Source organism: Gallinula chloropus (assembly GCF_964237585.1).
Source record: "Gallinula chloropus genome assembly, chromosome: 6".
Lineage (NCBI taxonomy): Eukaryota > Metazoa > Chordata > Aves > Gruiformes > Rallidae > Gallinula > Gallinula chloropus.
The window spans coordinates 24,613,826-24,678,369 of NC_140091.1; the positions used below are offsets into that span (position 1 = coordinate 24,613,826).

The 64,544-nt window shown below is 50.1% G+C and overlaps 1 protein-coding gene across 2 annotated transcripts; it reads right to left on the minus strand.

Annotated features, from left to right (window-relative positions):
• Positions 1 to 34,572: 34,572 nt before the first annotated feature.
• On the minus strand, positions 34,573 to 58,469 carry LOC311193668 (regulator of G-protein signaling 8; the record flags this gene model as incomplete). Of its 2 annotated transcripts, XM_084266578.1 has the most annotated exons (6): positions 34,573 to 34,755; positions 36,450 to 36,616; positions 46,621 to 46,685; positions 47,602 to 47,703; positions 51,625 to 51,683; positions 58,365 to 58,469. In XM_084266578.1, 6 exons carry the CDS (start codon positions 58,467 to 58,469, stop codon positions 34,573 to 34,575), a joined length of 681 nt encoding a protein of 226 aa, XP_084122704.1. The 2 variants fall into 2 exon arrangements, with proteins under 2 accessions (XP_084122704.1, XP_084122705.1); XM_084266579.1 differs by lacking the exons at positions 51,625 to 51,683; positions 58,365 to 58,469 and adding an exon at positions 49,618 to 49,643.
• Positions 58,470 to 64,544: the final 6,075 nt, after the last annotated feature.

Consider the following 64,544-nt stretch of genomic DNA (forward strand, 5'->3'; position numbering starts at 1 on the left):
AAGTGTGCACATAACACCTCTGGCCCCTTGGGGCTTAGCCTAGAGCATCTCCTGCCACCACTCTTCCTGCTTAGGGGCTCATCCTTTTCTACTCCCTTTTTGGGAGTAGCCAAATGTGATCGTGATGTGCAAACGGTTGCTTTCAGGTGAGTTTTGGACTTGCCTTCTGGTTTAGAACAAAAGAACGGGATTGACTTTGTGTGAGGAGTTCTGTGGGACCATCGGATTTAGAATGAGACTGTGACCTGCTACTGAGGAGTGGCAGACAGTATATGAACAGCTCCCTCCTGCTCCACGTTGGCTCCGTGTCGTGATGCTCATGAGTTTTTCTCCAAGAATTTGCGTCAAGTGGTGGTTATTAAGGTGATCTCTTCCATGCTCACCACTGCCAAGACAGCTCAGTCAGTCCCAGGGCATAAAGGCACGATGCTGAGCTTGGATCCAGATCATGCAACATTTGCAGAATTTCTTCTCTAGTATTTCTTGCTTTTCAGGGCCTCGTCACTCCGTTGGCATTTCATCCCAAACGAGGCCTAGAGCTCCCTAGAAATGGGCAAGAAGCCTTCTGACCCACATCTTGTATGATTGATGCCAGAGATCTTCCTGTTGGAAGATTCTGGCTGCTTGGGAATTGGCTTGCCAGCTGAGAGCACAGAGCACGGCTGTAGGGGCTGATCAGGATTCTTTCTGCTAGTGACCAGAACGATGCATGGGGATGAGAACTACCTGGCTTACAGTGTCGTGTGTATCTGGGGGAGACATTTTCAAGCAATCTGCCTGTAGCCTGGCAAAGGAAAGGAAAGGGGCACAGCCCAGGACTGTTTTCATGACCAAACTTCAGAGCACCGAGTTACAGGGCACACCCTGGTGCATTTCCTATGCTCAGTAGCTATTATTGCAGAGCCTGTTTGACCTGGTTAAATCCTTTCTGCAGGAGGAATGGCGTGGCTTAAACCGTAGGTTCTCTGTGGGAGCTGTGGCTGGTACATCCCCCTGTCACATCCCCACCATAAAAAATCCTATGGTACCAGTGCCACATCCACCCCTGAAAAAGAGAGCTGAACCCACCAAGGCAGCGAGAAGTGTCATATACCAAGGGAGACGATATCGTCCCATCGCCACACCAAATGACACAGAGGCACCTCTAAGAAGGGTAAGTGTTTGCCTGATGCTGAAAGCTGCCTGTACCACAGTCCTGCATCACAGACAGCTTGTAGCTATCAAAACACAGAAGTGCCACCCATGGCTGTATCTACCGCAGCTTGGTTATTGTGTTCAGCTTCAGTCAGAGCTGGAAGGTGAATGAACGTGCTTTTTGTGTCTCTCCTGCCTCAGAATGCCAGAGGATCCCCCCAGGCCCTGCTCCACAGCAACGCACGTGTTACCATGGTCTTCCTAGGGAAACGTGTCCGTTTGTCTCGCAGTGTTGATGATTACAGAGACAAAATCGCAGTCTACCAGCAGCACTGTGGAGGAGAAAACATCTGTGTTTACAAAGGCAACCTGCTGGAAGGAGGTAAGGGCCCAGAGACAGAGAGTTCCTGCTGATCCAGGCAACTGGCTAAAATGTGGACACGAGTCCCAGCGTACTAGTGCGGGCCCAGAGCCCCTGGCATGGCCGCTGTCCCCATCGGGAGCCTGGCTGCACTCTGCAAGGAGGCGCCCGCTGAGGAACGCCTGCATTACACTGCGGGAGCTCTGGCTCGCTGCTGCACGGCCCCATCAAGGCAGGCACACGCCGGGTGTCCCAACCTTCCTGCACATACCGCACGCTCTCATAGGGGAGGTGGCAGAGGGCACCTTGCTGGGCCGTGAGGCTCTGGGTTCTGTTCCGCTGCAGAGCGAGCGGCCCTGCTGAGGATGGATTTGCATGTCACAGGCCTGCCCAGCTTGGTAGTGTGGGGCTGGAAAGTGCCAGTGCTGTGGTGTGGGGAGGAGGTGGACTTTTGCCACCCGATTGATAGAGCCGAGAGCCAAAGTACCTGACCTGGGAGGGCTGGCTGCTTTTGTGGGGATGGGATGTGATGATGGCAAGAGGCTGACAGCAAAGCATAACCTCTTTCTGTGAACCCTTTCCTCTGCGATTGCAGAAAGCTTTCAGTTCATCTCCTGGAGGCACCACGGTTTCCCATTCAGCCTCACCTTCTTCCTCAATGGGCTGCGGGTGGACCAGTTGAGCACGTGCTGCGAGTACAAACATCGGAAGCGCTGCTGGGTGGGAGGCAGAAGTGGATCCTTTGCGTTCCTCAAGGTGGAGGGAGCGTCTCCTTGCTACAGGTACAGAGACAAATGCACGTTGCTTGCTCACAAGGACCTAGTGTCCCGCTTCTTGCCCACAAGGAAGACCTGCAGTCAGTTTGGTGAACTCCAGAGTCTCCAGAAACTGGCTAATTCTGACCTAGGTGAGAGTTTCCCGCTTGCCTAGGTCCGGCCTTTCTGTACAGTAGAAGTGCTTCAGTATCTCCAAGGACCCTGAAAAATAGAGCATGGACAAATAATTCAAAGGCAGGGCTCTCTTCACAAATGGTCACATTGCCTACAGTGTCTGCCCGCAAAATGGAAGGATTCCTAGAGTGACTGACTGTAGGATATTGCAGAGCGCTTGTGAACAGCCGGAACATGAGGGACAATGAGGGCGATCAAGCCTTCCATAATAACACAGGGGGAAAAAGGAGCTCAGTGTAGTTTGACATTAGCACACACCTGGGATAATTCTGGCTTGAAGCTGCATTGCCAGCTTGACGTGCAGAGAGTGTTGCTCTCCTTCAAGGAGGAACTGCATCACTGTCTGAGGAGCACTTGCAGATTTTAGGGTGCTTCTCCCAGCCAGTCCGTCTCAGTTACAGTGTTGTCTGAGTGGCAGTGCCGAGGCAGACAGGTACATCACGCCACTGCTGGTGACAAGCTGAAGAGCTCCGTGTGCTGGCTGCCCTACCATCGTGCAGAGTCAGCACAATGTGACATTTTCCTGTTCGCCTTGGGTTTTTATAGGTGCATACTTTCCAGGGGTATGGACAAAAAGCCATCCCCTCCCACAAAGAGGACAGACGACAACAAGGAGAGGTATGTGGACTCAGAAGGAAGTGAAGAGAGCACAGGAGCTCCTGAGGAAAAAATGGAGAAATGCCAGGAGTATGGAGAAGATGATGATGATGACAAAGATGACAACGATGAAGAAGAGCACAATGATGAAGAAGACAACAAAGTTTATGATGGAGAAGACCAGGATGTAATCGATGACATCGAAGAAATTGTTGACAAAAAAGTCAAAGAAGAGGAGGAAGAAGTTATTGAAGAAATCATTCTGGAAGAAATCTTAGTTGAAGAAAGTGTCAAAAAAATCATTGAGGAAGATGTGATCGATAGAGAAGTTGTCATTGATGAAGAAGTCATCACTGATGAACAAATCATTGAGGAAGAAGAAGAAGAGAAAAGCCTCTCTGATGGAGAGCAGGAAGACAGTGAGGAAGACACCTGCCAAAATGGTACGGTATTCCAAAAGACAAGCAGGGTGATCCTGGGGCAGGTATGGGCTCGTGGGCCTCCAGCTTTGCCTGGAGCATCCTCTTCTCAAACACCTCACACGTGCGCAATGTGGTGGTGCCTGTGCCTGGGCAGGAAAAGGGGGGGGGTGCTACTTTGAGCCAAGCAGCAGGAGGCAAGATTGTGCAAGTGCCATGGAACTGAGTAAAGAAGGTCTGAGGCGCTGAAGCAGAAGCCTGAGCTACGTGGGAAAGCAGGAGGAAAGCAGGGCACAGCAAAGGGTCCACAGTGGAGAGGAGAGCAGTAGCAGGCGGAGGACCCATAGGGCAGAAGGTAGCAAGGGGACTGGCTGTGCGGCAGTGAGTCTGAGATGAGCTCCTAAGGGAGACAGGACATGAGCGATTGGTGCAGAAGGGGAGGGGTATGGGGAGAGCGCACAGCAGCAAGGTACAGGCAAGATTTATCACCAGATATTTGCTCTTCTGCCTGTGGGCAGTGGGAGTGAGAGACCTGGTTGGCTTAAGGCTCTTCCCAGTGCCTTCCCCACCACACTGCCCCAGGCAGCGCTTTGCTGACACCCGCCTGACCCTCTAGCTTCCTCACCTGCCTGAGCATTTGTTCCCTCTGCTCCAGGCCTGTCATCTCACCTTTCCTACCGTCCCTGCTCCAACCATGGGGGCGACTGCCCCTTCCCCAGTGCTCCCTCTGCCTGTTGTAGCTGGCTGACCGTGCCCCTTGGCTTGAGCCCCGTCTCCTTTCTGTTGAGGGAGATTTCAACAGGCAGACTGGAGAAAGGCTGCCCTTGCTGAAAGTTTGCCCAAGGGTGTTTCTTGTCTCACAGTCTGGGTCTTTTATTTCAGAGTATGAGGACGATTTTGAGCCGGACGATGTTGAGCCGGATGATGTTGAGCTGTGTGAAGAGGGTGGAGAGGTGGAACTCTTTCACCCTAGGTCACGGTCTCCATCTGAATGCCACAGCTCATCAGGACTGCCTTCTGTGGCCAGTGAAAGCGATGAAGACAGAAGTGATGTGGATCAGTGGTTAGCCCACTTTACTTTGCAAATTTCGGTGAGTCGGGCGTCTTCCTCACCTTCCCATATAATTGCTGCTGCCATTGCTTGTATCCGCAGCCAAGCTTAGAAACAAGGGCCAGGGAAACGCGATTTTGGGCAACGTTAAGTGTATCTCTATTTAATTGGTGGTCTCCAATTTACTTCTCCCCACAGAGGTAATAGATGCTATAGTACATGTGATATGCAGTTAAATGCCAGCGTTGAAAGAGAAGGTTGTAAGGGCTTGAAATTTCAATCCGTTTAGGTCACTGGTTTCTGCAGCTAATTTATTGGCAGCGATGCTGTTTAACCTCCTATTCCTGTTCCTAAAAAAACCCTGTCACATTTCTGATCATTTCTGAGAAATGAGAGTCCTTCTGTGCAGCCATGCTGACCATCCTATGTAAGCTGTCCTCGGGAATGACAGGCTGGAAAGGTGGGAACCTCATGGGGCTCCAGGGGGAACCTAATGGGGTTCAACACTGCAAAGTGTCAGGTCTTGCACTTGGGCCAGAGGAATCCCAGACATATTTGCAGACTGGGACAAGAGCTCTTGCAGGGCAGCCCTGCTGAGAAGGACCTGAGGGTTCTGGTGGAGGAGAAACTTCACATGAGCAGGCAGCTCCCTGTAGTAATGTTCCTTTCTGAGCAGTGTTTGGCACTGTGGCAGCTCAAGGCGCGGTGTCAACACTTAATTGTCGAAAGTCCACTGTAAAACACCAGTGCCTGGTAGGTTTCCTTACTGGCCATAGCGGTGAATTGTAAAGCCAGTAAGTTCTTTTCATTACATCCCTTCTTCCAGTGCTGTTACCCCCCAGTCAGTCCTTGCAACGGCAATTGCTGGCAACGGATGTTGCTGAACATTAGTGATTGTGGAGGGGGTAAGAGTCCAGAGGTTTCTGACAGTCTCGGTTTCATTGTGCCTGATTCCCTTTTATTTCAAATCCTAAAATGTCAGTGTTTGTGGCACCACCCAATACTTCTGCTCTGGTTAACCTCTGCTCTCCTGGCAGCTAGAGAGTTACTTTTGCAGTGGGGCATTTTTCACTGTTTCCTCAATTCCGGTGGTTCTAACCTCGCATCACCCAGGTTTTATGCTGAAGGTCTGTACTGTTTCTGTGGTGATTATTGGCATTTAGGCCCCTGTAACAATGAGAAAATCTACCGATCTTCTTCAGGGTGCAATGGGAATAGCAACAGTGCTCCTGGAAATTCAGTGGCTTTTATCAGAGTGCCACTGAATTTCCAGTAGCAGCCAGGCAGGGTGGCTCGCTACCCTCTCTGGGGACAGAAATTTTTTGCTGTCTGCTGTGCTGGGGTCCCATTTCAGTTAGATTGTGCTCTGGTGCAGAAGGAGCACTTTCTTGATGGATTTGGATGTTAGGAGCTAGAGAGTTTCCCTCTGCTGAGTTACAGCTTTTGCACAGAGATTGGACTCAGGAGCAGAGGTCCTCGGTAGTGGCCCCATGCAGGAATTGTCGAGGTACACCCAGATTCAGGGCTTTGTGCCAGGACTCACTGCATTCCTTGTTCGGTCCAAATCTCCCACCGGCTTCAGGGCTTTGGGTGCAGAGTTGGCAGGCTCGCTGGGCAAGGCCTGGAGATTTTCCCCTGGGTGACCTGACCCAGCCTATTCAGTGTCTGTATTTATCTATTTCTCGTACAAAGTTGGTCCCGGTGGGTATAGGGCTGTGCTGGCTTTTGTGACGGGCTTTTTCATGACCAGTTTGAATGCAGTCTTGAGTATTGTGTTAACTTGTGTTATTATCAGTCTACGATTTTGAGCAGCTTGACACTGCTTAAGGCACGCTTGCTGCTTTCTGTTGATCCTTCTGAAAACATGGTGCCCACTCCTTCCTGGTCGGGGAAGGGGCACAGTCACTTTTTTGTAGTAGCTGAATGTTCACATCTCCCCCAAGGCGCCCTGGGGTGGGGGAGAGAGGCTCGCTCTGTCGACAGGTCCCAGAAGTCAGCGATGCCTCGTGATGGTTTCTTCCCTAACATGCCTCTGGTTTGGGGCTACTTTTATGCTATTTTTCCCTGCCAGGTGGAGTTTGAGTGACTCTAGTCGTGCGTATCTTTGTTGAGCTTGGTGTACATTTTCCTCACTTCATGTTTAAAGGTCCAGGCTAACAGAAATTCAGAGCGTGTGCTCAGTGAGGGGTGGTGGTCCTACCTTAGAGGCAGGTAGCTTTTGGGATGGAGGTGTGGTTTTGTTTTCTAATGATATTATAATGAGCAACAGCTGACCTGAAGAACACAATCCTGCCAGGAAAATGATGAATTTCCAGCTGGGTTCTGCTTCAGTTCTCACTCTGGGCAGAAATAATGCAGCATGGCTGTACAGAGGCGCCCGTAGATCTGAGAGCTGCGCCACAGTGCCTCCTGCATGTACTGTTCTCTCAGGGGTAGCACATCAAGCTCCCCTGATGTTGCCAACCTCCAAGATTGCCTAGGGAACATTTTGTGAAGTGGACTATTGGCAACACAGGAGTTTCCTGAATGCTGAACCTTTGCTTAAAGTGTGAACATAAGTTTTAATTTTTAAGTCACCTCCAGTAATTATTCCACAATGTTTCTCAATGTAAAGCGCAGGCAGAACCTGGTACATTTCATATCCTCAGTAGCTATTTTTGCAGAGCCTGTTTGACCTGGTTAAATCATTTTTGCAGGAGGAATGGAATGGCTTAAACCATAGGATCTCTGTGGGAGCTGTGGCTGGTATATCCCCCTGTCACATCCCCACTATAAAAAATCCTATGGTACCAGTGCCACATCCACCCCTGAAAAAGGGAGCTGAACCCACCAAGGCAGCGAGAAGTGTCATATACCGAGGGAGACGATATCGTCCCATCGCCACACCAAATGACACAGAGGCACCTCTACGAAGGGTAAGTGTTTGCCTGATGCTGAAAGCTGCCTGTACCACAATCCTGAAAGACAGACAGCTTGTAGCTACCAAAATATAGAAATGCCACCCATGGCTGTATCTACCACAGCACTTGTGGGGCAGGAAAGAGGCTTGAACAATGGCACCACAGGAACTCTAGCTTAAAACCTCCCTTCCTATGACTTTAGTCAGCCTGCCCCCGTCTCTGGCCCTAGCTGGTTCCAGGACTTCAGAAGGGTGTCTGAAACCCCTCAAGTGTATGAAAAAGTCACCTGGTACGCTGCTTCTCCAGCCAGTTTTGGCTCCTGCAAAGGCTTTTCCCCTCAAGATATTTCTCTGCCCTTCTGCATGTTAGACAACACGTTCCAAGTTAAGCAGGTCGAGGTGTTCACACTGTCTGTCGAGTTTTCATCTACAGCTGTATAGCAGCAAAACGGGCCTTTCTCTTTTTTGCCATTCCTCCTGCTAAGTCGCCCTCACGGGTTCAGAGAATGGCAGCTCTTTGGAGCAGGGAGGAAGTGACAGACGGACAGAAGGCGAGCTCAGGCATTGCTGCTAGAGTATGTGGTACCTCAGGACCTACATTTCTGTTCGCTCAGGTGGAGCCATCCAGAAGAGCAGTGGAAGGTGCTGGACCTGTTCGCTTGCCACATCCACCAGCTGGTCCCAGAACGGGTGGGTTCCCAGCATTTGTGGCTGGAGAACCAGCTGCTCGCTTTGAACCGGTGAGTTTCCCCCAGCACTCCATGTGCTGTGTGTAAGCACACACAGGGGAAGTGGGCACATAACACCTCTGGCACCGTGGTGCTTAGCCTAGAGCATCTCCTGCCACCACTCTTCCTGCTTAGGGGCTCATCCTTTTCTACTCCCTTTTTGGGAGTAGCCAGATGTGATCTTGATGTGCACACGGTTGCTTTCAGATGAGTTTTGGACTTGCCTTCTGGTTTAGAACAAAAGAACGGGATTGACTTTGTGTGAGGAGTTCTGTGGGACCATCGGATTTAGAATGAGACTGTGACCTGCTACTGAGGAGTGGCAGACAGTATATGAACAGCTCCCTCCTGCTCCACGTTGGCTCCGTATCGTGATGCTCATGAGTCTTTCTCCAAGAATTTGCGTCAAGTGGTGGTCTCATGACCAAACTTGAAAGCATCGAGTTACAGGGCAGACCCTGGTACATTTTCATATGCTCCATAGCTACTATTGCAGAGCCTGTTTGACCTGGTTAAATCATTTTTGCAGGAGGAATGGCGTGGCTTAAACCGTAGGTTCTCTGTGGGAGCTGTGGCTGGTACATCCCCCTGTCATATCCCCACCATAAAAAATCCTATGGTACCAGTGCCACATCCACCCCTGAAAAAGGGAGCTGAACCCACCAAGGCAGCGAGAAGTGTCATATACCGAGGGAGACGATATCGTCCCATCGCCACACCAAATGACACAGAGACACCTCTAAGAAGGGTAACTGTTTGCCTGATGCTGAAAGCTGCCTGTACCGCAATCCTGAATGACAGACAGCTTGTAGCTATCAAAACACAGAAGTGCCACCCATGGCTGTATCTACCGCAGCTTGGTTATTGTGTTCAGCTTCAGTCAGAGCTGGAAGGTGAATGAACGTGCTTTTTGTGTCTCTCCTGCCTCAGAATGCCAGAGGATCCCCCCAGGCCCTGCTCCGCAGCAACGCACGTGTTACCATGGTCTTCCTAGGGAAACGTGTCCGTTTGTCTCGCAGTGTTGATGATTACAGAGACAAAATCGCAGTCTACCAGCAGCACTGTGGAGGAGAAAACATCTGTGTTTACAAAGGCAACCTGCTGGAAGGAGGTAAGGGCCCAGAGACAGAGAGTTCCTGCTGATCCAGGCAACTGGCTAAAATGTGGACACGCTCTCATAGGGGAGGTGGCAGAGGGCACCTTGCTGGGCCGTGAGGCTCTGGGTTCTGTTCCGCTGCAGAGCGAGCGGCCCAGCTGAGGATGGATTTGCATGTCACAGGCCTGCCCAGCTTGGTAGTGTGGGGCTGGAAAGTGCCAGTGCTGTGGTGTGGGGAGGAGGTGGACTTTTGCCACCCGATTGATAGAGCCGAGAGCCAAAGTACCTGACCTGGGAGGGCTGGCTGCTTTTGTGGGGATGGGATGTGATGATGGCAAGAGGCTGACAGCAAAGCATAACCACTTTATGTGAACCCTTTCCTCTCTGCGATTGCAGAAAGCTTTCAGTTCATCTCCAGGAGGCACCACGGTTTCCCATTCAGCCTCACCTTCTTCCTCAATGGGCTGCGGGTGGACCAGTTGAGCACGTGCTGCGAGTACAAACATCGGAAGCGCTGCAGGGTGGGAGGCAGAAGTGGATCCTTTGCATTCCTCAAGGTGGAGGGAGCGTCTCCTTGCTACAGGTACAGAGACAAATGCACGTTGCTTGCTCACAAGGACCTAGTGTCCCGCTTCTTGCCCACAAGGAAGACCTGCAGTCAGTTTGGTGAACTCCAGAGTCTCCAAATAGTGGCTAATTCTGACCTAGGTGAGAGTTTGCTGCTTGCCTAGGTCTGGCCTTTCTGTACAGTAGAAGTGCTTCAGTATCTCCAAGGCCCCTGAAAAATAGAGCATGGACAAATAATTCAAAGGCAGGGCTCTCTTCACAAATGGTCACATTGCCTACAGTGCCTGACTGCAAAATGGAAGGATTCCTAGAGTGACTGACTGTAGGATATTGCAGAGCACTTGTGAACAGCCGGAACATGAGGGACAATGAGGGCGATCAAGCCTTCCATAATAACACAGGGGGAAAAAGGAGCTCAGTGTAGTTTGACATTAGCAGACACCTGGGATAATTCTGGCTTGAAGCTGCATTGCCAGCTTGACGTGCAGAGAGTGTTGCTCTCCTTCAAGGAGGAACTGCATCACTGTCTGAGGAGCCCTTGCAGATTTTAGGGTGCTTCTCCCAGCCAGTCCTTCTCAGTTACGGTGTTGTCTGAGTGGCAGTGCCGAGGCAGAAAGGTACATCACGCCACTGCTGGTGACAAGCTGAAGAGCTCCATGTGCTGGCTGCCCTACCATCGTGCAGAGTCAGCACAATGTGACATTTTCCTGTTCGCCTTGGGTTTTTATAGGTGCATACTTTCCAGGGGTATGGACAAAAAGCCATCCCCTCCCACAAAGAGGACAGACGACAATAAGGAGAGGTATGTGGACTCAGAAGGAAGTGAAGAGAGCACAGGAGCTCCTGAGGAAAAAATGGAGAAATGCCAGGAGTATGGAGAAGATGATGATGATGACAAAGATGACAACGATGAAGAAGAGCACAATGTCGAAGAAAACAACAAAGTTTATGACGGAGAAGACCAGGATGTAATTGATGACATCGAAGAAATTGTTGACAAAAAAGTCAAAGAAGAAGAGGAACAAGTTATTGAAGACATCATTCTGGAAGAAATGTTAGTTGAAGAAATCGTCAAAGAAATCATTGAGGAAGTTGTCATTGATGAAGAAGTCATCATTGATGAACAAATCATTCAGGAAGAAGAAGAAGGGAAAAGCCTCTCTGATGGAGAGCAGGAAGACAGTGAGGAAGACACCTGCCCAAATGGTACGGTATTCCAAAAGACAAGCAGGGTGATCCTGGGGCAGGTATGGGCTCGTGGGCCTCCAGCTTTGCCTGGAGCATCCTCTTCTCGCCTGCCTGAGCATTTGTTCCCTCTGCTCCAGGCCTGTCATCTCACCGTTCCTACCATCCCTGCTCCAACCATGGGGGCGACTGTCCCTTCCCCAGCGCTCCCTCTGCCTGTTGTAGCTCGCTGACCATGCCCCTTGGCTTGAGCCCCATCTCTTTTCTGTTGAGGGAGATTTCAACAGGCAGACTGGAGAAAAGCTGCCCTTGCTGAAAGTTTGCCCAAGGGTGTTCCTTGCAAGACATTTTTCTCCTGTAATAAAAGAAAAGACCGTCTTGCATTTTGTTTCTGAGCCTGCCCAGGTCTTAATCAGAGTCCCCACAGCACAGTGCGTTAAATGGCTTTGTTGTTAACACTGGTGCATCTGCTTTGTGAAGGCAACAAGAGATGACTTAAGTCAATCTGCCTAAACAGACCGGATGTTTGAGCTGTGAATTCCGTTTCCTATCTCACAGTCTGGGTCTTTTATTTCAGAGTACGAGGACGATTTTGAGCCAGACGATGATGAGCCGGACGATGTTGAGCTGTGCAAAGAGGGTGGAGAGGTGGAGCTCTTTCACCCTAGGTCACGGTCTCCATCTGAATGCCACACCTCATCAGGACTGCCTTCTGTGGCCAGTGACAGCGATGGAGACAGCAGCACTGGAGATCCTGTCATCATTGATGAACAAATGATTGAGGAAGTAGAAGAAGGGAAAAGCTCCTCTGATGGAGAGCAGGAAGACAGTGAGGAAGACACCTGCCAATATGGTACGTTTTTCTCCTGTAATAAAAGAAAAGACCGTCTTGCATTTTGTTTTTGAGCCTGCCCAGGTCTTAATCAGAGTCCCCACAGCACAGTGCGTTAAATGGCTTTGTTGTTAACACTGGTGCCTCTGCTTTGTGAAGGCAACAAGAGATGACTTAAGTCAATCTGCCTAAACAGACCGGATGTTTGAGCTGTGAATTCCGTTTCCTGTCTCACAGTCTGGGTCTTTTATTTCAGAGTACGAGGACGATTTTGAGCCGGACGATGATGAGCCGGACGATGTTGAGCTGTGCGAAGAGGGTGGAGAGGTGGAACTCTTTCACCCTAGGTCACAGTCTCCATCTGAATGCCACAGCTCATCAGGACTGCCTTCTGTGGCCAGTGACAGCAATGAAGACAGCAGCACTGGAGATCCTGTCAGTGACTCAGAGGATGGGACTTCTGTGGAGGTAAACTCTTGCTAAGAAAATCCTTTCCGTCCTGTTGAAGCCCTCAGCCTGAGTGCAGCCTGAGCACTGCCTGCACAGCGCTTCCTGCAGTGGGGAAGGTTGGAAAGTCCACACTGCGAGTGCAAAGCTCTGCTCTGGACAGGTGCCCTTGGTGGGACAGGTCCCGTGTCTGCACTCTACTCTGGGTACTAGACCATCACCACTGAGTTGCACGGAAGCATGCAAGCAGGAGGGACTTGCAGGTCTCTGGAGAAACCGGGGTGGAAACCAGACAGCTTGTAGTGAAAAATGTCAGTCCTTGAAGGATGTGTTGGCCAATGTCTTGGGAAACGGTTACTAGGAGAAAGGTGGTCTCTTCTTGTCCTTTTGGAGTGCAAAGACTTATTTAGGTCTGAGAATCCCCACTGCCAGAAACATGAAGGAGAAACAAGAGGGTGATGCTGGAGAAAGAAAGCTTGTAATGATTCTTATCAGCCCTTTGGTGATTAAGGAAAAGAGTGACATTTGGGGCTGGGAGATGACCAGCTTTCCGGAGAGCTCTCCAAGAGAGGCCTTTGGCTGTCAGAAATAAGAAAGCCCTTGAGAGGGGTCATGGGTGGCCTTGCAATGTGCACCTTGCCACCACGTGTCCTGGAGCTCTCCCTGCCCTGGCACCTCTGGGACACCAGCCAGAGCTTCCCCCAGGAATGCTTCCTGGGGGTTTCATTTGGAGACAACGTAAGAAATCATAACCCCATGTGACTCGAAAGACACACACACACCAGGATTTATTAGGGGGTTTCTAGCAAAACTACCATAGGAGCGCCCCATGACACTGTCGTAGCATTTCCTTGGTGGAGGAAAGCAGCGCAGGAAAAATATGGAAGCTCCAACTCAGATGAAGTTCTGTACATAGTGGGGAATAGCATCCCTGACTTCTCTATGAGGGTTCATCAGGCTGAAATGACACGTGTGAAAGAGCCTTTTGGAAGATCCATCTCACAACAAGGTTTGCTCTGTTGATCAGAACCTGTGGGAGGTTAGTGAGAGTGACTGAAACAGAAACTGCCCTAAAACATCTCCCCAGGCCAGCCTGTTCCCAGACAGAGTCACACCGAGTCACAAAGCAGAGCTTATACTAGACAGAATTTACAAATGGAATTGCTTTACATCCGGAGGAGGAATGTGAAATGCATCCAGTTTAACATGGGACAAGAGAGAAGTTTCTAAAATAGATCAGAGGGAAGCAGAGGAGGGTGAAGCCCATGAACAGTGTACATACGAGTTATTTCATGGTCCTTCTGCCACTATTTTCCTAGAAAAAAAGGTCTGGTAAAACTGAAGTGTGATGCAAGTAGGTTTTTGATTGGCTTATAGTGTCAGGATTACAAAAATGTATCCAGTGCTTCTGTAGCAGTCCAAGATAATAATGTTTAGACTTTTTATGATAAAAAGCAGGAAAGTTGCTATTCAGAGCGTCTGTCGCAGGTGCCGAACTCTGCACTCCCATGGCAGAGGGAGTACCCGCCTTCATGTTCACCCTTACAAACAGCAGAGGTTGATGGGTCCTAAAAAGAGAGTGAATCTAGTCAAATGATGATTAATTGTCTGCAATATTGCTATAGAAAAGAGTGAGTAAAGATAACGGAATGGGAGTTTGCTTTGATGACAGTATTTCCCTCCACGTAACTCAAGGTGTAAAATGACCAGGTGTGCACCCATGTTTGCTTCCAGTCTGCTTAGCTAGAGACAGCATGTAGGATTGTAAACCCCTCTGGAATGCAGGAGGAGGGGCAAAGGGCTCTGTTCTCTCAGTAGAACCCAGATATGAGAAAGAGTTGTAAACAATTGGCCATGCAGGTACTTAGGGGACTGGCATGTTTCCGTCATGGCTGATTTTCATCCTCAGGCCTCCAAGAACACCCCACAGCACCTCACCGCCTCTCTCTCTGTCACTTCTCTTAAGGCAAAAGAGCTGAAGCCCTGAAGGAAAGGAGTCACGTTGGAGAATGTTGTGACGGACTGTCTGCCATGGGTGGGACTCCAGAGGAAAAACCTCACAAGAAGTTCCTTTTATCAAGAATATTGGATTCTGACTTGTGTTTTTTAAGTCCTTGGGATTGGCAATATTGCAGAGGGACAGCAAATTCATTTGAGAAATATGCTACACACATCTATTAAAACTGAAGGAATTGCATGTCTGACGATTTCTTTTCAGCCTGTGGAGGTTTTCTAGTCATTGGACACTTCACGTTCCATTAAGTCAAAAGTTGAATAGCCATGAAAATAACTAAAGTGTTCGTGCCTGCCAGGAGGAAGGCAGGCAGCACAGACACCGGCAGCTTGGTGGGGTTGCACAGCAGCTGCCCCACGTGTAGATGTCCCTCCGCAGCTTCTCAGTCAGCACGGGGTGAGAAGCAGAGGGAAGGGGCAGAAGGAAGGGAGACTGAACCCCAGCAGGGATGGCATGCAGAGGATGCCAGGTGCCATGCCCCTTTCCATGTCCCCAGCTTCCCCAGCAGTGAGCCTCAGATTTCCACAGCTGACCCCCCCCACCTTTCAGGAGCTCCTTGAGGGGCAGGAGCAGGGCTGCATTGCTGCTCTTAACACCCCCATTTCTTCTTCCCCCTCTTCACAGGATGTGCCGTTTCCCAGAGCCTTTTCATATATCAAACTGCTTGTGAAGAGTAACTGGGGAAACCCAGCGTACACCTGTATTTATAGAGTGCAGGTTCAGGGGAAGATGGCAAAACCAGAAGGGTGGGGGGTGGGTGGGGAAGAAGGACAAACGTAGTAAAAAGTGTGGCAATTCAGATCAGTGTAGAAGGTTTGTCTCTGCAGTGGGGCGCACACAGGGTGTTTCTGCCCTTCCTTAGAGCCTGGGGAGAGTTTGGAGGTGGAAGGGTCTGCAGGGAAGGAAGGTAGGGCAGCACGGGACTTAGAAGTGCATTTGGGCTTCAGAACCCCCTGTCTTCATGGAGGTGAGAGATGGGGCAGGATCTTCAAAGGATGTCTTTGGGGAAGCTTTGAAAGGGAGATTTTTTCCAAACTGGGCACAGTGTAGGCAATCCCAAAGTAATTTGTTTAACTTTCCCATCTCCTGGTAGTTGAGGTGTCCGGGTACTATTGCTCATTGCCCAGACCAAATGCCCAGGACTCAGAAACATACACCTCTGGCAGCAAACTTTCCAGAGTCTAGTTACGTTTCAGGTAGTTTTCAATCCTTGACAGAAACAGCCAAATTTTAAAGCTGCTGCCAAAGGAGGTATAGGTTGGATTGCTTGGCTTCCCATACTCCAGTTGTGTATCTGTTCACGCTGCCACCAAGGGACTGCCTTCTCCTTTACGCTTGTGCTGCTGCTCTTGTCTATCACACAATTGGATCTACTGAAAATTCCATTCCATCCCATGCAAAACATCATGAGGTCTTTGCCATATACTGAAATTCTCGGGGTACCCTCATAGACCAAGGAGAAGTCCCTTCCTCTTCCTGGTTTTTCAGGTTCCTTCCTGGTCTCAGCCCACTGCCCGTCGCGGGGCTCAGAGGCAGCGAGTGCGGAACTGAGAATCCCAGCAGCCACCCCCGGCGCTGTTGGTGTTGGTTTGTCTGGGGGCTTTTCCCTCACATCAGCTCAGTGGGGTTTTTCTGGTTTTTTTTTTATTTTTTCCTGTTCTATTCTCCCCGTGGAAACACAACTCTGCTCCTCCCGAGCCCCGAGCGGGGCGCGTGTTACATCCACCCCAGCCAGCGCGCTCCTTGCCGAGCCCTCGGCCCCTGGGCGGCACCCGCGGCTTCCTGTGGGGCTGCGCGGGGCCGGCCCCACACGCGCCTCTCCCCTCTCCCCTCTCCCCGCCGCGGGGGCGGCGAGGCGGCAGCGGCAGAGACGGGGCTGCGGGAAAGCGGCCGGTGAGTCCGCGGCGGAGGAGGGGGGGCGGGCGGCCAGGCCGCAGTGGGGGGGCGGGCGGCAGGCCAGTCCGCGGCAGCGGCGGAGGAGGGGGAGGGAGGCGGGGGGGGGCGCGCCGCTTCCTCGCCGCCCCGTCGCTGCCGCCCCCGCGCCGCCCGCTCTTGTATTTGTGTTGGGGGAGGAAAAAGTCTCTCTGGAATGGGGTGTTGGTGCTGTGACCTCCTGTCTCCCGGATTCCTGACGCCTAAAGGCTGCTGTTCGTGCAGCACACGTGGCACTGCAGCTCTGTGAGACGCACTGGGATGCAGCTTCTGCGGTGCGAAAAGCACCGTTGAGCGGCGGGTTTGACTTCTGGAGCTGCAGCAGGTACTTGGCTGACTGACAGGCCTTGTATTTTGATGCGATTTTGCTTTATCCACTGTCGCCTCTGTTTTCCCTCTTCCTCCAAAGGCTGCAGTTTAAGTAGATAAATGCTGATCCAGGGTGGGGAGTCATTTGAACCCGCTCCCACACTTTGAGGATGTGAACGTACTGTTGCTGTTAACCGGGGCGGGGGGGGGGTGGGGGGGGGGTGGGAAGTTTGTTAGCAAGGAGGGATGCAAGCGAGCTGGGGTTTTGCTGTGATCTTATTTGAGATCTACAGGCACCCTTTGTTTCTAATGAATTGTGCTTCCGCTTCCATGCCCTTCCCCCTGTTTGCAAAAACAAGGTGTTCTATTCTTCTGCTAAAAGCATAAAATGGCTATAATTTCATTGGGGTGAGTGTGTAGGGGGTGGGGGGCTTTTTTAATGTGAAATTGAAATGTCAAGTTTGATAGCCATTGTAGTTACAATTTAGGATGAAATCTGGGCATTTAAGATTGTCTTTAAATGTAGTGCAGGATTATGGGAGATTTCAGTAGTTCTTTACGTGCTGTAGAGGGTTTTAGATCTAGGCTTCTATTGTCCCATCTAAATAAAACTGTCAAATGTACTAAGCTGCAGTGTAATGGAATTGCTTTTTTCCTTCCAGAGACTTTATCCAGACTAGAGCATTAGAAAAGCTGACTTCCTGTCAGTCTAAATACTCCTTTTCCTCGTTTCATCTTACTGCTCTTAGTTTTTTCCCTGCAGAACTGACTTTTTTGTGATAGTAGAAAGACATTTCCTTAGTGTTAGAAAACTTTTCGTGTAGGGAGTTTAAAAGTGAGCTTGTGGTTCTTCTGAAAGATGATCCGTTGAGAGCTCTGGGTATTGTAGATTTTCTACATAAACAGGAATTGTTGAAATGTCACTGTTTGTTTCTAGTCATTAGCTGCCTTGTGGAATGGGATCTCCTTCAGATCTGTAAGCAAACAAACAGCCCATGGAAAAGCAATGCCTATGCAAAAATGAATTGTGTGGTAAAATAACTAGAAAAAAAGAAAACATCTTTACATTGGACTATTCGAGACATTAGTATAAAATGAAATGAGAATGAAGAGCGTTGTGTCATTTGGCTCGTAACTGTCACAGCCACACGGTCCTTACTTTTGCATGTGACAGAAAAAGAATGACAATTTTGTGCAAATCTAGCTTGCAGACCAGTGTGGGAAAGATGCTCCTGAATAAGGAAAAGCAGACCATGGATCTGTCATAGAACAAAAAAGATGAAATATTTTAAGTAAAGTGAAGTATGGAGACATGAATAGGACTTGTCAAAGCCACAAAGGAGGGAATTTAATCCAGATCTCACGGCAAAGGACCAAAGGGATATGAATTCTCAGCCTTGTGTTCTACACTTGGGCACTCTTTTTTTGCATGTTTGGCATTCAATTCAGGCATTGATCTTAAAAGTCTTTAAGAAGCAACAGTTGGAATTGGTTTGAATTGCATAGTGCTAGTGGTGAATACAGAATTTGGGTATTTTAATATGTATAAATGACTAATTAATGTTGAATGAAATTCCCTGGGTGTGCTCTTTTCTGTTCACGTACTTCTTCTGGCCCTTGTTTTCCCAAGTTCATTTGTTGATTGACATTGATGCAGAAAAGATTTTGCAAACTGATCCGATACTGAATGGGAGCTGCTCTGAAAGCACGTGCCTGACATTCCAGCAGTCAGCTTGGTTCTGATCCCTAAACTGGGGGAGCTTTCAACTGCTTTAAGATCCCGTTTGCCTCTCCTCCTTTTGTCAGGTAGCTCTCTCTCCAAATTTTTTGCAGCTGGTATTCAGACAACTTCATTTTATGGAGGGTTTCTTTTTTCTGTTTTTTAAATTGATCGTTGGTATTTGATGAGAGCCACTTAAATAAGGACTCGCCCTGGTGTCAGGGCAAGTGCAGAGAAGGGCAGCCAGGCTGGTGAAGGGGCTGGAGTGCAAATCCTATGAGGAACGGTTGGGGGAGCTGGGGCTGTTTAGCTTGGAGAAGAGAAGGCTGAGGGGAGACCTTATCACCACCTACAACTACCTGAAGGCAGGTTGTAGAGAGGTGGGCAATGGTCTCTTCAGCCAGGTGACAGGAGATAGGACAAGGGGAAATGGCAAGAAGCTGTGCCAGGGCAGGGGCAGATTGGATATTAGAAAAAAACGTTTTACTGAAAGACTTGTCAGGGCCTGGAACAGGCTGCCCAGGGAGGGGGTTGAGTCACCTTTCCTGGATGTGTTCAAAAAAGGGTTGATGAGGTACTTAGGGATATGGTTTAGAACAGGATGGGAATGGCTGGACTTGATGATGTTGAAAGGTCTCTTCCAACCTTGTGATTCTGTGATTCTGTAATGCTGAGCTCTCTGAGTCAGAAATTCAGCTTCAGCTGAATTTTCTAAAACCATTTGAGTTCAAACCAAAATGTAGTCCAGAGGCTTCACTAGACTTCTTTCTTGCTAGCCTGTTGGGTTTTTAAATCTACAGACTTTGGTGATGGATGTGGTCCATACCTGTGTTCAGTGAAGAACACCCGTGACGCCCTGAAGCTGCCTGTCCTGCCCGCGTCAGGATCAGCAGGCAAAGCCCTACTGAGGGATGCTGATGCTAGAGATGAGGGCCAAAGCAACAGCAAGACTCGGGGCTGGCAGAAGGGAGGAAGAGGAGGAGATGCTGGTAGGGAGGGTGGGGAATGCTGGGGTGTTCCTGCTGTCAGATGTGCTGCGGAGATGAACGCGAAAGGTAGTTTGCCTCACTTCAGTACGTACTGTGGTGCAACTGAGTTGGAAATCATTTCTGACATAAAAATGCCTTTAATACCTTTAGGTGTGAATCCTGAGCCCCCTTAATGTGCACTGATACTGTTTCTCTCCAGTCTCTGTATTGAACTCCACACTAGAGAGGTTGGTCAGTTTTTTCATAGCTCCTTTTATTTCCACAGGGTTGGTTCAAATTGTGACCTGTTTTTCAGTGACTTGATAAGGCAATCAGACTGCACTCAAATGTGTTAAAATGATGCACCTGAAGTGGCATTTACAGCTCTGGAGCTCCTCTGCATTGCTGTTTTTGATCACGGTCTTTAAAAATCCATGCAAATCATACTCTCTGAGAAAATCAAGTGCTAAAATTCCGAACTAGGTATCCCATCTAATGCCATTCAAGACCATGGCAGATGTTAGTATCAGGTGTGAGAAGTATTAGTACTTTGATATTGTATCAAGATGCAGATACTTAGCGAAATGGATTATTTGCTGAGTGATCCATGGCTTCTTGGATCAGTAGCCTGGAGAGTAAGAGGAAAAAAATACAGATTAATTAAAGCTATGTGAGTAGTTTGTTACATTTCCTTCCTTTTAACTAAAGGTTCTTCTTTGATTTCAGCTTCAGGTCATAATCTTTTTTTTCTTTAGCAGCCCAGGATTAGTGCTATAGCTGTATAATGAATATATCACTATAGATATATTTTACATATACCTCTGGCACAAGAACCAGTCATTCTAATCTCTCTTCTCTTGTGGCTTTTCAGGTCCCATATGTTTGTTATACACTTCTCAAAGAATAGTATGTATCTCTCAGATTCATTCAATGTTCTTTGTTTTCATAGCTTTCCAAACTACTGTTCACAAGAAAATCTGCTCTTTCTCAAGAGCATCAGTGTTACTGATGGTCACTCGGGCTTTCAGAAGACCTTAGGTTTTTCTTTAGCAGGCAAAATCAAGGACGTGCACAAAACAGTAAGAAGGAGCCTATCCTAAAGATAGCCATAGGCAGGAGAATGTTCTGTTTTTCCACACACATGTTCTTCCTTAGTAAACCAGCAAGTTGACTGCAGAAGCTTTAAAGGAGCGTAAGTGCACTCTGGTATTTTTTTAGACTATTACTATTCCAGATCAGAATAAGGGTAACAGATGTTCTTAGCACAAAGAATAGGCAGAGACATCTATATTTCAGTCTTTCATCATATTTCAATTCATATGGGGCAAAACACATCCTTGTGTATGTATATCATCATGCAACAGGTGTGCACCTGGCTCTTAGCAAGTCTCTTCACCTTCTCAGGTCAAACATTGCCCGGTGCACAAACTTACAAGGAACTGTGGAGGGGGTTAATGTCTTGGTGGAGCCGTGGCTTTGTCTGTTTAGCTCTCTATGGCACGGTTGGAATGTGAAACTCCCCAAACAGGATTGAGACAGGAAGGCAGAAGCTGGCAGAGGTTCAGCTACGAATCTGTGTGAAGCAGACTCTATGGCTCTGCCATCTGTCACGGAAATGCTACAGTAGTTGCAGGTAAACCGTCGGGGTCGTTTTTAACTGTGCTCAGAGTTCGGGTGCACTGACCTGTCCCTGTCCCCTCCCAGCTTCCTGGGGACAGAACGAGCGCGCGGCCGTTGCCTAGCGACCACGACGCGGGCCGGAGGAGCATGCGCACTAGAGCGCGGTGAAGCTGCCCGGAGTACTCTGCGCATGCGCTCTGGGGCGATGTGATGCCCCGCGGAAGCCGGGACTGTGTACTTTGCGCATGCGGAGGAGAGCGGGCACAATGAGCTCGGTGCTCCCGCCTTGCGGACACGCAGCGGTGCTGCGGCCGGGTGGTACAGCGCACGAAACCCGCTGCGTTCTGCCTCCTTACGGACTCGCTGCGGTGCTGCGGCCGGGCGCCGCGGCTCGAGCGGCAGAGCGCTTAAAAGCGCGTGCCATGCCTGGCGACCGCGCCGCGGTAGCGCCGCGGGACCGATGAGCGTGCGCAGCAGGGCGCGCTGAAGATGCTCGGAGTACTCTGCGCATGCGCTCTGGGGCGCTGTGGCGTCCCGCGGGATGCCGGGAGGTGCGCCCGGTGCACGCACAGTCGGGCTCGCACCCGGCCGGGCATCCGCCGTGGAAGGAGCGCGCGAACTTGGCCGGGGTTCTGGCCGCCGGTCCCGGCTGCGTGACGCCGCGCTGCGTGCCGAGCGCTGCCGCCGGCTCCGCGCTCCCTCCCGGTGAGGCGCCGCCTCCGCCGCCCCGCGCGGGGTCGTCCGGGGCCCAGCGGTTCGCGGCGCGAGGGGTCGCGGCGGGCCGGGGCTCCGCGGGGCCGGTGCGGGGCCCGCGGGCGGCGAGGCGCCGCGCCTTCTCTTCCGCCGCCCGCGGCCGGCGTTCTCCCGGCGCCGGTCCGTTGCCGGGACGTTTCTGCGCGGCTTCCGGCGGGGTGTCTGGACCGGGAGGGGGGGGCTCCGCGTTTCGCGGGCCGTGCGCGCCGCGGGTCGCGGCGGGGGCTCGGGGGGTGCGACCAGGCCAGAGCTCCCCTTCCCCGAGCAGCCGGCACGGGTGAGGCGAGTCAGCCCGGGCAGGTTCCTCAGCGCCTGCCATCGCTCCCCCGTGGAAGGGGCCGGGTTTTGGGGACACGGGGGGTGTCTGCGGGGTTTGTGTGGGTTTGTGTCTCTTCATAATTGCGGCTTGTGGGTTTGCTGTCTCGGGGGGGTTGTTTGGGTGGAGGAGGCCTTAGGGTTTCTGTTGTGGTTTCTGTGGTGTCCGGGGTTTCCGGGTTTCTTGGCTTTTGGTTTGAGGTGATTTTGGTTTGTGTTTTTCTTATTTTGGGTTGGTTTGGGTTTGTTTGGGATTTGGGTTTTTTTTTTTTAATTGGGTTTTTGGGGTTTCCATGGCTTGCAGGGTTTTCTTTAATTTTAATTTTTGTTTTTCTGGTCTGGGTGGGCTCAGGCGTTGGATGGGGGGGGGTTATTTCTTTAGCACATCACTGTAAATGAAAACAGTTGAAATTCTGCTCTGCCTTCTGTTTCCTTGTCAGCAACATCTGCAACCTCAGCTGGTGTAACGAGTGAGCCCAGCATGTAGGTTTCACACTCGGGTGTCTGTTTTGGGAATGGTTACGTTGGGCTCAGCTCTGCTGGAGAGGAGGAGCTGAGCTGGACTTGTGCTTTGCCCTTGCAGATGCCGGCAAATGCTGTCCTGGAGAAGGCCGTGCGCAAGCGCCTTCTGAAGCCGTTGAAGGGCCCCACTGAAGCGACGTTGAAACTGCAGAGTTTCACGCTGCAGACGGGTCTTGGAAAGAGCTACAGGAAAACCCGCAGCTGGTGTGGCAGAGGAATCCTCAGGAACCGGGCGTGCTTCTTCCCACACCAGACTTCGTGGGCGTTGAAAAGATTCAAGTCAAGTTGGTGACCGTGCAGAAAGCACGTTCACTGGAAAAGCAAGTCCTGCTGCTGCTGCTGAGAGTCTGCAGACGGGTTTAGGGGCTCTGGAGAATAAGTCGGTTACGGTGCTTCGCGTGGCTGGGGTTCCCCGCTGCTCCTCCAGACCCAGGCTTGCCTTTCGGGGGAGGAAACCCAGCTGCCTGATTCTCCCTTTTGAGGGGAGTTCGTTCTTTCTTGTTCCTAAAAGTCCTAACGTGCTGTATATTCTCATAGCAGCTGTAGCTCCTTTAAAATCCAAATCATATCCTAAACTACAACCAAAATAACCTAGACGTTAAACTGTCTTACTGGGGTGACTGTAACATTTCCCCCCCTTGAAAGTATTGATAATTATACTCAGTGCTTTCACATAATCAAATTGCTGCTTTATTGAATGTCAAATTGTCACTTGTGCCAGATGCCAAGGTTTATTTCCTTTAAAGGGAGATTTCTTCCAATGGAGCATAATATAGGCCGTCCTAAAGAAATTTGTGATATATTTTGCCAATTTACAAGTTCTTTAATCAAATTATAATTACTTTTTTTTTTACTTCTATTGGTATTTGGTTTGTATTTATTTCCTTGTCTGAGCTTGTTCACCTCCTTTTATTTCTCAATCACTCAAGATACAGGTTTGTCTCTGAGTACTATTTGCTACCTGCTCTTGGTTTGACGATGATTTCTCTCTTATTCGTGCTTCCACCATCCTAGACTGCAGAGCAAACAGAAAAACAAGTTTGTTAATCACGTTGACTTTAAAGTCTCTGGATTTCCAACCATTGTCCAGCTAGTGGGTGTCGCCTGCTTCGCTGTGGTGTCGTGGATCCAAGCATCTGATTCAGCAATCTTGATTGGAGTAAAGGTGCTTAACGACACTTGGTAGGGTCCATTCTGCTTTCCTTGTGAGGCTTTTCATTCCAGGTCTTCAGGTCGAAACTTGTGTGCCGGATTCTCCAGCGTCAGGGGTCGACTCTGCACCGCTACGCTCTGTGGAGTCTGGCTGGAGTCTTTCCAGGAGACAGCAAATGATGACACATCCTGTTTTTCCGTGACGTGCGTATTTGCATTAGGAGTTTCATGTGGTTTTCCATACTTTATGACTTACTGGCATTCCGCTTCGGGGTTTTATTCTTCATAACAGTGTCAGTGGAAGTGCCTGAGGCCCTTTCAATTTAGCAATATCTGTCGAGAAGCCAATTTGTCGTTTCAAAGTTGGATTCCTCTTTTCCGCTTTCCCACTAGGCCGCGGTCTTCAGGAGGCGTGCGAATCCCAGGGCATTCCTAGGATTTTACCCATGTTCTGCACCGCTGTGGCCACAAAATGTGGTCCTCTATCAGGTGGTATCCCAAAAGGTATTCCAAATCTAGGAATAATCTCCCATAGGAGCCAATTCACTGTTTCCTTAGCTTGATTGGTGCGACAGGGAAAGGCTTCTGGCCATCCAGGAAAAGTGTCAAGCCCAACCAAAACATACTTCTGGCCATTACATTTAGGTACCTCTGTAACATCAGTAATCTCCCAGATTCACCCCTTGACTTTAACTTACCCATTTGAGTTTTCTGTTGTCCTACTGGATTGTTTAAACATACCTTGCAGTTTGCTGTTACTGACTCAGCCCTTTCCAGCATTCAGACTGACACCAAGTGCCTCCTTAGGAACATCACAGGAGCGTCTGCATCCCGATGGCATTCTTGATGTCTTGTTTGCAATATTTCTCTCATGATTAAGGGAGGCAATATTACCTGACTCTTGATAGTTGTTCACCATCCTTCTGAATTTTTGCTATTTTTGTTCTTTTCACTTGATGTGCTTTACAGTGCAGGATTGGTTCTCAAACCACTCACAACAACTGCAAAATTCACACTCTCTTAAAATCTTATATTTCAAAAACTATCAACCTTTTTAATTCCCTGTTTTGCCTCAGGTTTCACTGGCTATTGTTTAATCCTAACTGGTTTTGCACTTTCTTGCAATTCAGTTTTTACTGGCTATGCTAATTTAGATTTCCCTGGGATGTTGGTTTTCCATAGGGCAAGGACCACTGCACAACTTATTTCTGGGGGTATTTCTTGTATCTTTTGATTTTTAACAACAATTCCCCCTTTTCAGAAACAATTTATGTGTTCAGTTTAGATAATAGATTCATTCCAATTAAGGGTATTGGACTTTCTGGAACGTACAGCAATTTACAAGTTAAAAGTTTGTTTCCAAATTGCAAATTCAAGGGTTGTAAGAAGGGCCAGTTTTCCCCTTTCCCTGTGGTTCCCACCATATTTGCCATTTTAATTCCAGTTTTCCCTTTTGTTTATTCGGCACTGAGAACGCTGCTCCCATGTCCACCAGAAATGTAACCTGTTTCTTCTTTTTTCTCTTTTTAGCTTATTTTAAATCTTCCATGCTCAGAGGAAGGTACAGCAGGAATTACCGGGGCAGTGGTAGCAATACCTAATTCTGTCAATTCCTCTTAAGGCCAAATGTTTACAGCATGTTTTGGTAGAGGTACATGCAGAGCAGCATCCTTGAACCTTTTTGTCTTTGATGGTAAGAGACATTTCTTTGTTGATGGATTTGCATTCTTTTTCCACTCTGATTTCTCTCTTAAATAAAAGTATAAATCCACATAGGGCACCTTGTCCCATTTTCCTTTCCTTTTACAAAATGATATTAACTCCAGAACAGTGTTACAGTTCAGGGTTCCATTCAAAGGTCACTTTCTGCTATTTCATTTATACACTGGCCACTCATGATGACAATATTCAGTGAGCTGATTTTTACAACGAGTACCATGTTACAGCAGTTGCAGGTAAACTGTCAGGGTCGTTTTTTGAGGTATTTTTTTAATGAGAGAGAATTCTGTAACTCCAAGTGGGATTTTAACGTTTCAGATGCAGGAACGAATCTCTGGCTGGCTTTAGAGCATTGCACTGAAAGTCTCTGGGGTTTCTCTTCTTTCCCTGCTACAGGGGAGAGCTCGGGAATGATGTGCAGAAACTTCACAACGCACAGGGAGTTACAAAGCAGGTGTGTTTATTCAGCACTGGGTGCATGGGGGTCGCTCCACCACAGACATGCACACCAAACACGGCAATTCACCTGAACTATGTACAATAGAATGTTACATATTAATGGCATTTCCCAACACACCTATACATATGCATAACCTGTCCTGCTTCGTGTTAAAATGAGTCCCAAGAAGTCATTTCCATACACTCCTCCCAACTGCACCTGTGCATTGTCTCATGGTGGTGGTCGTCAGGGGCTCTCAGCAAGGAAGGCTCAAAGTCTTCATCAGGTTGAACTTTTTCACCTCCTTCCCCTGGCACATGCTGCGGGATGCCATATCCGTGTGCTTGCAGGCGAGCCTCGCTCCATCCATGCCTCCCTGCCCAGGGAACCCCCTGCCCCATCATGGGGCAGGCAGCTGTCTACACAGGCAGCAGCACTTGTCCCTCGACTGCTGCCGTGTGAGAGCGGGCCCTCACCCTAACCCAGAGGGCATTTAATTGATTCCCAATCAAAGCGAGAGGAAATAGCTGCTCTGGAAATTTGTAGCACTGTGGAAAGAGATTATTGAAATTTAAAAAAAATAAATTAAAAATTAGAATTCCAAATGAGCTTTCTGAGAGGCAGCTGTGAGCCACGCTGCTCCCGCGCTTGCTTTGCACAGCGCTGGAGCACATCTGCATAGGGAGAGCTATCTGACAGCAGGTATTTTTAATCTTGTCATTCTGTTGCTGGCACCTGCTCCTTAAAGCCACTGAACAGCAAAAAAAAAAAAAAGAAAAGAAAAAAAAAGAAAAAAATCCAACAAAACAATACAAAAACCCCCAACAACCCAACAAAAAAAGCCCCAGAGGCGATGGCTAAATATATCTTAACTAAGAGGAGAGACAGAGCAGCACTAATGGCAGATCTTTCCTTGGATGCATGCAAATTGCTTTGGCTCAGAGACAGGCTTAGAGAGAACAAGCAGCAGATGAAAGGGGAAAAACAATAAAAGAAGGGAAGGGAATTAGGGGGGGGGGAGGAAAAAGGCGGGGGGGGGGGAAGTGGGGGGGATAGAGAGAAAGTAGAGGGACTGATAAATTCCACTGCAGTGATTTTCAGAGGAAAACAAGCTCATTTAATTTTTCTTTTTAAATGAAGAAGCAACCTCGTGCAGACCAGAAAGCAAACACTCACCTTTCAGCTGGGAAGGGGGGCTGTGCACAAAGTGAGGAGAGCCCTTGGTGTGCCCAGACCCAGGCCACTGCTCTCTCTTGCTTGCCAGGCTTGCTCTGGAGATGCTCCCCTTGGCCACAGCCTTACCCCACTGAAGCTGGGTGGGCTGTAGCAAAGACATGGAGGCCACAGCCCCTGTGGCATCACTGCAGCCCACCACCACACAGCTTTTCTGCTAACACCCAAACCACCCCCCCGCCTTCCTTTTTGTCTCTGCCCTGCTAACACCCCATTCAGCACCCAGGATTGCCCTCAACTGCTACCAGTCCCATCCCCTGCAAGCCCAGGCTCTTCCAGTCTGTCTAAACTGGCCCTTGGGTGGATGCAGGCTGTCTGCCAGAGCCTGGGGCTGCTTTTATGGACTGGAGAGAGCACTTGTTTGCTCCTCACAGCCTCACCATTCTTGATCCATCTGTGTTGGTTCCTTTTCTAGGAGACCCTTGCTTGCGCATCCCCCACCGCTGGCCCTGGCGTGTGGCACAGGCTCAGTGCGTGTTGTCATGCTTGGCAATGAGGCAGCGTGATGGAAACACTGGCAGAGGGGGGCTGTGCCACCTGTGTGGGACAGGATGCTGTCCTAGCTGTGCCATCTTTACGACAGCCACTCCTGGCCCCATGTCAGTGGGTCTAATGGGCTGACAGGGAGGGTTTGCTCCATGGCCCTCACCACTTCTCCCTGCAGGACAGCGGGATGCTCACAGAGCCAACCAGCTGGTTCAGCAGCCCCATGTCCCCCGCCATGCTCCCAGCAGGGAGGGAAGCACTCCGTTTCCATTTCCCTCCCAGAACACAGCTGAAGAAGCAGCTGCCCTCTGCTGCAGCCCTGCCTTCCCCCTGTGAAGGTCCTGCAGAGTTACGTGTGGTTTCTGCGAGGTTCCCTGGTTCAGGGGAGCGAGAGATTCCTCTGTGATGGAGGGCTGCTCCTGCCACCCATCTGCACTAGCCATCAAGGCTCTCTGTGTTGCCTGCCTCCGTGGACTGAAGCCAGTGGTCCCACTCTGCCTGCATCTCCTCCCTGGGCAGAGACACCAGCAGCCCCTCGCCACGGGGAAGCTTTGCTGCAGCCTTCTCCAACAACCACCATTCCTGAAGCTCCTTGCCCTCATGTCCTTGGTTTTGGGGTGGGGCAATCCATCACAGGCAGACACAGGGTGTACCCAGAAAAGGACAGCAATGCACTGGTGGGAAGCTCTTCAGATTTACCTTCTTTGCAGTCTCCTAGAGCTCACTGACAATATTTCTGGCTCATCAGAAGGTACCTCTAGGGAGACTGGATTTAGACTGCTTCAGCAGAGGACACTGCTGAGAGTTAACGTGTCCCTTCTTTGCTGCCTCATCCAGCATGTGTGCACCACCAAAACCAGCACGGAGAAAGATGAGGGCAGGGTGCGAGATGGGACGAGTTTCTCCCATCCTTTTCCTCCTCAGCAATTCCACTAGGAGACACTGCTTTGTCTCCAGACCCTTTCCATGTAGGAAAATGTGCTGGGCTCTCACCTTTTCCAGACACTCAGGCACTAGGCAGGAAGTTGTGAGGCTGTTTTATTACGTCCTCACGGTCTCTATACAGTACAGGTGAGCAAACACTTCACAACATGGTGACACAGCTTGGTGGGACACCTGGTATGGCCAAGGAGCTTCTCCAGCCTCGTTAGGGGAACCTAGAAAAGAAGCACCTAACACAGAGGGAAGGTCAGCGTGAACCTGAGCTCAAACAGCTCCCACTGTGACCCACCAACACCTGCAGCACCCAGACACTGCAGAGGCAGTTCCAGCATCAGGACGTCATTGTGATAAAAACATTGTAGGGAAGGTCTTCCAAGAGCTGCTTTTCCCAACCAGGGGCTCACTTCTGAGCTCACTCTGTATGTGCCCTCCTAAATCTCTGTTGAGCCACCTGCAAGCATCTTTCCCAAGGAATAAGACACCTTCACTGTTTAAGACAGCCTTGTATGGTGCTTGGGATTGGAGTCGGGTCCTCCAGGCCTCTTCCTGCCAGTGGGATGTGGTCATCCCACCAAAGGTGAAGGTGCCAGAATGCTCGAAGTAAAATCTGAACTCTGTATCTGATTTGGGTAGAGGAGCTGGGAGAGAGCTTACAGTAGAAGATACTTTGATCATGTTTTTTAAAGAGCAATTGTATCCTGCCCTCTTCACTGTCAGTAATCCTGCAGATGGCTGTGTAAGTAAGCACACAAGATTCCTCCTTCCCCTTGTTGCTGTTTAGCTGGTGTCTGCAGGGACTGATAGAGGAACATGAAGATGGTTCTCATAGGATAACAGCGTTAGTGGGGGGGTGGACTAGGTGGTCTCCAGAGGTCCCTTCCAACCCCTGTCGCTCTGGGATCTATGCTGTAAATGCAAAGCCAAGCAGCTCCCTGCCTGTCACGTTTTAGATCCAGCCTGGGGCACGCAACACATGATGCAAACTGGGAGTTGTGGGGCTACTGGAGACAAACACTTCATGCTGTGGGTGGTGCCATATCTCCTTGGCATGCCAGGTCCCTCCAGAAGCAGACACTTCCTTTTCTTCTGGGTCTTTCTGCCAGGAATGTTGGGGTTTCTCAGTGATAAACTCATCCCCTCTTGCCATCACCCTCCCATGTCCTCCGTTCCCTGAACTTCCGTTGAGTTTCCTGTGGTTTCAAATTAGAGATACAGCCCTCCAGTAAAACCAAGAGGAGGCACAGAGTAAGACGACTGACTTTACTAAGCAAATACAACACACACACCTTTATTGACACTCTTTATATATATATATATCAGAAAGCCAAGAGGAAGCACAACCACAACCTGCTGAAACAGCCACTGCCCCTGTGTGGCACGGCTGCCCTCACCCAGCCAGCCCCTGCCACAAGCACAGTGCATGGAGCGTGGATGGAGGAAGAAGACACAGTACTGGGGACAAGCCAAAGCCTCTGCAAAGCCCAAGGGGTGTGTGGTAGAGAAAAGCATTCCGGTCTAGCAGCAAAAATGAACTTTAATGCCAGTTCTGTGATATTAAGTCTTCAACGCTGGAGAAAACATGGTACCAAGGGAGAAGAAAACCGCAGCAGCCCCAGGCATGAAAGATAATGCAGAAATAACATGGAGCATTTTCTTTTTATATAATGGGCTAGGAACAGCTACTGGGAACTTTATCGTGGCAGTGGGTGGTATGTAGGAGAGAGGAGGCGAGACCAGCGATGAGGCTCTGTGGAAGTAAAAAGGCAAAGAAGAGAGAAGGGATAGATGGGGGTGGAGGATATGCAGACAGGAGGGCAGGCTGGAGGTTACCCCAGACCCAGGCTCAGATACATGGGCACAAAGAGTACTGGCAGAGGGGGAGGTCAGCATGGACAGGAGTGCTTCAGGGAGGAAACCATGAGGAGGAGGAAGGAAGACCACAAGGACAGGACTGAGGAGGAGATTTGGGATTTGGAGGGAGAAGCAGTGGAGAGCTTGCACTGAGGGGCGAGAGGCACTCCAGGACTAGCATGAGGTATGCTTTGCTATTGCTCTGAATGCTGTAAACATTTTGGTTTTGTGTCTATCGGTGAACATTCAGTTCAGTTTGATAATGTGCTCTTATGGGTAACTGGAAGCCTAGCAGAATTTAACATCTCTTGTTACTAGTCAAACGTACACACGAGACAAACACAACACTGGCTAAAAAATCTCATTTTATGTCATTTATGCCTAATTCTCCTATTTTTAACATGCACATCTATGTCTCAGAAAAGCTTCTCTAGTAGGAGACACCAAATAACATACACATGAAGTCACATGCAATCTCACCCACCCACACCTCCAGACACACCCCCCTATTTCCCTCCCCTGCTTCGACTATCAGGACTTTGCACTTCACACCTTCCCAGCATGTAGGGCGCAGACCCATCAGTACCTTAACACCGGTCCAGTAAAAGTGATGGCAATTACCCCAAACCTGGCTGACAGTCCAAAGCAGGAGAAAGGAAAAAAAAAAAAAGAAAACAACAAACCTCAAAGCAGATTAGGGTTCTGCTCCTGGAGTTAACAACATCTAGAGCTTATAGAGGAGGCAATCTGGAAACTCTTCTCCCCTTTTGCTGGCAAAGGACTGGATATGTGCCAGCAAACACACAGAATAAAAAAAAGCTGAGCAAAATGATGTCTTCCCACCCCACCCCCCCACCCCCCCCAACGTCCTTCATGTGATGGCACACATTAGTTGAAACTGGAGCAAAATTTTGGAGGTGTGTGCTTGGGGAGGGGGGAAGCAGGCTTTGTAAGTTCTGAATATCCCTTTCACATCAGTAAGAGATGAATCAAAGATAGGATATTTGTCCTTGATGGAGATTAGTCATCACTCAGTGCTTTCCAAGGCTTTGGCTCAGTCATTATTTCCTTGATCAGCTCCTGGTTTAAGGGGAAGAGCTCTAAGATGCCTATTTTAATTCACTTCAGACTGACATTTGGCATAAAAGAAGCAGCTGGTGCCAAGTTCTTGTTTCAAAAAGAAAAAAAATTACTTTAAATAACTAGCCTGCTTTCCTTCAAGAGAGACAAACCCTAAGAGCAGCAACAAAAATAACAGCGACAGACTCATACGCCTTAGACAATACTTTCCCTCCACTCTCTGCTCTAGGATGTTTCCTCTGGAGGATATTAGCTGGCAAGTATTTACCTGGCAAGACACTTCTACATCAACCAGTGTGAATACAGTTCCTGTCGCAACCGCAGCAATGCCAGCTCTGAGTGTGTCTGCTCAAAGCAATTCCCCAGGTCGATGGAGGACAGAGGAGAGCTAAGCAGGGGGGAATAGGTGTTTTTTACATGGTGTTGGTCACTGTGAAGTTTTTCAATGAGTTCTAGATGGAACTGAAAGGACAGCAGTGCTGATGCTGGAGGAGCTTGCGGACTGATGCTCTCTCCTGGGCTTTCAGGAGTCACGCTCTGGAGAGGACCAGGCTTTGTAGCTGTCAGGGAAGTCCAGGAGTTGCCCTTGCTTCTGAGTTTCTGCTCTTCATTGTCAAAAAATCCACCTTGTTCCGGTGTTTCTTCATGGCCAGGCTGTCCCTGGAACACTCCTCGCTATGGGTGTCTGCAGGGCACTTTGCTGAAAAGCCTTGTCTGGGATGCATCAGCTGGCAGTGTAAGTCAGCACCATCCAGTGCCACTCAGGAGATGTACCGGTGGCTTTAAGAGAAACACCACCTTCTCTTTAAAAGCAAGGACATGCATAAGCCCACTGCTGCAGCATCTCACATCCAGGGCAGCACTGGGATGTTTTTCCTATCTACAGTCAAGAGGGGGTTGAAACGGAGGAAGACAGGGCCAGACGAGGTGACCTCCCTTCTTGCCTTGCAACACAGCTTCTTTGACACCACAGCACTGTGAAGCTGAGCTGCCACGCTGCAGCAGTCAGATCTGGGTGTTTCACCACAACATGGGGTGATTTCCCCTCCTCCTTCACTTCCACCTGGAGCAGGAGTGGGCTATAGAGGTGATGTGTGTCTGTTCTGCTCCATATGGTCCAGATACCATCAGGGACAGACACTGGATACATGACCCTATATCCTCCACTTCTGTCTTTGACTCCTTCCAGAGCAATGCATGACTTTCCCTGGAGATCTGCCCCACTAGATCCTCATTGCCACAAAGCTATGGGACCATAACAGCTGAACTCATGGCCGGTTGAGCCACCACATGATGTAGACCCCCCCTTGCATAAATCTGGAGCACTTTCCAGCGTACACCTTTCACCGGTCTTTTCCTACAGAACAACTGGAGATTTCTAGAGCCACCCAATCAGGTACAGAAAAGCAGGTTTCCTTCCTGAACATAAATTTTGCATTTGCACCATATTTAGACTTTACTACCTTAGGAACCGCAGGAATACATCTCCAAAATAAACCTAACATGCTTATCATCCCTATCTTGATCCTAACCCTAATGGTCTGCACAGCATCCTTAACAAAAAAGCCTCAAAACCCGCTTCCTAGCTGATACAGGGACTTTTAATGTCCAAGTGTGCTTCTTGTATCCCGTTCCAAACGGGTCATGCTCAGCTTTAGAATTCACCCTACCGAGCTTACACTACATTGCACTAAGCCTTCATCACCAGCCTTCAACTAGAGCAGAGGTTTACAGCCTCTGATCTGTGGGTGATTGAGAGAAGAAAAAGAACTACAGTGTCACTTTCTAGGTCTTCATAACCCAAAGCAAAGAGACCTCTGCTCTGTAGGCTCAAACCCACAGGCAGGCTGTCTGCCTCTCCGCTAGAAAATATTGCAAGAACCTGATGGCTGATAATGCTGGGACAGCCACGGCGTAGAAGCGAGACCTTCAGGTGGTGGGTGGTGTTGCGTGGCACGGAGGTGGTGTGACACAGCTCATATCTGCACGGAGTCTTCTCCTGCAGCTGGCTCTCCAAGTGATGGGAACGGGCCCAAAGTGCCCTTCAGGCACCACTTCCCACCAGCCGTCCTGCTCACCCCGTGTCCCACGCTGAAGCAAGCACCGTGCAGTAGGGTCTGCGCCTTTAGAAGTCCTTCACATGGCATCGAACCCACAGTGGACGATCGGTAGGTAACAACAGTCAATAATAATGTAAGTAACAAAAATATAATTGTGATTTTCCACGTTACCTCTCCCTGCCACGTGCTGGGCAGGTACCACGTGAAAACCGCCCTCTGCCCTAGCAGGCAGGTCTTGTGCTCTTCTTACATCTCAGCATGGGATGGATGGATGGAACACTCCCTCTCTCGGCTATTTCCTGGCAGGTCGTTCGGAGAAGCCACTGAGCCTGTGAATGTCTCTGGCAGCCAGGAGCCTCTTTGTGCTGGGTTTTGGGATGGTGCCTAGCACAATGAAGCCTGAGTGATGACCAGGGTCCTGAGGATGAACTACAGTACAAATAAATAACATTAATGAAAACCAAGCACTCATACTAAAAGATTTGCCTGGCCAGGTCTAGTGAGATCTTCTGGGATTACCTTCCTCGTGAGAAAAGAAACTCGGCTCCGTGAGAAGTCACACAGAAAAAAAACTCTCAGTCTCCATCCCTGAGAGGTAAAGGGCAGTGAGAGGGTAGCAGCTGGTGTCATAAGATGTGCAACCAAAATGGGAAGGTGAACTGAGCTTGCCGATGATTTCCACACCGGGAAGCAGCACGAACCACATGCCTTTGCCATCTCTCTCCCTCCCCTCTCTCCTTCCTCTGGCTCCGGACCCCAGCAGCCAGAGTGGGAGATGAGGCTTGGGACAGGACTTGGCTTCACAAGTTTCAGAACTGCCCTTAGGGCCCTTCCAAATGCAGGGAGAGGTTCCAAAGGATGGAAAGGTGTGGTGGTGTTATTTACACACAAAGCAACATAATGATTTTAAAGGAAACCCGCCTTCCCAACAGATGACCCCATGGCTAGAGGGGATTATGGTTTTGTGCTAGAGAGAGGCAACAACTGTGAGATGCTACCACTAACTCAAGAAGCCACAGAAACTCAGAGAGTCCTAATACCACGTCAGGATTATGCTCTGGCAGCCTCCTCTTTCTCTTCGCTGTCTTTTCTCGTTCCCGCTGCTTTTAACACCAAGAAAATAATTCACATTTAGACATGGGTTTTGGTTGTTGTGGGAAGCACGTGGTTTCTGAGGGCCCCATCGCTGCTCTAGCTGAGCCTCCTCTGGGTTTGAGACAGCAGGTCTGTGTAAATTTTGGATCTCAGGAACCTGGGGTAAGAGTCTTTCTCCATCAAACTGTGCACCTTCCCCTGAGCTTGGTCAAAGCAGGTGAGGGAGGGCTCCTGCATGTTTCTTCTTGTCAGCTCCCGTGTCTGGAAGTCTATGTTCACCTGGGTAAAACAGCAGAAGAGGGTTTGGTACTGAGTGGTCTGGCTGCTTAGAACGTCGCATTTCCCCTCAGCTGTTGCTCTAAAAAGCAGCAGAACAATCAAGCTCCTACTCTCATCCGTACCTAAACAGCCCCCTGAGCTCTAGTGATCCAGCATTACAGATCCCACCCCAAATTTGGAAAAGTTGAACTAGTTTTCTACTGATCTGGCCACTTCTGAAATCAAATCACTCTTGTTCAGGGGTCTTAAGCACAGGTTTGTGAAGCATACCTTCTAAAAACACTGACTCAGCCTAACCTCTCTCCTGTCAGCCAAGATTTCTCTGTTCCCTTTATCCTTGCTACCTTCCTGATACAAGGGTGAACGAACTTTTAAACTATTCCTTCATTCTTGTGAAATGTTTCTTTAAACTCTGTTGTTATGGAATGAACCGCTTGATTCTTCCTAACAGCCGCTTTGCGGGGACAAATAAACTGCCCTGGTTTTATGGCTGCTGCTTGTTAGCAGAACAAACCCCGAGCCCTCCGGGTTTCTTTTCCCTAGCAAAGCACCCGGTGTTTGTTAGGGTGATTGTTTAAGTACCATCTGAAAAGATGTTGTTTGTTGTCATTAACTCAGTGCCCAAACTTAAAGGAGTTAGAAAGTAAAAGCTGCCTGCCTGAACTCAGAGGACAGGGATAAAGAATACCTCCCTGTGCCGTCTCTGGGTCATTCCACGTTCTAGCGTGCCAAAAGTATGGCCACGGGATCAGGTTTTAGGAAATGCTCCATCCAACCTGCGCTCACATCGCTAACCCAGATTCAACCCCGCGGTCCTGACAGAACCTCACCCAGCTTCACCAGTAACAGCGGGAAAATGCTCCCTGAGGGCGATGCCCACACCGCTTGGTGTAAGCCCGGGTGCTCCTTCCTAGTTCATAGAGGGAGCGAGGAGAGAACCCTTTGAGGAGGGTCCCCTCGCCGGGGGCGGGTGGGTGACCTGTACAGTGACAAGTTCCTGCACAGTCTGACGGGATCACCGCCGTGGGAGAACGGGCATGGTAAGCACCCTCCTGATTGCATTATGAACACAACAACACAACCCGACATCACCACGCGGGATCTGACAGTTGCATCAGTCTGTCAGTACTTGAAAGAGGACTTAACAATTCCAGGCTTCAGGTTGTGACTGCACTTGTTGTTCAGCTCTGAGTGACTGCTCGCATCTTTTAGGAGGGCTAATTGAGTTGGGAGTTAGTCAGCACATAAAGACTCCTCCCCGGAGAGTCAACAAGTTAGTCATTCGTGGGATGCTCTTATACAAAATGTCCTGCGATCAGCAAGCCCGGCAGCCTGCTTGGGGCCTGACAGTAAACGAGAGAGCAGGGTGAAATACTCCTAGGAAGCTCATAGAGGTTAGGAAATGTAGGTTGCGGCTGCCAGTGAACTCACTGCCTGTGACTAATTTAGCATCGTCAAAGTAGTTGCCCTCACCAGGGGATGAGTCACTGCGAGCAGAGGCAGCCGCAGCAGGCAGGATGGCATTCCCATCCTCCTTATCCACTCCTCACCATCACCTCTGAGAGAGAAGGGAGGGACTCCCTGCCCCTTCGTTCCCCCCTCCCCATCCCCGCGGGTACCGGCTGGAAGATGGACCTGTTCTCTGCGCCAGAGGGATGCTGCTTGCTGCCTTCTCAGGGTGCTGGCATACCCACCTCTCGAGGAGCCTGCACATCGATGAACTCCTCGAAGATCCGCTGGGCCTTGGAGGCCAGCTTGGCTGCTGAGCGGGTCTTCTTGAAGTCCTCGCAGGCGAGCCAGAACTCAAGGTTTTCCTCACTGAACTCTGTCTTCAGGAAAGCACGGAAAGCAGCCAGCCCATCTGCAAGGGAGATGCGGGGAGTTAAACAGATGGATAAAGAGGGAAGGGAGCGGTCTCATCACTAGACATCCTTCCACCTGCCCCTGCCTACCAAAGACCACTCAGCTGTTCTCCCACGGTCTGCAGTCCCAGGATACATCCATAACTTACATTGTTCCATCAGCTGGAGTCTCGTGAGCTGCTACGAAGCCAAACACCATTTCCTGTGGCCCTGAAAAAGTGTTTTGCCAGCTAACATAGGACAAGGCATCTTTTCTTTGAGATGGGGGCACCTAACCTTTGAGAAGTCCCTCTTGAAAATGTCGAGCCTCAATGATATGGTCTCTTTGCCCCAGCATCTTGTGCGTGTTTAACACAGCGCCTTGTAATGTCCTATCTGTCATTAAGGAAAAACCTTTAATAAAACACAGCATCTGTGGACTTGCCTCTGATGTTTTCTGTCACTTTGCTTTACTACCTGGTGACAGATTCTTAGTTCTTACTCAAACAGAGCAAGGATCTGGGAGAGTCTAACTGCTACAGCGACAAGAAAGGGGAGAGGGAAAGGACACAGCATAATTACTACTTGTCTAGTTGGTGGTAAAAGTGTTCTTATCGCTTGTTAATGCTCAGCAATTGTGACATTTCAGTAATGTAATCTGAGTCAGCCAGGGCAGATTAGAAATGTGGAATGATTTATTAGGCAATCTGTGTCCTCCTAAACCCCTAGCCTGGGAATATTTATGGACACAGCTATTGTTTTTCAGTTCCTTTCCCTGAATGGCAGCAGCAGAGTTGAAGTAGCTGAAGGTTTCACACATGCCCTTTTTCTTTCCTTTAGCCTTAGGATAAATTTGGCTTCTAATTTTTTCCAGTAACGTGTTTCTAACTTTAGGGCCTGAAAATTTGTCTATAGAGTCTGAATATTCGTAGTTTATGACTGGAAACCTCCTAAGTCAGCATTAGCTATTTCGAAGCAAGTGTTTAAAAATACTGATGGAGTTGGGAATGCACTCAGAAACATCAGGCCCTCTGAAGGGTGATGGAGCACAGCACGTGCGTGTGGGGCAGGGATGGACAAAGACCAACGAGAGTTCCTGGGACCTGAAACTCCTACAGTCCTGAGGCTTGGGGGCTCCACTTGCCCTCCCTTGGGACCTTGGCAGTGCTGCCTCCCCTCCTTCCTCCCGGGGGAGCTGGGACAGAGCCCAAGGAGCAATGCCTGATGCTTAGCACAGGTCATTTTCACGTGTCCATAGCAAGCCCAGGCCCACCTGGGATGGGAGCCACCAGTGTCACAGGATCCATCACAAACTGCCTTACAGCTTTGTCCCTGTTTTCTCACCTGCACCAGGTATACGAGGAGAAGCAGCAATGTAACACTGCCCTTTTTCTCCCTTATGCATCCTAACCTTATTCCTGCTTCTCTTGTTTCTGGTAATAACTTAGGGCACAGAGATATTTTTCAGTTCTGGGTTCCCAGCCTCAAGTGCTAAGAAACGGCCCCAAGTGTTGAACAGTAACCAACAATCCTATTTCTGCACAGAAGTCAGCAGAGATGTCTGACTGCCCAGATTCTCGAAGGGAAAGGCAGAGAGGGTATCAGACCAGACAGGACCAAACTACAAACTAACCCTCAAAGCGCCTTCATTAACGGGCTCTGCAAAGAGCACCGGCAACTGAAACGGGTGCGTCCCATCTCAGCTTCACTTGCTTCACCCTGTCAGCCCTAAGGAGGGACGGAAACTGCTGGATCACACCAAGTCAATCTGCCACTTCTTAATTAGCACACTAGGAGGAGAAGATCAGGGTGTCAGACTGTTATCCAAGGCATTTATAGAGCAATTAACAGTGCAAACAGTGGGTTTGAGACAGGGGCAGTAATGTGATGCTAGCCCTGGAGAAGCCTGCAGAGCAGAGAATACCATCTCTGGGAGTGGGTAGCTGTCAGGACCGCACTGCACGTGGCTGCTTTGAGCCTCTCCATGAGTACATCGACACAGTGAATGAGAGAGATGGGTCAGGGCTGCTCCCCTTCCTCCAATCTAGGAGATAAAAATTTTCCAGACCCGTGTCCCCCTTAATGCCTATAAAATTCACAGGGTCGGTGCGGGAGCAAGTGGAGGGCTGGAGAACAGCGCAGGATGTCTTTGCAGGAGGAAAAGGACAAGACATAACAGCAGGCTGACAGGTCTTCAGAAAGAAGCACACACAAAAGGGAAAAAGCAGCAGTTCCCTGAGATGTATGTCATTTTATATATCATCTGCTCCTAAGAGGTTTGACATTAAATATTCCAGCACCCAAGCACAGTGTTATGACTATACCAGTCTCTGCTGTGTGTCCTCTCAGAGCTCTTTCCCCCCCTCCCCAGCCTCAGAGCCCCAGCACTGACAGAGGATCACTTGCAGAAACGGCGGCTGTGCACAGCAAATAGAACATCTGCAGAACATTATATTTGCACAACATAAGATGGGCTAAAAGAGGGGGACATATTCATGACTGATGAGGTGAGAAAGGTGTTTGCTTCGGCCCTGCCCTGGAGAGCAGCAGTGGGTCCCTCCCGGGACCAGGAGGTTTCCATATGCTCTGCCTCCTGCTCTCGTGTCAGTCAACTGCTTTTTATCCTGAAGTTTAGATGGAGGAACAGCTTCTGGCTGTTCTCCACTTCTTTATGTATTCCTGCCATGTCCTCCTCACAGCCTTTGAAGAGCTGGTAATGATGAGGTCGGATGTGGGAGGACCCTGCAGAGGTGGCCTTGGACACAGGAGAGGTCATCCTGGACTCAGCACTGCCTGGTTCTCTGCAGATTTCATCATTAGCCTTTGACTGCCTGCCAGCGTTTACAGCCACACTGGGCAGCAGGAGCTCTGAGGTGGGAGCCCTGATGACCCTGTGGCAGTAAATCGCTGCCCACAAGTTTATTGTGGAACAACAAGAAATCTAATTAAAAGGGCAGGAGGCCAATTAGGTATGGGGACTGCCATTATCCGAGCTGGAATTTGACCTGGACATTGACTTTAATCTCCTCCTGCACGTGAAAGCTTCTCAAGGAGGCATTGCTCGTGAATGACCAGCATTTTGAAGCTCACCCCACCCAAATGGGACAGCATTTTTACTGGGGTGACCTGCACTGGCTTGCAGTGTGATATGACCAGGAGAGCATCATTTACTGAGTCAGCCTCATGAAATATCCTGGAAGACAGTCAGAGTACCAAAAAACTGCAATTCCAAAGGGATGCTTTGCAAAAAAGGCACAGAAATTAAAAGCAGGATTCAAAGCCTTCAGATGCAAGATATCCCTAACATAAAGGCACGGCCATTGAGGGAGACAGAGGTGTACTGGTATAGAGGCATGGCCTTTCAAGACAACTGTTGGGCCTTGCTTGAGGAATAAATCACTACAGATGGAGCAGATCAAAGGAAGATGCAGAAATGGAGCTCAGCTACTAAGCGTCAAGCATCTGAAGGAATCACAGAATCACAGGGGTTGGAAGGGACCTCGAGAGATCATTGGGTCCAATCCCCCAGCCCAGGCAGCTCCCCAGCTCATATTGCACAGGGAGGCATCCAGACGGGGCTGGAATATCTCCAGAGAAGGAGACTCCACCACCTCCCTGGGCAGCCTGTCCCAGGGCTCCCTCACCCTCACTGTGTAAAGGTTCTTCCGCATGTTGGTGTGGAACTTCCTGTGCCCCAACTTGCAGCCATTGCCCCTTGTCCTGTCTCCACAAAGCACTGAAAAGGGGCTGGCCATTCCCCCTGCATCCCATGCTTAAGATATTTATAAACATTAATAAGGTCCCCCCTTAGTCTTCTTTTCTCCAGGCTGAACAGTCCCAGCTCACTCAGCCTTTCCTCATAAGGGAGATGCTCCAGGCCCTTAATCATCTTCGTAGCCCTTCTCTGGACTCTCTCGAGGACATCCCTGTCCAGAACTGGACACAACACTCCAGGTGGGGCCTGACCAGGGCAGAGTAGAGGGGGACGATCCCCTCCTTTGACCTGCTGGCCACACTCCTCCAGATGCACCCCAGGATCCCATTGGCTCTCTTAGCCACCAGGGCACACTGCTGGCTCATGGCCAACCTGTCATCAACCAGGACCCCCAGGTCCTTCTCCACAGAGCTCTTCTCCAGCAGGTCACCCCCAGCCTGTACTGATACAAGTGGTTATTCCTTCCCAGGTGCAAAACTCTACACTTGCTTTTGTTGAATCCCATCTGGTTTCTCCCTGCCCAGCTCTCCAGCCTGTCCAGGTCTCGCTGGATGGCAGCTCAGTGTTCCTGTGTGTCAGCCACCCCTCCCAGCTTTGTATCATCAGGTACTTGCTGAGGGTGGATGCTATTCCCTCATCAAGGTCGTCAATGAAGATATTAAACAGGACTGGACTCAACACCGAGCCCTGGGGAACACCGCTAGTCACAGGTCTCCAGTCAGATTCTGCTCCACTGATCACCACCCTCTGAGCTCAGTCTTAGAGCCAGTTCTCAGCCCACCTCACTGCCCACTCATCTATCCCATGCTCTCTCAGCTTTGCTATCAGGATGTCATGGGAGACAGTAAAGAGGAGTGGAAGACATTTGCTTTTTATTTTTGCAGTGTAAACGTGAGCTTCAAAACACACAGTCTCCGTTCCAACAGACCAGGGAACACACGCGAGGATTGTCAGGAAGGACTGTGCCAGTATGAACAGGTAACCCACCCCAAGATCTCACAGCACACCATACAGGTATAACCCTGCGGGTCACTTGCGACAAGGATTTGTGTTTTACAGATGGGGACTGCCAGACAAGATGAAGAACTACGCGAGGATCGAGACTCAGATGCTCCTGACATCCTGTTCAACTGTCCTTTGGGACACAGAGAAGAGATCCTTTCACAGAATCACAGAATCACAAGGTTGGAAGAGACCTTTGAAGATCATCAAGTCCAACCATCCCCATCCTATGCTAAACCATATCCCTAAGTACCTCATCAACCCTTTTGTGAACACATCCAGGGAAGGTGACTCAACCCCCTCCCTGGGCAGCCTGTTCCAGGGCCTGACAACTCTTTCAGTAAAATGTTTTTTTCTAATATCCAATCTGCCCCTGCCCTGGCACAACTTCTTGCCATTTCCCCTTGTCCCATCTCCTGTCACCTGGCTGAAGAGACCATCGCCCACCTCTCTACAACCTGCCTTCAGGTAGTTGTAGGTGGTGATAAGGTCTCCCCTCAGCCTTCTCCAAACTAAACAGCTCCAGCTCCCTCAGCCACTCCTCATATGATTTGCCCTCCAGCCCCTTCACCAGCCTGGTTGCCCTTCTCTGCACTCACTCAAGGACCTCAATGTCCTTTATATGGTGGGGAGCCCAGAACTGCACACAGTACTTGAGGTGTGGCCTCACCAATGCCGTGTACAGGGGCACAATTACCTCCCTAGACCTACTGGCCACACTGTTTTTGATACAAGCCAAGATGCCCTTGGCCTTCCTGGCTGCCCAGGCGGCCAAAAGAAGGGATCCTTTCCTGTGAGAAGGGCTGTGGAGCAAGGGACTGAACCAACTAGCACAAAACACAGCACAGCCCCACAGGCTTCAGCAACAATAGGAAGAGCTGAGGTTGGTGGCTTCAGCCATTCAGGCAGACAGCTTAATAAGCAAGCAGCAGCCACCATCAGAGTAAGCAAGTGACCGCCGATGCTGTATTTTATACGCACGTTTCACGGCATCGAGGCAATCGGACCTTTGTGTGGGGAGTGAAGCTTGAGTCCCTGCAGCTGGCAGGTGAAAGGATTTGCTCTGTGGAGCATGTTGGGTCCAGGACTGAAGAGGCAAGGCCACAATGCTCTGTATAGCCTATCTACGTGCTGCCGCTGCCGCTTGGCATTGCTGCGGTGAGGGTTAGCTGCCTGTCAGCAGCACAATGCTAATGCTGCTCTGGCTTAGAAAGAACCCAGGAGTAGGTTGTGATATTCCTGTGCTGTGTAGGAAGAGCACTGTGTAGACAACAGAAGGGGGAGGAGGACAATAAAGTTTGTGCAGAAAAGCAGAGAGATCACAAAACATGGTTGGGGGGGGGGGAAGGGGAAATCACCCTTGAGATAAAAATGGAAATTCAACACAAAGGTTTTCTATGTTGGATGCTTTGTTGAAAAGTGACTAAGGGTTGAGGACAGACTGTCCTGCTGGATTCTGGACAAATGACAAGCCATGTGTCCAGCCCCACAAGGGATGCAGAATGAGACATGCTTGTGTTTCCCTCCAGCAGCCTGTCAAAAGAAATCTCCATCTGGATGGCCAGCCTGTGCCTCCTGGGCATGGGTACAGAGGGGGGGATTACTCCTCTGTTACTCACATGCATTCACACACAGTCTGTGGACCACTCCAAGCTCCACTTCCCTGAGAGCCATGGCTAACCCATGCTGGCACAAAACGGGAAAAGACCCCGAAGCGCAGCATGTTAAACCCTCTGCTTTTCCTCCCTGCCCGCCCAGCGAAGGATGCTACATGCAATCTGTCTCTTATTTTCCATTTCCTACTCTAGAGTAGGGATCAAACTCCTCTCTCCTGTTGCTTGCCGTGCTCAGAAGCCCTGACCCAAGGGAACACTTCAACTTGTGTCTCTTGCAGAGAGCTCAGGTGAGGCTCCTGCTGTAAAAAGGGGACTGACTGGCTGGTCCTAAGATTTCAAGTTGACTTTCTTCTCTCGTTAGCAAAACCAAGCAGGAGATCATTGCTCTGACCTGTTCATCTGGGGCTGACAATGCAGCAGTTACCCTGTGAGGGCTAGGCTGAGGGATGCTGATATCCCTGTGCCAGTGCAAAAGGAAGGACAGAAAGAGCCCTTCTGCCTTTCCTACTCACAATCTCTTGCTAACATCAAGACAAATTGTTCTTTAAATGCCCAGGGAATTAATCCAAATCAGACTGCTCTATACTGAGGGGCATTGCCCAGCCCGGGAATCTTTGGCTGGAGACATGCAACTGCTTCAAAACCCAGGGGTTTTCAATGCTGCACTCAAGATGCTGCCAGGCAGCAGGATGTCAGCATCAAACGTTACCTACAGAGTTTATTCATTAGAACAATGGGGGGAGGAGGAATGGTGGGGCTCCACAGCACACTTCAAGGGATACTTGACAAAAATGAGCAGGATGGCACTCTCCATAAACCTGTATAGCACCCAACCACCTGTTTGGCTCACTTCCATTTGGAGACTGACAAAACTAGGAAGTGGAAGAATACAAGTAGTTTGCCTTTCCCCCTGTGAGCCCGCTCCATGTAGGATGGCAGCCCGCTCACCTTGGCACTTAAGAGAGCTCTGATCCATCTTTCCACTCCTCAGAGCTCTCTTTTGCATCTGTTCAAGCCCTTTCAATATTAAGCACATAGACTGCCCCAATTTCAGCTGCTACATCCAGCTCCTGAGCCCTGTGTGAGCACTCTGGGTTTGTTTTTCCCTGCCACCCCAAAGAACAGGTTGGCTGGAAAGGACCCACACTCACCATAAGATCTGACTGGCGCAAAGTGCCACTCAGACCCCCCCCCCTTCAAAATCAGCATCACAATCTCCCTTCCAAAAGAGATGAGCTGTCTGTCTAGTGAAGGAGGTTCAATGGCACCATGCTGGGCAGAAACAGAATACCTGCTGAGGCTGTGAGCCCCAGGGGAAATTCTCCCAGAGCCCCTCTGGTGCTCAGCCCATGCCCCCCAAGCACAGATTCTGATTTTCCCTGGATGATACTCTTCACCAGAGAAGTTGGACTGAGACAGTTCTGGACTCTTTTTGGCATTGGGGGCTTCACTACAGGCAGATGCAGGCAGGACTGGCACTGCATCCCTCACCCTGAAATTTTGGTGAGAGAAGGCACAAGACTCCCTCACATGTCTAATATCAGCACATCTCTACCAGCAAAATCACATCCTGTTCTGCTTTTATAAGAGATCCTTGACAACTCTTCTGTGCTGTGGATACAAGTTAAGACACAGCAAAACCACAATGATTTTACAAAATTATTCCTTTTATGGATAGAGACTGTTCTCTCCTTTAAACCAGTGTAGCTAAAATAACACTTTGATTTCACAGAATCACAGAATCCTAGGGGTTGGAAGGGACCTCCAGAGATCATCGGCTCCAACCTCCCTGCCAAAGCAGGTTTCCTAGGAAAACACAGCTTGTTTCCATTTGCATCATTATAACCCTTGACTGCCAGGCTAGGGCAGAATTCCAGAGGCTTCAGGTGCAGGGCACTTGGTATATATTCCTTTAGAAAGTAGTTCATTAAATAACAAATATTATTTTTGATTATTTTGTCACTGATCACCAGGCAGTGGCACCGGGACAGTGGTGGAGTCACCATCCCTGAAGGAATTTAACAGGCGTGTGGATGAAGTCCTTAAGGACACGATCTAGAGGTGGAGCAGGCAGGGTTAGGCTGTGGTTGGACTCCATGATCTAAAGGGTCTCTTCCAACCCAGGCAGTTCTACGGATTTAAATTCAGAAGATCGTCTTCTGTTGCTGTTAGAAACCGAGTATTTTTCATTAGGTGCCAGTGAGTTGTCACAGAATTACCCTTCCATTCCAGAGATGGGAAATATCCCGATAATTCATTTATCGCCCCACAAGGCTAATTTATTAATAAACACAGGCTCTCTTGTGGAGGCTGTTGGGTGAAACAATGGAACCAAGGTTTGATTTCACATTTGCAGCAGTCTATATAATGCCAGCACACAGACAGGTAAGTTCACTGGCTTTTGTAACCAAACCACTCATGCTGCACTCTGGAGCTAATAAGGAAAATTTAGACTTTTGCACTGGTGAAGGAGGAACAGGGGCTTGAGTTAAGAATCATAACACTGAATATCCTGTCCTCCCCCATCACCATCCTCCAAGTGCACCCCATAGCCTCCTTGGTGCCTTTTTTTCCCCTTCTCATTTTGAATTTCCACAAAAGAAATGTTCCCTCAGCCATACCCAGCTACACTGTTTATATATATATATAAATTTTTAATTTTTTTTTTTTTCTACTGGCTGCAAGAGCGATGATCTCAACAAGATACTGCTGCTAAAATTATATATTGCTTTTCTGCCTTGGACAGCCAGCCTGTTAAAAGTTGTCACTTAATTCCCTGCCAAAACTGCTGTCATCTCAGTAGAAATCCAGCAAAATTGCACTTTATTTAAAATAATAATATAATTCTACGCTTATATTTTAAAATACAAGTGTGGAAAAAAACCCTGAATCTCTAAGAAAGCCAGACAGCTCCTTATCACAATAGAATCAAAACCTGCACTGACTTTTCCCTGACCTTGACTCTCTCTTGCTTTATTCTCCAACAGAAACACATTAACAAACCTATACCGTGAACTTCACCATCTCTTTTATAACTGCCCAGCACCAGAACATTGGTGAAGCAGAATAGTGTTTTCTGAAGAGAAGGGATTGGATTGATCTACTGAATGGAGCAAGGTGTGCCAATTACATGTTTGCATACAGTTTCTGGATGTGAAGTTTTCAGGTCTGCACTGGTAACTGTAAATTAGATCCCAATAAAGGGCCACCACGCACCGTTTCTCTGCTCCAGAGCAGGTGTTCAAGGTTACAAACCACACGTGGTGCCATGTTGGAGCAGTCCCAGCGAAGGCATAGCTGCACAGCAGCTCAAGAGAGCAGCTGGAGGGAGACAAGCCACTGTCACTGATCTCAGGGAGCTTTTGCAAGCTGAGAACCTGCCATTTGCTCGTGCGGACAGAGTGGTCCCAAGGGGTCCTGCCTCCCCAGGAGCGGGACAATGGGACACCTTGGGTTGGTGACTTGTGATCACCTGGTCAGGAGCAAAGCCAAGAAGGGAACCCACAGAAACTCACTCCATCACCTTTTAACCAGAGGACAAGTCCTGCCTATAACTTACTGTAATGGTCGCTTGGTGGGCAGTACGCAGCTACCCAAGGGACCATTCTCGTGCTAGGCAGTGCACTAGCCCTGGCCACAACCAGTGTTAAGGGTAGGAGGGGAAGAAAGGTAGATTTTGATCCCTACTCACATTTATGGGACAAGAGGACATCAAAAGAGTCTGCCCATCTTGTTGCTTCTTCTGTCGACAGTCTTCTGTAAAGAAAGAGGCAAGTTAGAGACAACCCATGGCTGCTGATCCCCTTGGAGGCTGTTCAATATGGACACCTGGGAATGCTGGATTCTTCTCACCTAACTTCAGAGATCTACAATGGAGAGGTCTCCAGGTGAGCAAGCCCCTCTGGGCTCCCTTTAGAATCAGTCAGGAGATTTCCAAGGGACTTGCAGGGACTTGGCTCTCTTCATCTCACACCCCCAAGGTAGGCAGGTAAAACAGGTCACATGAATCACACCCAAAAAGGGACCAATTTGTCCTCACTGACTCTAAGCGGAGGCTCAGGGAACAAGTTCAGATATAGAAATTTACACTGTAAATGCCAAAAGTTCAGTGAACTGAAACCCACCCCTGCAGAAGTGTTTGTCTCTCTCTCCTGGCTTTAAGAGGAAGGTTAGACTCTTGGCCTAGATGTAAGCAGTGACTTGTGATCAGAAGAACCCCATCCCCCTCGTCTCAAATCAGGACTCTGGACTGCCTGGAGCTTCTACCTGAAGTGTTATGCGAACTACTATGGGCCTTTTCGGTAGTGTTTAACAACAAAGCTTAGCTAAGGAGGACTGTTGGTCATCTCTTCAACCCAGTTGACACAAACTTTGAGTTTGTGATGACAGTGGGGTAAATTCCATCTTCAAATATGCACTGACACATCCCACGTACAGCAGCGGGGATCGTCATGCACGTGTCCTGTCTCACGGGAGAGCTCCTATCCATGATCCAGGTATTTTCCTGCTGTATCAGCACTGCTTTGTTTTCCTCCTTCCTTGTGGCTGAAAGAGCTAGGCACAGCTTACACAAAATACAACAGAAGGAGGATAGTACTTGGCGGGGGGAGGTGGTGGGCAGGGAGAAGGAGGACAGAGATGGAGTGGGGTGGGATGCTGCAGCTATACTCACTTCAAAGCCCGGTTGGGCTTGTCCGGAAGAATAGCTGTGAAATCATTATATGAGTCTGATTTGTGAGACAGGCAGCCCAGGCGAGTCCTCATCCCTCTGTTCCTGTGGTCGATGTGGGGGAGCAGGGGTGTGAGCAGGGGAAAACCAAAGAAGATGATGATTATAACTCTAGCCAGAGTGGCAAAGAAAAATTTTAAAAATCCAACAAAACCAAAAAAACCTCAGTGGGTCTGTGCCTCATCGAACCCGGGTCCTTGGTTCCCTCATCCATGGGAGGGACCCCCAAAACATCTCCAGTGGGATGCCAAGCAGAGGCTAAAGGACACAGAACCAGAACAGCTGAAGGGCTCACTCACACCAGTCCTGCAGCTGCTTGGACTGGCAAAAAGGGGTTTAAAGGCTGCATTTTGGGATGGTTTCTTGGAAAGACGTGCTCTGGTCAGGTGTGGGAACAGAGCAAAAGGCAGCAATACCAGAAATCAGTCACCACAACCCAGCACAAGTACCAAAGCTTGAGGGCTTCCTCTTGGAGGAAGAAGAGAGGGAGCAAGGCACCTGCAAGGTAAACCTGCGCTGCAGAGCCACAGGATCCCGGCCAGGATCGCAAGCAGCTTCATTAAGTCTCAGGGTTACATAAGCAGCCTGAAGCTGCCTCTTTCCCAAAGGGCTTACCCAGACAGAAAATGGCTTTATTGCTTTTTTTCCCTCTAAATTTCCAACCAGCCCCAGAGCCTTCGCTCCTCCGCTGGTCCCTCGTGCCCTCGCCAGCTCCTTCCCGGGATCGCCGGCGTATTCGCAGCATCCTTCATTACATAACCCCGGGACAGGGAGGAACACGAAGGGAGAGGGAAACACAACACACACGTGCGTTATGCAGGACCAGCATCTCTCCTCTCAGAAAGAACACATCCAGGTGCCAGTTACTGGTTTTACATGGTCTCTAGAAGGGCAGAGCCTGTGATTTGCCTTGCCAGCCCAAGGGCATCTCTTCTAACAGATTCCTGGGACATCAAGTGAGGCCATTCTCTCCTCCGGACCGTGGGAGGAGGATTTAGTGACCTGGTCCACGCTTCTCAGCTGCCAGACCCACTTCCAATCTGGAGAAAGCCCTTTTCTGAGCCCTGCTAACCAGAGAGGTGCCAGGTACTTTCTGTGACTGCAGAGGGAGAGGGAAGCACAGTATTTTTCCCTTCCATATGTGACTCTCACAGAACACTTTCAGCACCAGCGACGGAGCCAATCTGTAGCATGCCTGGGCCCACCCCCCAACCCCTTCTCTTCCTAACCTTCAGAGAGTTTCTATTATTGCACATTTTAATGTAATCTTAAAGCAAATTAAATGTTAATTAAATGCAACGAGTGTCTCCCTGGCGCAGCACAGGCAGCTCACAGCATATAACAAGCACAGAAAAAAAAAACCCCTGGAGATACTCGGTCACAGGAATTGTTGCACAGCCTTGAAGTATGAAGCCCTGACGGTGGTCTCGGGATGCTACACGCTACGCAAACCTGTCAGCGCAGAGACACCATTTCCAAAGTTGTCACGTTCCTAGCCAAGCGTGCTGGACCTGCTGTGCTCAAAAGGACACCAAGCCTGCTATCGGATCCTTCTGGTACCTTTCCTGACACCTCCAGCCCCCAGTCTTTGTCTTCCCTGCACCGCTTGTTCCAGCAAGCTCACGGATTTCTCAGCAAGAGGTGTGACATGCATTAGTGCAGCGCTGCTGGGATTTCTCTCTGATGCCTGGGATCAAGGGACTGCACCAGGGAATCAGAGCGTGATTGCGCCATGAGCAAGGAGCTTGTCTCTCATGGAACACTGAGCGCTAGGTGAGGACTTCCAAGACAGGACACGGGAGAAAGAGAGGGAAAGAAACGGGGTCTGCAGGAGGTGGGGAGGCGAGGAAAGGGCAGGAGGGAAGAGGGGACACAGCAGTGAGCTGGAGGGCTCACTGGACGAGGTAGACAGCGACAGGATGGGCAGAGGTGAGGGATGCATCATGTCTTTTCAGTTACCTCCGTGGGATCAGTAAGGCAGCCATTCAGGCATCCAGTTATAGTTAACCCTTTAACTGGCTGGCTTGGACAGCAGTCGGGGCTGTTTGCAGGAGGCAGGAAGGAGGGAGTTACTGTCCCATGTCCTGGCACTTAAAAATATATCAAAGGATCCTCTGCAAAAAAAGGAGGGCCGGTTGTTCTCAACCCATTTGATCCTTGCCTCCTAGCGTGGAAGGTCGGTTTTTCAACAGAAGATGTTCAGAATTGAGGGATGATCACAGAGGAGAGACAGCATTTCCTTCTAAGACCGGGACCGTGGGTTAAGTCCAGCTTCAGGTCTAAAGTGATTTGAATTTGGCGTCACAGCTCACCACAGAGCAGCAGGAGTTGGCATTATCGCACTCATCATTCAACACCTCTGAAGGTCTCTCCTCAACGGGCAGGGCTCCGGGCTGACCTCGCTAAGAAGACCAAACTATCTCTTGTCCCTGTCCCTCCAGGTCATGGCCAGGCATCATGGAAAAGCTGGCACTGCAAATAAAATAACAGGAGGACTTCACGCGGCTGCAGATGCTGGTCCTTTCACCACCACAGGCTCAAGCACTCACACAAAAATAACTCAAAGAAAGCATCCCTTCCTTGGGGTGGTGGGAGCCTGTGGAGAGCCACCAAGGAGACGCACAGTCTGCAAGGGGGAGGGAAGGGACAGAGGGAATGGCAGGGTCCCCGTGAGCCTTGGCACACAGGCAGCTGGTTGAACAAATCTCACAGCAGAGAGCAAAGGTGAGGTCCAGGAGACGGAGACAGACCGCCACCGGAGAGCAGGACTGTGCAGTGAGCAAAGGTTCCTCATTTGCCAGGACAGGGTCAGGCTCCAGATAGCCTCCATGCCCTCCTGTCCAGAGGGAACAACTGAGGAGGAGACTAAGGAACTGGTGATAGCAGAGACTGTGTGCAAAGGAGCCAGGACCCTGCTCCTCTGGGGCCTGGTCAGATCCCAGAGCTGGGGCTGCCCATTGCAACATCCCTTTTAAAACCTGATTACACTAAAAACGCACAAAGCCTCTTCCCAACTAAATTAATGGAACTGGGATTGCACTACATGTCAGTGAGTGCATTTCCTTAATCCCTGACCCTGACCGGCTGCTTCGATGCGCTTTAACTGAAATCAATCCTTGTAATTCCTTAAGCCCCTTTAAATTTCCTCATTAACGGCCCCGCTCGCATGTGGGGCCACAGCACATAATTTCCTGGAGTCCCTGCTCTTCCATTCCACTCCTGCTCTGAAGTGATGGCTGGGAGCAGAGCCGGGTGCCCTCTCCCTCACAGCCACCTCTAGCAGCCTGCTTTTTGGGGTCCTGTTACGAAACAGCTTTCTGCTCACCCCCACTCCCACCTGCTCCTCAGCCCTCACAACAACAACCCACACAGCTGAGCGGCACCAAACTTCCCTGCGATCCCAAAGTCTGTCTGACTTCAGGGGCACCAAGACCTATATTTCCCATGAAGGCAATCCCACTGCTAGGCTGACATCCCCATGGATTTTTCCTCCGATTGCAAATAAAGCCAGTCAGTTATGACTTTGGAACCATGACCTGCTGTGTGTGGTAGAGGCATCCCAGCAAGGATCCATGGCGGGAGGTTTTTTTGCCTCCTGCTCCATCATTCATCCTACCTCCCCCTCTATGAAAGGGCCCTGGCCAAGGAGAATTGCCAGTCTCATCACAGAGGTGTTTTGGGGGTTTCTCCTTGTGAGACAGAAAGGGAGGGGTGCAATTATGATATTCAGGTCATCAAACCAACCCCAGGAGATCACCTGAGCACAGATAAAGAAGCCATCCCAATAGAAAAAAAATAGCAGCACAAAGGTTAAAAAAAAAAACCCCAAACCAACCCAAACCCGTGAGACCTCAGGGGCTCCAAGAGATTAAGACCATCCATTCACATGCAGAGAGAGCCAGGAAAAAAAAAAACCTGAACGCAGAGGCACTGCAGACAGACAGATACGGAGTAAAAGATACTCACTGCCTTTGACCTGTCCTCTCTGGCTGCGGGTCTGCGCTGACAGCGTGGTCAGAGTGGCTCTGGGGAGAGAGCAGAGCGGTCTTCGTCAGAGAGACAGCCCCCTGCACGGGGTGAAAGTCACACTTGGACACCCCTCCCCTCCCCACCTCTCTCCGAGCGGCAGCAGCACAGCTCTGAGCATCTCTTTCGCATCCAGCAAAACCTTCCAGCAGCCTCAACCCGACAGGCTGGGGCTGGGCTGCGCAGCGGGCTCCCACCGCTCATCGCCAGCGCTGCCGAGGAGCCCACCCCATCAGCGCGATTCACCGCATCCCTCCTCACACCCAGCGCCTTGCTAACCTGGCCGCAAAGCCCCGGCTTCCCCCCGGCTGGAGATGGGGGACCGCTCCACACGGGTGGCGGATGCCAAATGCTGGCAGGGAGCATTTGGGGGCGGGAGGTGTGTGGTAGAGGTGGGGGGGGGTGGGAGGGAGGGGGGTGGGGGGAGTTGCCTGCAAAAGCGCTCGCTGTTGTCACTCTCGGTATGTTGGAACAGAGCATCCGCCTGCATCGCCTTAATCGGCTCCTCCGTGGTTCAGGGAAGGTTGCTGCCCTCGGATCACGGATCATCAGGGGCTGCTACAGACAGAAGGGACGGGAGGGTTTAATTAAAGAGCCCCAGTGTCAGCAGGGCAAGATAAAATCCCTAACGGGGAGGCAGGACCTCATTGCAGGCTCTGGGATGACAGAAGCATTCCACCCGGCGAGTCAGCGATGTAACTGATCCCTTCATCCACCTCCCCTTCTCCCACCTGCAGCCCCGCTCACTCCCCACAGCCCCCCATCAGCGCACTCACCCCACAGCACACTCTCCCATTCCCTTTTCTCTCTCTCTGTCCTCCAGAGGATGTACATGGGGTGTCCAGTGCACCCCAGTGACTCTAACAACAACCTAACCCGCAGCACCCACATGGTAGGGCTGCAGCAGAGCCCCCCAGCTCTGGGTTAGCCCACCAGGAACAACTGGGTGTCTGCAGGCTGGCACAGGTACCAACATGGGTCAATGACTCCCCCAGAGCTCAAGCCATGGGATCTCCATGGCTTTTTTAATCCCAAACAAGTTGATTGACCAAAAAGAATATGTAAGAAATTATAATAATAATAATAATTTTAAAATCCTCTGTAGTTAAGCACATCCAGGTTTCTCCTGAAACCCTGCAGTCTCCTGCCTCTCCTCTGCTAATAAACACTGCTGGGCCTTATGTCTCCGTGCTACTAGCAGGAAGCATGTCTTGAGATAGCACATTATCACCAGCCAACATCCCTGGGGGGAGACAAGAGTCCTGCAAAACTGACTACAAAAGCACAGGGATTAGTAGCACTGCAGCAGCAATCCCAGCTCTCCATCACCCTGGATCCCCTCCTTCACAGTGCAATGTTTGCCTTGTTCTCACCCTCTCCTTGCAAAGCCCAGGCCATCCTGACTCCAATTAATCATGGCTCCAGTTTATCAGAAGACAAGCACTGAAAAAAAACCCTCCACCGTGGCTGATACAATCTCCTCTCAGCCAAGGTTGAAGGTTGAGGTTCATCTCACGCCTCTGGTACCACAGGCTGGTTTGTTCAAGTTAAATAACAGTCAGCTCCAGCCCTTGCCCCAAACCCAAGCCAAATTTAATATATCACCAAGGGTTTAACTTCTAACATGTCATTTTTGTTTAAATGCATTTCTGCACACCCAGGTTCTCTCTTGGTAACCTCAGGATGCCACAAGTGACAATGTTTTCATAATACTTCCAGGACACCCCCTCAAATGCCATCCACACACACTGACATCGTGGGGTGGGAGAGGTCAACAAAATGTTCCAGGGACAAAGCTCTAGATGATTCTGATGCATTATTTGGACACCAGGACTCTGCCACAGTCTCAAACGGATCAAAACTGCAACACACTAACTCTAGCTGGGAGAGATGGGAGGACTTCATGAGTGGTCCCCACTCTTCCTCCTTCTGCTTTTACACTGGATTTACATACTGCCACCTCATAGCCATCACCAGTATGGACAGAGACCCCAGGTTTTATTTCTCCAGTGCATCAGGAAACCCTTTTCATGACCTCACAGAGATCCTGGAGCAAAGTACAGACAATTCTGAACATCAATAGGGTTGGGGTTTTTTCTCTTCTGCTTTCCAGGGCCAGGTGTGAGTTAACAGACAACAACAAAAAAATAAGTGGACATAAGCACTACAGGAAATGTAATTAAATTGCAGATAAAGAGAATAGTATTTTCACAGGGTAATATTTTAGAAAGCTTCTGGGCAGTAGAAGAGGTTTATAGCAAAGTCCTAAAATAGCCCTCCTGACTACTTTGTAGTTTCTATTTAAAAGCTCTTAATAAAATAACTCATTTTGATATTAAGCTTGAATCCCATCCAGAATTTTAAATCTCTCCAAGAAATACTTTAAAGCAATTTCCTCGTGACCTGCTCACAGCAAACACACAAGCAGTGAACACATGCTGTGTTGGCTGGACAGGGTAGCAGGGGATTTGCCAGCCTGGTCCCTGGATATCAACCTTCTCCCCACCATCTCCAGGGTAATTTTTGCTCTCCCTAATGTTTCAAATGCCTCCCTACCTAGTCCATGTGGCTTCTCCCTTGATCATCATTCAAGTGGTTTTTACCCTAAAACTTCTCCTGGACCAAAGAGCTCCACCAGTCTCACTTGGTCCCCGTTTGCTGGGCAAAATTGTGTGAAGATACCTGTTTCTTCCAGTATGGCTGCCCTCACATACCCATCCAGACTGGGAAGGCAGCTCTGGCTTGTGCCTCTCCAGATCCAGGGGCACTGCTCCCAGGGCTGCCAGCTGACCACCCTTCTCAGCTCGGAGAAAGAAGATCAGGAGGTGCCTACACCTACCAGCTCATTTTCTTGGCTGACTTCTCCAGTGGGCCTGCCTTAAACTCCTCCCCGTTGGTGTTTAAGCAGACTGCCCCCTATCAGCACTCTTGTGCTGTTTCCTCAGGGGTCAGAAGCTCTGGGATTCCATTATTTCATGCTTAACAAGCTGTCACGCCGAGCCTGTTGCTGTCACTTCCACTCATTTCTGACTTTGTGACCTTGTCATAATTACAGTGATCCAGTGCCACAAGGGCTTTGAACCTCTCTGGGGTTGCAGCCGGCTCCTGCTTTGTGACTTCTCCTGGGTCTGTGCCAGCATCTCTCTCCCGTGGTACCACGCTGCAAGGAGCTCGTTTGAGGCCGTGCTTCACAACCTGTTAGTCTGAAAGGTTTGTCCCTTGCACTGAGAAAGTGCTTCTTCAGACTGCTGTGATGGTTGGCAGCTCCATCCCCATGGGTGAAGTCACTCCTTGGTACGTTTTCAGGAGACCCTGCTGTCTCAGTGATCTCTCTGGAAGGTGCTGAGTGATGCAGGCTCTGTGACTGCAAAATGCCAGTGACATGTGGCCGGCTGGCTCCCACAGTCATCACTGCTTTTGGAATTCAGGTGGCCTGCATGCTGCAAAGCCTGCCTTTGGCTCAAGCACAAGCCTGCAGCCACGGCCACTTCTGCTGCGACCCAAGGGGGCTTTGGGTTTTTGCTGGAGGACTGGAAAGGTCAGCCAAAGGGGGACAATCCTAGCACATCTCTCATGATGCAAAGTGCCATTTCATCTCTTCTGACACAAGGACATTCAAAATTCATGCAAAATCTAGACTGGTACCTGTCTGAGCCCAACCTTAGGGTAATCCAAATGTGTAATTAATTTATCCCCAGAACTTGCTGTTCTGCACCACTGTTTGCAATTAAAGCTGGAAGAAACCTGTTAGTAACTGACACCTGATGTGCAATGCTCTGCTGTTTGTGCCAGGCTGCCTGCCTCCAGGAGAAAACACACTTAGTCCAGTGCAAGGGGACTGTCTTGGCAGGAAGGAATTATGACAGACGTGTCCAGCTTCCTAAACCACAACACACATCACCAACCTGTCTTACTTGCAACGAGAACCATGAGAGCAGTTTCTCCTTCTTCAAAGGAGCTCCAGTAACATCAGGAAAGGCCCACATATGCAGCTCAGAATGCCTTTAAAGGGTTATTTTTTTCCTATTTACCTTAAACCTCAAATCATTCTCCCCCCATCAGGCTAGGCAGGCAGTCCTGGAAGGTGAAACCAGGAGAGTTCGAGTTGCAGGGGTAGGTGAGGAAACCAAGCAGCTGATGTACAGCATTGAGCAGGGGGGAAGTTTGATAAAAGAAGCCATCTCACATGTGCTAACGAGGCAGGGCAGGAGATAGGAGACACCCACCGAGTTGAACTCCCTTTGAAAACAAAAGGCTGTGTTTAAAAATAAAAATGAGTTACATAAAGTGTGATCCACGGTTCTGTCTCCAGCTTAGCTGGAGAGCATGGCAGCTATTTAAATTCTCCCCTGTGTCAATGATAAAAGTGTCTCCCGGACTTGTTTGTGGCTCTCAGGCGATGCGATTGCTGCAGCAGAACAGATGCCTCCACTGCGAGAGGGCTCCTGGCCCCAGCTTGCGCCCTCCTGCCTCCCTCCCCAATTCCTCCAGGCAGGTAGGATGTAAATCCGACAGCTAAGCAGCACGGGAGGCTCGGGGCTGCAACGGGCAGCAGGAATCAAGGGGAAGAATTTCCCCTTTAAAGCACTTTATTACAATTTCATAATTGTTCTCTGAGGAAACGTGCTCCCATGCCCAGGAGCAGTTACACGTAAAGAAGCGCGTCAGTGCCTCTGCGAGAGGATGCTGTTAGCGTGGAGCAGGGAGGCAGAAGGGATTGGAGATGACACAGAGCTGCTCTGTACGGCCTTGGAGTCCTCCCAGCTTTCAGCATCGCTGCTGCTGTCAATATGGCAGTGTCTGGAATGCAGTTGGCGTTTACAGCTGGGAAGCTGAGACACATCCACCTTGACAGACAGAGCTCCACAACGATCCCCTAGCACAGACACTCCGGCCCTGGTACATTTTGACTGAGATCTGATGCTCGACCTGGGCCAGGGAATGAGGCTTGCTGACAGATAGTGTTGATTTTCTGCTGAGACATCACTCACCATGCTTGCAAGCAGCCTGCACGTTGCTAGCTGAACACTGCAAACTAGTCGTTTATTGAATGTTAGAAATAAGCCCTGAGATCTCAGGACTGCAGTTGCAAATCCATTTATGATGGACAAGGTCTACACTTCCCTGCTCTTATCGCTGTTGTTTCAAAGGCTGGGGCTTGCAGGGCACCCAGGTCCCACAGCAAGGACTTACTAGGGCTATTAACCACTATGCAGGGACACAATGTGGTATTGGGAGGTCACTCCCATTGCAGCAAAACACCTGAGCATGTGCTTAACTTTAAACACATGAGCAGCTGAATAGATATTTGTATGGTGAAATACAGACAGAGTTAAGCGCACGGGTGAGCTAGGATTTCTCTTTCATCTCTGGAGGCTGCTGCTCTAGCCTTAATTAAAACATAAATGAAGTTAGATGGGCTCATGCCTTTTCCTCCAGCAGATGGTGGTTCTCTGAGAAAAAACGTCTGCTGCATCCAGCACCGATGTGCCCTCAGGAGACTGGCCTGCAATCATCGCCCGTGTCCTGCCAGCCTGGCTAGAGGTGCACACCGAGCTCTGCCAACGCCTGCAGCAGCCAAGGACTGGGCGACGTCTCCAGGTCTGCATGGAAGGACTGTGGGGCAAAAGGCCAGGCTCATCCTGCCAGGGCAGCTAGAGCCGCTTCAGAGGAGCCCAGGGCTCCGAGAAGAGCAGCACAACAGGACAGCAAGAGCACAGCCCTTTACAACACGCACACGCTGCCCAGACAGAGGAATCCAACTGCATTCCTCTGGGTTCTGGTGCAGAGGGAAGATGCTGGCACTACCAGTCCCTTGTATTTCTTAGCTGTGCCAAATTACCAGCTTGTCCTTGCCTACCCATTGAACAGGGAGGAGATGTCCCTTGGTGCTACAGGGATATCTGTAAGGTACAGCAGCCTCGTGGTCAGGTCAGCAGGAATGCGACCCCCCCGCCCCAAGGTTGGCCCCCAGTTCTTCATCCAAGGAGTGCACACGCTCCTGCCATCTGCAAATTTTCACCAGAGCCTCTGCTCCATGCGGTTCTCACGCCTCCAACACATTCTCCTTTCGCTCCAATTAGTCTTATTTTTAACTAGCTCAGCCCCAGCGCTCAGCCTGGGTGTTAGTCACAGTGTCACCGACACCCCAGCCACAAATATTCAAAGGAAACGCAACCCACCGTTCTAAAATAACAGCAATAGGGAAGGGGGCGGGGGGGGGGGGGGATGAAAAGACGGTGAAGATCTCAGAGCCACAGGCATCAGCACGGACTGATGTTTCCTCCCAGCATCAAAGGCCCACCGCTAATCCCATTGAAATGGGGATCACCCCAGAACCAGTCCCGCTGCACTATCAGCGCCAGCCAGGCCTGGGCTGGGGTTAAGGTAAGAAATAGGCTGCTCTCTTTTCCCCACCCGCTAATTAGAAGCTGCATCTGTGTCCCTTTGACCATTTCTAAGATGCCACAAGAAGATTAACACCTCAGGAGAAGCTCTGCCGTGACATTAATAGGGGTGACATCTGAGCAGCACCATTCCCCTCCCACTTGGCTCGCAGATTCACCCTTCCTCACGGAAAACTGGAGCAGGAGCAAGCAAAAATCCTCCCCCAAGGACTTGTGACCGAGCAGAGGACCACAGGGCCTTCCATCACCCACCAAGGCCCTCCTAGCTCTTACCTGTCGTGCAGCTGGCAGCAGGTTGGTGGCTACGTGGCTTTTGGTGCTTGATAGACATGGCTGATTGGGACCCTGCGGAACGGTGTCTGCAGACTCCCAGTGCATCGGGGGGGTGGGGGAGGCGAAGGACCCAGCCTGATCACAGTTATCTCCAGAGGAGCAGCAGCACCGTGCCACTTCTCCTGGCTCCCTAGCCCTGCATCGCGTGAAAAGAACAAGAGCTGGTGGAAGGAGGGGGGTTATGAGAGAGAGGGAAGGGGGAGAAGGGAGAGCGCGCGCTCTCGCAGATGCTCACACGCAGAGCAGAGGCTTGTATAGGATGGCACTGCCTGACTTGTTCTCATTATTGCTGCAGGCTGGCTGCTGCCCATGGAGAACTCGCCAGCATCCGCTGCTGGCCGGGGGCACGGTGAGGAAAAGGGACAGGGAAGAGATTAGAGGCTCATGAACCACTGGAGCATGGAAAACTACTGCTTGGGCATCGGGTGCTTTGTTGTCTTTGTTTGCTTTTACCTGGGAGAGGAAGGCACTGTGCTAGAGGGCAGGAAGGGATTGCAGTGATAAGAGTTCAGCTTTTCCTTGATGAATCCTTTCCTCCTCTAACATCAGAAGATCCCAAACCCCAGTCCTCCTCCACTGCACCAAGGAATGGCATAGGGCTAGCCTGACTGAGAGCTGTGAAAGGTGGCATTGCATCAAGACAGACAGAGAGCAGGTTGCACATACCCAAGGCATGAGCACCATTTAAAGCTCAGCTTTCCCCGCCCCCACCCCCATGCCATTCCCATTATCCAGGTCATGCCAACGCTGATATTGGTCTGAAGACCTAGCAGGGCTGCTGGAGGGCATGGGAAAGCCCTCCAGCCACAACAACCCCCTACCTGCACGCTGCACAGACTGCCTGCAGTCCCTGACACTGCTCATCTGCTGCAGAGGCAGACCCAAAGCGCCGGGGATTTGGAGCTGTAGCCGTAATCCTCCCTGAAGGGGCACCAATTCCTCGCTCTGCAGGTTTTTACAATGTGCTTTTCTAAAGCATCTCGGGCTCAGGAGCATGTGCCCCTCTGGAAGGGAGCAGGAGCTTTGTGCTTAACGCCTTTTCCCGATTTTTGAAAGATCCCACACCTTTCCCCCTTTTCTGCCCTAGTGGCTTATGACTCAGAGGGGCTGGCTCTCAGAAGGATGGAAAGTCAGATGTTTAAGATCCCGCATCCCCCACTGAAACCCCCCAGTCACCTGTTCAAGACTCACCTGAGATCACACACGCAAATCTGCAGCAGAGCAGGAGAAGACCTGTTCCTACTGAGCCAAAATCCAGCACCCCAACAGCCTGCCCATCTGGCTGGCCTCAGGACATTAGTGCCCAGCTCCAGGGAATGTCTCCCCCACGGGTCACTCTCCCAGGAGCTGTCAGAGGCTATTTTGAGTCACAGGATGCCATCAGCCCTGGAATAGAAGGGGTCTCACTGTGGATCCATAGCTACAGATGGCTTCTCTGACCACAACAGCAGATACTTTGGCCCAAGGGATGATCATTTGAGGTCATACAGCCAGGTATCATCATTCCCCACCACTCCCTGCCCTCCCATTCAGCAGGAGTAAGAAGCTGAGATTTGATGCTTCACCAAGTTCCTGGCCCTTCCACCCAGGAGAAACCCCAGCAGCACTGGGGAGCTGGATCCCTTTAGGCTGCTGAAACTGGGAGTAACACCGCTGCAAGAAGGGGCACAGGCATCTGCTTCCCAGGCCCTTGCATCTATATTACTTATATCACTAACAAAGCTGCCCAGAGTCTTAGAGGACAAGAGTCAGCTTTCTTACACCCCGGGGCTGGGAGATTGCCAAATGACATCCATTCCCTACAGTGCAGTTTTTAATGCAGCTATACAGCAGCACGATCTCCCAGTACATTCAGGAGGGTGGCAGCAAACCATATTTGGGGAAAAATATACCCACATTGGTACCTTCTGGGGAGTGAGGAGCCATCTGCTCCATGCCCCAGAGCGTGCAACCCAACTTTCGAGGATGCCACACAGACTGCCAGGAAGGCAGACCCTCCAGCATCCTCACAATCACGTGGGGATCAAACTTTCCTGGTTGAGGGCAGGGCAGAAACAGGACAAGGAACCTCAGATGATTTGCAGTGCAGCATCCAGGACTTGGCAGAGTTGTTGCCACTTGCAAGGGGACACCATCAGCGCCAGCGCCCAGCGCCGCTGCGAAGGCTTGATCCGGGCAGGGGCAGCTTCCCCCCGGGTGAGCCAGGATTTCCAGCTGCCTGTGAAGGATCAGAGCACTTGTTTGGTACGCGTGCGAAAGCCTAAACTTAGCGAGCAAGATGTTAATTTGCAAGGGGAAAATAGGCCATATTTATGTAACTGAAAAGCTGCAGCGAAGGCTACGGATCCAATGGGAGAGGAGGGTATGTTCAGGGCTAACAACAAACGCTGCTATTCAGTCGGCTTTGTCCAGAGCTCCGGCAACTGCATATTCATCGCCCTGCACCCAGGAGAACTGGCTTCCAGGCTTTCCAGGCTAAGAATAGAGGTCTTGTTGCATTTGCTGCTCCACAGCCAGGGTTTTGTCTGGGATTGGAGGCACCGGGGTGTGGAAAGCCTGGCTGAAGGAGCCCTGCACATGGCAGCATGTATGCACGCCTGTGAATGGCGCAGGGCTCTCAGCTCAGCAGGGGTGGAGAAGCACCAAATAAAGAGAAAATTCATTCACAGCCAGGCAGGATGGCATTAGTGCTGGCCCTTTGCTCACAGAGACATCCCCCATGATGGATGGGGTGCTCACAAAAACACAACTCCCTCACGTATAAGCAAACCAGGGGAATCTTTGAAAGCAGGCAGCAGCAGTAGAGCCGTGTCTGCAGGCAGCAGCTCATCCTGGCTATAAAGTCTGAATGCTTGGATCCATCTTGGGAGCCCTGGTCCCTGCAGGCAGCGTCACCAGCAAGCCACCTGCCTGTGACAGTTCCCTTCTCCTCACAGACACATATTCTGCCCTACTTACACCAGGCTGCGTATCCAGCAACACCCAGCCTTGGAAATACAAGCCTCAGAGCTAGTCCTTCAGGTGTTTCAGGTGCCCCACACCCAAAGAGGTCTTTTAGCTCTGGAAACCATCACAAGGCAGTGCTGACATTGGTGGGATGGGTAGCACGATACTGCTACCCATCTGCCTTTGGGTCTGTGACCCCAAGGCTCTGGGAAAGCCCTTTGTTGGCTAAACCAGGCTTGCAAGTGGCAGAAAAGGAAAATTTACTCCCATGGGAAAACTGAGGGAGAAAGCACTGAGTTTTGGCTGCTTGTGTAGCCTCTGATTCCACTAGCCCCTGATCCTGGGGCAGTGGGTCTGGGCATGCAGCAAAGACAGGGACCCAGAGCTTTGAGTGTCTGCAAGCTGAGCCCACACCAGGAGTGCTACGGATCAAAGGCATCAGCTGCAGCATGACTGTATCCCAACCTCTGCGTGCCTGAAATCCAGCGTAGCAGATGGGGTTGGTTCCTCATCCCAGGGAACCAACCAACCAGGGGCTACAACCGACATTAAGTGTTGTTTTGAAACCAACAGTGGCAAAAATGAGTTTTTGAAATGTACAAGGAGTAGCTCTGCCAGACAGATTAACCTCCTGAGGGAAAGCAGAGTCTCCAGAGGTCTTTCTTGCTAAACCATCATATAACAGAGAACCCTTTTAGGAAAGGGCTCTTGAGATAACCTCTCTTTTACAGTAAGCACCCCTGGGAGCCACACTTCTGGCAAAGCGTTTCTGGGGAGGGGAAAAAAAATTCTTAAAAAACCCTCCCTGCTATTAATTCTGCATTTACCCTTGCTGCAGCAGCCACACACAGAGCTCAGAGGTGAGCCATCATCTTCCAAAGCTCCTTCCTAATCACAGCTGAGAAGGATATAACTGCCCTCATGCTGCTCTCTCATTTCCTCTGGCTGTAGCTCCCCGCTCACTCAAACCAAACTGCTGCAAGCAGCGGCTCCACAACATTTGTTTTGGAGTTGTATTCCAGCATTGTGGTGCACAACAACAGGGGACTTCCCACCTGTTGCTGTTTGCTTAGCCCTTGCATTGCTAAACGAACATCTGGGAAAACCTAGGAGTGTCTGTTGAGGAGCGGTGCACTCAGAGGGGAGCTGTGCACGTCTTTACCCTCTGTGGTGTTACCCAAGTGCCATTTGGCAGAGAAGAGGAGGTCCAGGAACTGAGTCATCCCTCTCTGGTGCCCTGGGCTGTTCCATTTAGCTGCTCTCATGTCACTGGCCAAGACATGTAAATGCAATCCAGACATTCTGACCCTGAGAGCTGGCTTCCACGCCTGGAAACCCACACGACAGCTCGAGGTACCCCCAGGTTAATTCTTCTTTTGGATTTCTGTAGCTGCTGCTAAACAAAACCTAGATCCATGCTGTGAGGCAGGACAACATCTCAGTTCTAAGCAGCCAAGAGCTGGGAAGGTCTGTCCTCAGGAAGGCAGGCATTGCAGCCCCCAGCATCAGCACTGGTGGTGAGATGGGTCTGGCTCTGGTGCCTGAGGTTGGTTCTTACCCTCCTCCTTCCCTGCCAGCCTAACCCATCACACGCCTGACACAGTCACTGCTACCTCCTTAGCCTTCGCTGGCACTGCCTCCAAGATTGGGGAATAGCATAATCTCTGTAAACCTTCTGCCTCCTCTCCAAACTGTTCAGCGTCCAAAGGCTTCATGCCCAACTTCACTGCAGCCTAGCTCCCTAAAAAAAAAAAAAGGCAGAAGAAATTGCCAATTGGGAAAAAAAAAAGAAAAAGCTATAGAACAGATCTCTTATGCCAGGTAAGAGAAAGTTACAGGATCGTGGTGGCAGGGAAACTCAGTAGCTCAAAGATTCAAGGGGAAAAACATCAACATTGAAAATTCTACAGGCAATGCAGAGGCATGAAGACAGCACCTGAGCACCATTAAGAGGCTGCTGCAGGGAGCACTGGAAACCAAATCTTCTGCTCCTGGCAACACCTACAGAGCCAGCAAAGACTCTTTGGATGTCTTAGTGAGAGGAGAGTAGAAGCATACTAACATCTGGGCTAGGGGCTTGTTAAAACTTACCTGTCCTCGTGGCATGTTAAAGCCACAAAGCTGCATTTATTAGTTAGGCATACCCTGCTTCAGTCTCCTTATGTCTGACTAAAGATGCCCAAGCAAGGTGACCCACAGAGAGAGGGCTCTATTTCAGGGGCTTCCATCTTCAGCCTTTGCAAAGGCACTATTTGTCAGACAGTAGGCAGGCAAGACACGTTCCTGAGTCCCCACAGCGGCACAGGCAAGCCAAGTTGCTCCAGACCCAGATGATCCTGAGCTCAGACTGCCGGCAAAGGCAACGCAGATATAAGTTCCAGGAGTCCCATGGACTTGAGGGCATCACCCAAGATCTGCAACAAAGGTATGATGTAAATAGCCCTTCTGCTCTTAAAAAAATACAGTATTAGGAACATGACCATCTGCAGAGTGTGTAAGGTTAAACCTGAAAGAAATGTGCAATGAGATTAAGTAAAAAAACCCCACCCACCAAATAAGAGAATGGACTTTCACAACTCCCTGAGTATCAGTTTCCCTCTTGGAAAACATGAAGAGTTACTGAAGAAGACATAATGGTCAAAGATGGAACTAACTGTCAAAACACACCGGCTTAACAGGTCAGCCCTGCACAGCTCAGGAATCGAGCTTTAGCGCAGCACCACATGCGACACCGAGAAGAGAACACCCATGTTGTTCACCTGCTCAGGTCTCACAATAGCCTCTGCCTTCCCTGCTCCCAGACAGGAGAAAACAGCTTTTCTGTACCCAGGAGAATCACTGGACACCCACGTCGCGAGGTGACAGGCGAACGGCACCACGCTTTGCCGGTCCGGCAGCACGGGCTGGGAATTATGGCAGCACGCAGGTTTCTCTTCAAGGGCACAGCTCCAACCCCCCAGAATCAGGGATTGTAGCTGAGAACACAGGGTGCTGAGCGGGACGAAGAGACAACCACGTGTGTTTTGCTGCCTGCAGGACTGTTCACACCCCAGCATGGCATTTGCTTTCTCACAACAGGACGTGCCTGTTGACTCATGTTTAGCTTGTGACCCAGGATAAACACCAGCAGTTTCTGCTGTTGGAACAGCCGGTCTGACTGCTGCTGTCTACAGA